The sequence below is a fragment of the Aotus nancymaae genome, unplaced genomic scaffold, assembly GCF_030222135.1.
Source record: "Aotus nancymaae isolate 86718 unplaced genomic scaffold, 86718_ANA_hifiasm-v0.15.2.pri h1tg000006l, whole genome shotgun sequence".
NCBI classification, from domain to species: domain Eukaryota; kingdom Metazoa; phylum Chordata; class Mammalia; order Primates; family Aotidae; genus Aotus; species Aotus nancymaae.
In genome coordinates this window covers 9,447,989-9,518,242 of record NW_026988417.1, presented here as the reverse complement: position 1 = coordinate 9,518,242, position 70,254 = coordinate 9,447,989, and the positions used below count along the sequence as shown (strand labels likewise).

Below are 70,254 nucleotides of genomic sequence, written 5' to 3'. Positions count from 1 at the left end.
GCCTCCTTTTTCTGTGCAGCATCCACAGTGCAGGTTTGGGTTTTATTATGCAGTTGCCCTGATAAACTAGGTGTGATCAGATGTCATCCTAGATGACAGGACCCTACTTGGTGACCCATTATGTTGAGCTACAAGGTGTAGGATGTAACCCCACTGGCAAGATTCCCATAAAGGAGAAATTCAGATGGTTATCAGAAGCCCTAGAAGCTAAGAAAAAGTCAACCAAGGAGGTAGAGAGCCTGTTCTCTTGGAGAACTCCCTTGAACATCTGACTAATCCCTATGACCCCCCTAATTCTTACTTTTTGGAATCAATGAAGACTTTCATTCCATCATCCAGCCACCTGCCATTATCTGTCTTTTGGAAGAACTGCTGCAAGAAGCCTTCCACTATACCCAAGAACTAGCTCAGCCTTCCTGCACTGGGCCATTAGCTCCCCCTAAACTGCTAACTTGCTATCCAGTAAGAATCCAGGAGTGCTGCTGGAATCTTAGAAAGCAGGGCACAGCCCACACAAAGAAACAGGAAGCCAAAGAGGTCTGTAGCACTGAGATCGAGAAAAATCACAAGCGGTTTTAGGAAAGATCTGAACTTGCAGCACTGCAGTCTGTCCAACAGCACAGCTAAGACCTTTAGTATTTTGCAATATTCACGAATGAAAGAGGCACAGATGATCAAGCTCAACCTCAACTGTTAGAGCTTGTCTTCCACAGCAGAGGGCACTAAGACATCTTCCACCTGGCTCTTGTTTCCTTGAAGAGCCTACCACTGCGATGCATTGTTGCCTTCAAGGGTGTGTAGATATTGAAAATTGACTTTTCCCTTATTTCTCTGAGGACAGACACCACCACTTCACTTTTGAGAAACCTGACTCAAGGGCCAACTGGCCGTCCACTGGATGCCAATCCTGACAGTTGGGTGCAGGACTCAGATCTCAGGACCCCGAGCTCTATACCCCACCTAGGTGCTGTCTATGCTAAGCCCCGTCCACTCTGCATTCTTTAAGTTAGAAGCAGATCTGCACTGACAAACCCCTCTCCAAGGTGCTAATTCAAACTGAGCTTGAGTAGATCAGGGCACCCATGAAATTACTCATACCCTAGCCTCCCCTGTAATTGACAAGCTAATCCTTTTCTTTCATGCAGAGTAACTTTAGGAAAGCCCTACATCCTGACCTTCGTGGCAGGAGCCACCTGTGCTGCCTTCACATGGCTGATGTCCTGCAAGTTCTGTAGGCAGGCCACCTTCCACAACTGAGTGCCCTGAGTGGAACCTTCTTGGTCAATGTGGACCTGGACCAACATTGCAGAACTGTTGTTGGGGGTGCAAATGAACCATCTGCATGAACTCAAGGGTGAAAATATGCCCTCCGTGTCTGGTAAGGTTCAGAATATCGTATGCAGATGCCTCCAGCTGCTGTATCTTGTTTCCTTCCGGTGCCCCCAAGCCAAGTCACAACCCTGCTCTCCTAACCACTGCCAAAAGGTACCAGAGAGCTGTGTCAGCAGATACCAGAGACCCTGAGCACTCATCAGAAGACAGGTTGCTAATAAACTGAAAGCCGCTGAACTTCCTGGAGAACCTTGGGCCCCATGAGCCCCCAGAATTAGAGGAAAGCCTGCTCAAGGTTTCTCGGCTATCTGCTCCCCTCAGCCCTCACTTGCTGACCTTCATTTCCCCAGCCTTTTTACAGTCCCGTTTATCATCAGTTAAACTGCAGCTGCCCTCTGCAGTATTGAGAGCTGCTGGTATGAACCAGCCGCCCTACCAAGGGGAGCACATTGTGATCTTGAAGGAATAGCCACGTAAATCCACATCACTCTTGGCCTGGGAGGGGCAACAGGCAGCTTGACAATGCACATGGCAGTGGATATATTCCATGTCTCAGGTGAGACTCACCCACAGAGAGCTGGGCTAAGAATGGGGCCTGTCACTGGCCCTGTGTCTGCAAACAAGGCCACATTCAGTGAGAAAAAATGGTAACCGTCACTTCCTAGTCTGCTATCACCTAGCTCAGCAGATGGACCTGACAAATGGCTGATTTGAGTGGGCTCCTAAAAGCACTTGTTCTTAGTCCATTCCTAATTCAAGTCTGAGTGTTTGCTCTGTTTGAGGCCATTAAACCTCAGGAGGCATTCAGCAAACAGCATGACCCAAAGTGCAACAGTACTCATCCTGGCAAGGGGATCCCAGGAAGCACAAGGCCACCAGACTGGCAGGCCACAGATCCTGTGGTACGCCTTCCTGATACTCCATCCAGGAGGCAGAAGGAAACCTTTGTTCTGAATTTGAAAGAGCACCTATGGCTGAGCCCAGCATGTGGAGACCATTTATTGACTGGCAGATGAGGACATGGAAAAGCAGCGCCTCCTTTTGAGAAAGGCGCCCACCCTGGCCATGTTCTCCTGGAGCTTTACAGAAGGATGTACCTGATTAGTTGATTGTAGTATGTCTACTTCTCACAGCCACCACAGCAGCCTACTCCTGGCCACAGCCTGGAATAGAAATATTTATCCTGCAAGCAAACTCTAGGACAGCCTAGGACAGCAAATACAGAAAGCTCAGCTCCCAGGAGAGCACTGAGGACCAAGTCTGAAGCCTTCTGTCTACACACAAGGAGTGCTTGATTAGAGGCAGTCCCACCTGGATCATACACTGATATTCAACTAGAGGCCATGGAGCCTGCCATAGGGTAACCCCAGCCACAGACATCACCATCTTGAGGGCAGGAATCTCTACTCACCAGCTGCTCAAGTATTTCTAATCCATTCCCAGCACCAGTACTGCATAGCCAGGTATGAAGTAGGCAACCCTCGTAAGCATTCCCTGTAGGAGGAGGAACATTATGCAGCTCGTATTTCCCGATGGACTGTCCAACAGAGTTCCAGCTTGGCTGCCCAGGCCCTATCATGGAGGCAGCTCCTCATAGGTCTCCTGTCTCTGGTGAAAGGCCAAATCCTGCAGAAGTTATGCTACCTCCCCTAACAGTGGACAGAAGTCATCTTCAGCATTATTGGCTCAAGGAAGCCAGTTCAGGGCTAGCTCTGTCACCGACTCAGGTCACAGCAGTAACAGGGCACACTAGCATCTCACTTAGCATCTTCCCAAACTGGGTATGAACTAGAGTCCCGAAAAAAGACATGGAGGCACAGATCCATCCCTTGAGCCCTGGAGTCCACTCATGTGCAATGAGGACATGACCTTGAGCTTCAAGTTTCATGGAGACTTGGGAATCCTCACCATTGAAGAAGGCCAAAGAGCAGCAAGTCACAGGTCCTAGGACCTGGAGTGAGGAACATTTCCAAGAAGCAAGCTTCTATGGAGTGGCTTTCCAAGATCTTCCACTCTCCCAGCCTAAGATGCGTAAAATACTGGCATCCAACACTCCACCCAAGAAAGTCCCATCGCAGAACTGCCCCAAGGCACCCTTCAAGGTGTTGAGAGCCACTGAGCCAAGTTTCTCGCCTAGAGGAGACAGTGCTGCACCATGGCACTACAGCAGTGTCTGGAGACATTTATCCTGAATGGGAAATGCTGCTAACATCTAGGAAGATTAGCCCACAGGCGCTAACAAACATCTTTACACAGGACAGCTCCCTCACCCCGAATGATCAGCCTTTGGAAGCTACATAGGAGAGGCAATGCCTTTCAGTGTTACGTTATTCATTGTATGGATGATATTCTTTGTGCTGCCCCCACTCAGGAAGTATTACTCCAATGTTATTGATCACTTGCAAAATTTAATTTCTCCCGCTGGTTTAATTATAGCTCCTGACAAAATTCAGACTATCCCCTTACGCCTACTTGGGGACCTTAGTAAATGACACTACCATTGTGTCACAAAAAGTAACCATATGTAGGGATCAATTAAAACATTAGATGACTTTCAAAAATTACTAGGGGACATTAATTGGTTACAGCCTGCCCTAGGCATTCCTACCTATGCCATGAGTTATCTCTTTTCTATCCTTTTCCTTAGAGGAGATTGTAGTCTCTAGTCCTTGGCAATGAACCAAGGAGGCTGAGGCAGAGTTACAGCTGATTGAGAAGCAAGTGCGTAAGGCTCAAATAAAATAGATCCAGAAAAAACTCGACTTCATTTTTGACTCAGCATTCACCTACTGGTGTTGTACAAGAGGCAAGGCTTGGTGGAATGGCTTTTTCTTCCTCAAATTCATGGACTCCTTATTTGGATCAAATTGCTACTCTGATAGGAAACGGGAGAACTTGAATTATTAAATTGCATGGATGTGACCCTGTAAAATTTTTCCCTTACAAAGGCACAAATACAACAGGATATATAGTCTTACTTGGCAAACCCATTTAGCTGACTTCGTGGGTGTTCTTGATAATCACTTTCTGAAAATAAAATTTCAATTTTTGAAATTGGATTCTCCCTAGAATAACAAATCCAAACAAATTGAAAATGCTGAAAATCTTCAGACCAATCTAGCCATGGCAAAGCTTATTCTGGGTCAAAAAGGTTTTTCAGACACCGTATATTTCAGGCCAAAAAGCAGAGCTTGTAGCTGTAATTTGAAGACTTCGCTGCTTTTGAGATGCCCGTTAATGTGATTTTTCATATGTGGTTCATTCCACAGTTTCAAGTGCTCAGCTTCAATTCAATACGGATGAACTGATGACTATTTACCTGGTTACAAACCACAGGTATAGAATGCACCCTTTTTACATCACTCATTAGGGCTCATATACCTCTTCCAGGACTGAACTGCAGGTAATCACATGGCTGATCACTTGGTTGCTACAGCATTGTTAAATGCTAAACACTTTCACACTTTGACTCATGTAAATCTTTGGGGTCTTGAAGATATGGCTTGGAAAGAGGCTAAAGCCATTATTTAACAATGCCAAACTCAAATGCTTTTTTCTCCATCCTTTACCAGGGGTGTTAACCCCCATCCCCCAGGATTGGAACCAAACTGTCTTTGGCAAATGGATGTTACCCATGTTCTTTGAATTAGCTTATGTACACGTATGTGTAAGTATATTTTCTCATTTTGGGGCCACATGCTAAACTGGAGAATCTTCCACCTATATTAAACAGCATCTGTTGCAGCACTTTGCAGTCTAGGGCACTCCAGTTTCAGTCAAAACAGACAATGCCCCAGGGTATACTAGTCAAGCTTTAGCTACATTTCTCTTAGTGGAATATTAAGCATATCACTGGCACCCCATACAATTCACAAGGACAAGCTATTGCAGAACGGATGAATCTCTCCCTCAAATGGCAATTGCAAAAACAGAAGCAAGTAGACAGTGACTACAGGACTCCACACGTGCAATTGAATCTAGTATAATTGACTAAGTTTGAGCCTGCCTTAAGACCAAATACTATCAGCAGCTTAACAGTATCTACAGAAACCAGCCACAAAGACAGAACTGGTTTGGTGGAGAGATTCGGTAACAGAAGGTTGTAAAACAGGTAAAATAAGGAGGTAGAGGCTATGCTTTTCTCTAGGGCAAAACCAGCAGCTGATCTGGGTGTAACGTCGGTCGCCTAGCCGGGAGCTTGGACTTGCCCACTCCCCCACTACCCCCTTCCGCGCCTAGAAACGTCACCACTCCACGCCCGGCACCAAGCTCCACACTCAGCACCTAGCTTGCCGTTAAAGAACCCCGCCAAAATTTAAAAGAAGCCCCACCTGGACCTGCCCAATAGCATTTTGTCCCGTCCAGGCCCTACTCCTTCTGGGCAGCCCGCTCACCAGAAATCCCGCCTACCTGCCAATGGCAGCTGGCCCCGTCCATGTCTGGTTTCCCCGCAGCCAATCGGAACACCTCCACTCCCTATAAAACCCCACATCTGAGAGGAGTCCGCGCGACTTCTCCGGCCCCTCCTGTCAGACTGCAGAACCTCACCCAGGAGCCGATTAAGTTTCTTCATTCCAATAACTGGCCTCCGTTGCCTCTCATTTAAACCTTACACTGGGTACCATCAAGACACCCGAAATCTTATGAGCCAGATGCCGAGGTCGAGGTTTTGGGAGGAACCTGAGGACCCACGGCTGCAGCTATAGCAAAACTGATGCTGAGGAAGACCCCAGGACAGACGAGCAACACTCATCAGATGCAGCTACCTACCTGAAGCCAAGATCAAGTTGTCAAAGACGGCTGGAGACAATCTCAGAAGGGTTGGACAGCCAGTTACAAAGAGTAATTTAATGGTTGCTATGATTGTGGCTATGTTCACCATTGCCTCTGCAGATGCAGAATCGCAGATCCCAAATCCTGCAAGAAATAGCCCACCATGACAAAGCTTCCTTTGCCTTTGTCACTTTGCAAAAAAAGGGGGGACACGCTGGGAACAGGCCCTAAGCCTATCATAAACAGGCCTTAAAGAAACTGGCCATAAAGGTATCTATAGCACTGTGACATACTTGTGATGGCAGTGACACACCTTGCTGGAGGTTGGTTTACTGGAGCGAGGGCAAGGAATACCTGGCCTGCCCAAGGCGGAAGACGCTCAAGCTGCTCCTGAACTGCAAATAGCATGAGCAATCCATGCCTTGATGACATGTTCCAGCTGCAGTAAATGCACCAGAGCCTGTTTCCTGCCACTAGTAAAGAATGCTTTGTTCCCTGTGAAGAATGCTTTTCATCTATAAACTGCAGAAATGATTACCACTCTCTTGCTGTCAATAAATATGTGGGTCAAACTCTGTTCATCACCTGGGAATGCCGTCGGCCCACTGATCACACTCTGCACTGTCAATTCCTTCAGCACCACCTGGGTTGAGGTCTCCACCACCTAGCTGGTCTCAGCAAGCATGCAGCTACAGACCTGGAGAACATTCTTTCAATGCTCGAGTAAGGCCAGTATCCATAGTCTTGTTCTCAGCTTAAACTAACCCCCCAATCTCTGCCCCATACTATCCACAGGAATCTGGATTGGCATTCCACAGGAGATCTTGTAAGGGCTACTATTGTTGGCACAAGTCACACTTGGCGATTAGGAATTAGAAGTGCTTACCCAGAGCACTTGCTATGCAAGAAAGGCTGTAGAGACCCCGGGGCCTACCATGTTAGTGATACTTTCAGGCATCCGATTGCCACACCACCTTCTCTTGTACCTACACCCCTTTTCAGCTCATAGCTATGACCTCCTTGGGAGCTCTGAAGTTAGCAAGAAAGGAAAAATTGGAGTCAGGGTTTATAGATGGATTTGGTTCATTTTGAGAGCTAATACGGACCACTCCAACACTATGTAGAGGGTACCATAAGGAACTGACCAAGTCAACCCAAAGTCTTCAAGCCTGGAGTTACTGCTTTGTTCATGAGGTCTGAGCACCCTGCAACAGTCCAGATCTTAAGTCTTCCTTGCAGATTCATCAGAACGATCATCCAGGCCACACCCAGACTCCTGGAGCTGGCAGGGCAGAGCCTGCTGAGACCAGGCCTTGGCCATCTCTGCCATGGAGGAGCTGCCCAAGGAGCTATTCCCCACTCCTCATGGAGGCATGGTCAGCAGGAGACACTTCGAGTGACCTCCCTCTGGGATGGCTGATGAAGAGGCTTCATCTGGAGACCTTAAAAGCACTGGAAGGGCTTCATATGTTGCTTACACAGAAGGTTCGCCCCAAGAGGTGGAAACTTCAAGTGCTGGATTTATGAGATTTTAAGAATTTCTGGACCATATAATCTGGATCCAGGGTCCTGTCCTGCTCCCCAGAGGCCATGTGAGGATGTGCCGTCATGTTCCTGTGGTCTGGACTCTTTACTGAGACTCATCTGTGTGAAACATGAGTTGGTGAGGAAGATCAACTTATCAGTACAATTTTTACAACATCCTGAGGTTATTGGGCCTATTCTTCCCAAGCAGTTCAGTCACAAACCACCTGGAGTGGAACCACCAACTCAAAGTCAGGATCCTGCACCTGCTCAGGAGAGAAAGGATGAGGGAGCATCTGCAACTCAATGGCCTGAGCTAAAAGCTCAGCCAGAAACTGGTTTAGCCAAAGACTAGGTATAAGTGTGGAGATGGTCCTGATGTGAAGGGGATATGCCTGCCAAATCCCAAGCAAAAAAAGCTTCCAGAGGAGCTGCTCTGCAGAATTTGTTAATGGGTGGGATAATTTTTGGTATATGTATTGTCACTTTGCTACAATATTAACCATTAATACCAAGTGTCAACTTGAAGGATGGAAACTTGTTCCTGGGTGTGTGGGGGTGTTGGCAAAGACAATTAACATTTGAGTCAGTGGGCTGTGAAAGGCAGATCCAACCCTTAATCTCTTGGGCACAATCTAATCAGCTGCCAGCAAATAAAGCAGGCAGAAAAATGAGAAGGCGCGACTGGCCCAGCCTCCCCAGCCTACATCTTTCTTCCGTGCTGGATTGCTTCCTGCCCTCAAACATCAGACTCAAGTTCTTCAGTTTTGAGACTCAGACTTCTCTCCTTGCTTAAGCTTGCAGACAGCCTATTGTGGGACCTTGTGATTGTGTAATACTAAATTCCCCCTTTATATACATGTGTGTCCATCCTATTAGTTCTGTCCCTCTAGGGAACCCTAATACAGCCACGATCATGCAAGCGGTCACCAACACACCTTGGATTTTCACTTAAAGCAACAGGGGAGAAAGCTAGTATGTTTAGATAGAATGGCAAGAGGCCAGGGGTATTCCGAAACATTGGGTAGAGACTATCTGGACCATGTTTCCCTTGACTTGGTCAACTGCTCACTTGCCCTCACCTCTGAGGATGTGTTTATGGTGCCCGCAAATGGTCACAGTGAGACATCAGCCTACAGCTGTTTGCCAAGTTCCTGGGAAGGATTCCCAACTCCTTGCCCCTCAGGCTTCTAAAGAGATCTCAGGCTTCTAAAGAGATCTCACGCATGGAATCTTGGATTTCCAAGGCCACCCTCCCATGTTTGGATCTAATGTCAACAGATCATCTTCCAAGCAAGACCAGCCTGGCGAGATGGACTCCAGTCTTCAGAGATTTAGACCAACAGTAGGGGAAACTCTGAATAGCAAAACTTCCAGATCCTCACAAGAGCCTGGGAAGTGACGCCTTGGTGTGGGCCACTGGGCATGCTTTGTTTTATATTTGAGGTGTCAGTGAACTTGCTTCAGATCACTACTGGAAGCCAGTGGTGTGGACATAGTCTTGGAGTCAGGATTTTGTGATCTAGTCCTATAGACACGAAAAGATTCAGAACCAAATAGTGTGGCAACTGCCTTATGGACCACCACACTTAGACTCGAATATAACCAACTTTTAGTCATCCCTTTACTGCGTGTTTACTTCTGCCTTTGCCAATGAGATTTTACTATTGTGGATATGTTTCTGAATTAACATGTTGAATGAAATTTAAAAGAAACACTTGTGCCAAAGGTCACTTGAATTGACATTGAGATGTGCACTCAAGACAAAGGAAAAGCATTTTTCTACTCAAAACACAGCCCGTGACCCGGGAGGCAGAGACATGGAGTGTGGAGCTCTGGCTCACATCAGCTGATGCTAGACTGTCCTGCTCAGTGATGTCACTCCCAGGTGGGAGGGCACTGCCTGCGTCTCAGGATACAGACCCCTCTAAAGGACAGTGAGATGCGATAGACTCCCCAGTGCCATCCTCAATCCATCCTTCAAGTCCCTAGAGAGCCAGTGGGCTCCCTTTCCATCCTGGACCCTGAGGCTAAGGAGTGCTTTGGCGCCACCTGGTGGCCATGAGGCAGCACAAAGATAATCTGTTTGGGAACTGGACAGTCTGACAACCCCTCCATAGGAAGGTCCTGTGTCCCCATGACAAACATGAGCATCTTTACAAGTCGACCCTTCTCCTGAGAAAGGGGGAACAGACATTAACCTGTTAGAAGAAAGTGAGCAAAGCTTGAATTTAGAGTCAGGGATAGCAGGGCCACACAATCAGTATAGGCAGCAGACTGGCTCAGAAGGAGCACAGTGACAGCCCCAGGCCACTGAGGGCAGAGTGCCTCCAGGACAGATCGCCAGGGACTCAGCCTGGGGAGAGTCTCCCTTTACCGTCAAGAGATCAGGAGGGGTGTATGGCCTCCCTGGGTGTCTAGGTTTACTATGCACCGAATTGGCTGTTTTCTGATGTAATGCTTCATTAAATGGTGATTTAAGGAACAAGAGTTACATATGGTTATACTGGTGTGGCAAGAAATAGCACAAAGATTAGTGAAGGACAGGCATTGAATGACATACACTGAAAAGCCCTACCAGAGACACTTCCTAGGACAGCTCCCCTGTCCCCAGTACAGCATTCCCATCATATCCCTTTATCCGGTATCCCAGAACCCATCTCCAGGCAACCCAGGACTTCTCTCCACATTTTCTGGAAAGCTGGTGGCTCATTTGCCTGCAAGTGCAATCAGACTCCTGAGCCATTTCAAGAGCAGTGCAAATGCTAACTGCCAGCAACTGGACACTGAGTTTAACCCATTCTTCCATCTTTCAGAGTTTGTTTCTCCTGGTCTCCCCCATTGATATTCATCCAGCACACCTGCTGGGTCAGTCTTCCTGGAGCCTCAAGCTAAAACAATTTCCAAAGTTGGCAATGTGATATGTAGACCAAAGACTTACTTTTAAGAAGCTCACTGCCTATGTGTAAGTCTAAGTGTTTCCAAGAGAACCTTTCGAACTCACCTTGTCATGAAGCAGAAGAGTGGTTTCCATAACTCCTCTTGAGATTACAAATTAATGTAGATATGTGGAGGCACAGAAGTATTCCGTTCTTTTCCCTCTAAGGTGTGTTAGCAAGTAGAGATGGACCAGTTTGAAAGCCTATACCACTTTCAGAATTATGACAGCTCAGTAGCCAAGAATGGCTTCACCTTTACAGCACTAAGATACAGGAACAGATAAACAGAATAAGAGTTCAGAGGACAGTTGTCCAAGCCACTGCTGCTGGAGGCTTAGATGAGAAATTTCAGAGTCTGATAAAATAAAGCCATGCTTAATTGGAAGAATTCATGCTTCAGAGTTCTCTTCAGTCACAGTTCACACTACTGGAAGTTCAGAAAAGCAGGCCTGATTTATCAGATGATCCTGATGAAGAAAACCCTGGTTTGCTTGCAAGTTGCTTTCACAGCCCTGCACAGTCAACCATCCCTACAAGCAGAACCAGGGCCCAGCCCCCAGCACATCTGGCCCTTGACTGCACAATTTTGGCAATCAGGCTGGAGATGAGCAGGGGTACTGGAGGCAATTTACCATTTGTGGGCCCCCAACTGCCCCCTCTCCCTCTGTGAGGCCAACAGGCTGAATCCTCTTCACCCTCCCTGCCAACAGTCTATCTTCCTGGGGCATCACAGCACAAGGACTGGCAACCCCTTCCCTGCAATCCAAGACAGTCTTATGAGAGTTCTATAGGAGCAGACTCCCATTCAGAAGCTATGTGCAAGTCTTCAGCATCCCAGGAAGATCACTAGAGGTGAACTCTTTGGAGATGCTCTGGTCTACAGAAGAATATGCCCAGGAGTGATAAGGGTACCCCATGGTCAGTCCTAGGGTGGAAGGGTTAAGTCAAACCAAAGGAGCCTTCCCTCGTTTCACATGGCCAACCCTTGTGGGCCCACTGTGCGCCTTTGGATGAGCATACGAAGCTTCTTACCCAGGGTGGCCCCTGGAGAAGGGAGCCCGTTTTTGGAGACTCCCGTGTTTAGGGCATTCTGCCTCTAGTAGCAACCACCCGAGATGACTGCATCAAGTTATCTTGGTCAAACACCTCAGTGGCTTTCACAGCCCTTGCTGGGTCCTCTTATCAGGAAAGACAGAGTGATCAGGCTGAAAGTGACCACTCAGGATGCTCCTGGGACCCCCAGACTATCAGTCTAGGGAAGTTAGGGTGTCAAGAAAGGCCTCCATCCACAGGGATTTTAGAAACATGCCCCTTCCACATAAGCCTGTAACCACTGATCACTAATAACATCTAAGAGCACTCAGAGCCTTCTGAGGAGTGGGATAACAGACCTCCCCCCCACACAGCCAGGATCAAAGACAAAGCTGAGAAAGATCCAAGAATCACAAGGGCACACATCAGAGAACCACTCCAGGCTTAGGAGCAGCTGTCTACAGAAACTGCACATTGCCCAGAAACTCCAAGTCTAGAGAAGCTGGGCACCACCTGTTCAGTGCAAAATGGAAGAGGGTCATAAGTAATGAGACGCTGAGACTCAGCCTGTTTTGTTTGCCAGAGATTATTCTCTTCAAAATCTGAAGTCACCAAGTAGTAAGGCACATCTTTGAGAATTTGTATCCAAGTTGGGAAGTGATTCCCATGTTTGATCCCCGAGGCATCAGACCTGAGTACCGATAGATCCTTTAAAGGTATTCTTTGTTACCAATGATCGAGTTTTCCCCAGAGGTCAGAACAGATCTGAACAATGTTGAGTGGAGGCTTTATGATCTAGATGCTTGTGAAGCAGATGCCACCTTCCCTTTAATTTCAACATGGAACCGCCACGTGGAGTGTAGATACAATGGGTTGTTAGTCATCAAAAAGTTATTATGCAGCAACGTGGATGGAAATTGTCGTGAAATAAGGCAGACAATTATCTACTTACGAAATATTCATGATAGGCAGGTTTAGAGAGCAAGTAGATTGGAAGTGACGGGATGAAGGGAGGAGGAAAATGTTACTGTTTAATGGTTGCAGCTTCTTAGGGTGAAGAACTACTTGTAAGTCAGTGACAGGTGCACAACATTATGTGATTAATGTCACCAATTGTTAAAGATGGTTGAAATAGAAGTGTTCAGGTTCATTTGAGCGTTTTGGAAAAAGCAGCTCACCTACTTGGTGATGAGGCAGCTGAAGAGGAAACCCACCCAGATGTGAATGGCAGGAGATTTTCCAGACAGGGTTTACTGTCTGATGTTTAAAGAGCTTAGAATTCATACCTCTTGACAAAAAAGAGGAACCAACCCAGAAGTAAACAATCCTCAGAGCCAAAGATGGAGGAACAGGGCAAGCCACTGCCCAGCAAGTACGGGGCCAAACAAGAGGACCCAGCCACAGCCAGCAGGGAGAAGTACCTGCAGGAGCAGTTTCTACTGTCTGGTAAGTGAATGTAGGCTCAATATAGTCTAGGTGAGTTCAGACTCCAGGTAGACTCATCTCCAGGAACCCTAGTGATGCGAGCTATTTCCAGGAGCCCCACCTAGTCTAAGGATGGAAGAATCTCATTGCCTCTGGCAGGGGAAACTTGAAATACACCCAGGCCTCTCCCCAACAAGAAGCCTCCACAACAAAGATTGTGGGCTACTTTACTCAGGTGCAACCAACCTGGGGATGGGAACACAAGCTCCTGCTCTTGATCCTTCCTGCCTCACCCGAGAAGTATTTGAGGTAATGTTAACCAGGAGTCTTCCAAGATTAGTGACAGATGCCAAACTACATCCAGGAAGCTCAGATCCAAGTAGCATGAACAAGACATCTACACCTGAACATAACTGCAAAACCTGATATGGCAGGACCTAGCCTAGGGGCAGAGGAGCTATGGAACCTACATTCCGTAGGACCCAGCAGGGACTCCCCACATGCTGTGCACTTCAAGGCCACAACCATGGACTAGAGCCCAGACATCCAGCAGGCTCCTTCTGGAGACAGGTTGGCATAATTCCAAGAGCCACCTCCCCACACCTCAGGCCTCCACACTTAACACATCCTGTTCTTCTCAGGCATCATCCTACCTCCAAAGGCAATGGCAACAGCAATCGCAAGAGCATCCCAACATCTGAAAGCTTAGGGAGGAGCCGCCTCAAGATCTTGGCACACAGCCCCTGAAGCACATGCCCCTCATGCTCAAGGCAAGGTGAGATATGGTCTGTTGTAAATTCGTCTGGCAGAACTCGAGTGCGGTACACAGAAAGCCTAACTGCTCTGAGGGTAAGGGCACTCCTGAGACAGGAAGCAGGCATATCAGGCACATAGGGTGGCGAGACAGCCCTGGCTGGGTCCACCAGGCTAGGGACTGACAGCGAGACAAGCATCCTCTCCAACTACCTAGAAGGGCTGCACAGGGACTCTTGCCCAGGATCTACCTCAGGTCAGGCTCCAGAGATTGGCAAGGAAAGAAAATGCCAAGGAAAGAAAAGGCTGAAGAAAACCTCACTTCCGAGAGAGATCCAAGATGGCTGATCACTAGCAGCTCAGGCTCGTAGCTCCCAGTGAAAGTGTAGAGAACGAGAGGATGCCACACTTTCAGACGAATATTTGTTGCTCACGGACCAAGAGATTCCCAGCGGAGGAGCCCCACGGGTCACCAGGGCGACTCTTGTGGCCGGCGCGGCGGTTTTGCTGGCGCCTTAGAGCAGCAGTTCTTGGTGCAGAGTCTGGAGATTCTCGGGCAGAAAAGCACCATCAATCTTAACACTGCTGTTTTGGCCAGCGCAGTGGATTGCTCAGATTTCGGCGCTGGGAATCAAAAAGTTGGACGTCCACTCAGAGACCTAGTTAGAAAGTCGGTAATTACAAAGACGACGGAGGGATAAATATATAATGAAGGGAAGAAAGCAGCCTAAAAAGGCAGAGAATACTCAAAATCAAAGTGCCTCTCCCTCTACAGGGGATCGCAATTCCTCATCAGTAACGGAACAAGGCTTAATGGAGAACGAGTGTGTTCCAATAACAGAAGCAGGTTTCAAAATGTGGGTAAGAAACTTCCATGAAAAGAACTTGCTCTAACCCAATGCAAAGAAACTAAGAACCTTGAAAAAAGGTTTGACGAAATGCTAACAAGAATGGACAATTTAGAGAGGAATATAAGTGAATTGATGGAGCTGAAAACCTCACTTCCTTTCAGTCATTGCTGTCCTCACTTGAGAGCCCACTGCAAACAAGGCTAAGGTTAATCCTATCGGATGACAGATCCTGTTGAACTTAGACTATAGTAACTCCATCTGTGCAAAGATACTCTGACAGGTGTGCCTTCTATTCTCCTTGGCAATATCCTGGAACAACCCTCGGTAAAGGAGCTCCATCTAGTAGCTCAGAGACATCTGTGGACAGCTTCAGGCCTCCAGTAGCCCTATGGTCTAGCATGTGAGGAAAGCCCATGAACAATAACCACTCACCCTCACCCATATGATTGTTGCCAGTAGAGAATTAGGTATCTCGAACATGGCTTGAACACCAGTCTGAGGTAAGCATAGGTCAGGTTAAAGATACGGAATTAGAGCCAAGCCTAGTAAAGACTAATGGTTCGAGCTGGCATGAACAAAGTGTGTTCAGAAATCTACATGGGATTTTAAAGTCAATGAAAAGCCACTGTGATAAAACCATTTTTGAGTGGTATAGATCCCCTATGGAAGAGATGGAAGTCCCCATCCTAAATAAGATGTCATCAGTTCAGCCAGAGGGCAGAGACAGTTGATGCGTTTATAACCACCTCAGGATCAAGGTAATTAGAAGTCTAGAGCTTGGGTATCAGAAGTTGTGAGCCATTTACCCCCTTTTGAGGGCCAAATCTGACTCATCCCCCTTCCTCACTTCCATCTCATTTCCCCTGGTGTGTTGAGATGGAGCACACGCCAAGAAAAGGAGCAGCAGGGATTTGAATCCAGAGACATTCCACAGGCAGGTGGTCACCCAGGAGCTAAAACAGCCTTGTCCCACTCAAGGTAGATGCACCTTAGCTCTTGAAGGGCCTTTCCCATTGAGCACTCTGTTCACCATGAAAGATAAGAACATGGTTCCTCCCATATGTCCCTGGTCATTTAAATCGCCATCCTGGTATACTTTGAATCCTGGGATCTAGTAGTACTTAAGAGACTGAACTCTAACCCTCAACATCTCCCAGAAGTAGTTGCGGGATGTTTTTAGATTCTAACCACCAAGACAAAAACAAGTCTGCCTTCATCAGCAATACACCCTCCCTGCTCTGAGCTCCCAGTCAGGGCAGCAACTACATTTAAACAAAATACAACTTTGACATTCACCAGGTGAAAAAACCAGAAAGCTGGGAACAAGGTCACTCACGTGGCATTCCCACACAATAGGGGATGGGGGTGAAGTTCCAGGAAAGATCTGCTCGACAGGATTCCTGCTGCATCCTGTGTTGTGAGCCCCTCTCCCCTCAACACCCCAGGACCACCTTGAGAATGCTTCCTAGTCTACAGTCTGGAAATGTGGCTAGAAATAAAGGCAACTCTTCCAGAAGCCTGAAATTTTGATGTAAGTTAAGGACAACAGACGAGGAAGCAGCACTGGAAGTGACTAATGTAATGTAGCAGACTTCAAGGTTGCTGGGGGTTGGAAACTCAACAGGTACCCAGGTCTCCTCAATTCTCGTTATGCTCAGGGCACAATGGAGATTGTTATGGTTCCCGTGGTGACAGGCCTGGGCTCCTACCAGGTTCCTCTCCCGAGCTAGGCAGGTGGCCTCCTGGTGTTTCTACCTAGCCTGTCTGCTTTAGGAAGAGTCTCACCTAAATCTGCCTGGAAGGTGGTCTTCCCAGCATGAGCTGACCATATCCTTCATGGGAAGGGGCCAATGCAGCCCTGGACCACAAACTGTCAAGTCTTGGGGATCCAGGCATCTGCATGCCCAGGACAAGACTTCTGGATTAGGACATCCTCTGGTTCAGCAGACACCCAAGTTGTGCTGCAGCTGCCCCACACCTACCTCAGGCTCCAGGGCATTTCATTTTAAAGGCAGGCAGGCACAAGTGGGAAAAATTCCACATCAATGGGAATGCTACCCCCAAGAACTGCCATGATGCCCCCGACTCCCCACCCCAAACGACTGGCCAACACTACCCATAGAGAATGTGAGGATTCTTAGCCCATCTAAGGGGTCATAAAGGATGAAGATCGCCTTCCTGTGGGGCATAGCTGTCAGGGACAATCAAGATCTAATGGGATCCTCATTGCTATCTTGCAAGAACTAAATACAATCCAAATTACAGCAAACGAGGTGAACATGTTAAACTCCAGCAGGATCTACTATCTTTCAGTTTAGACTGAGAGGTCATCCCATGTGGCTTGCTTTCCATGTTGCCCTCCAATGAGGGTTCTGGTGAGAGCTCACTCATGTTTACCATGTGTTGCATGGGGAGGGGTTTTTCAGTGGGAGCTCATGTTTCCCCTCAGAACAGCAAAGGGCTTTTCCATAAGGATATTCTTCACACTGGATAACTACATCTCTGAAGGGATGTGACCATTCCAGGTGGTCCTGCAATCCTAGGCTTCAGAGTTTTTCCCCCGTGGGAGACCCATCCTACATTCCCCCATGTTGAGTCTGAAAAGTATAAGTTATGACTACTGTTCTCTGGAGAAGTCCCTGGATCTGCTGACTTAAGCTTAGTAGTCACCATGACAGACCAGAACCATCCCTTTTGGACTCAAGGCTGACTAGAGTTTTCCCGCAGACGCAATTCACTAGCAATCCCCACCCCCACCTCTGCTCCTCTATCTGCATAGCCCACAAAGCACAGCTGCCAGCTGCCAGCTGGTTGTCCTAGACAATGAGCATTCCCCCAAGTTCTCTGCCAGTCTCTGTAGGACTGGATGACAGATACAAACCAGACCTTTAAGCAATGGTCTCTGGTGAGCTTTTTCCCTGCCAAGGTCTCAAAAGGCTTCCCAAGGACACTGTCAGGAAGAGCTGCAATGGCTTGCCTGGTCTTGAAGGCCCCACTTGCACACCCCATCACCACCCTATGGGGTATGCTTTGACAACTAGCCATCTCTAGTAAGTCCTGACAGTCCCTGGCACTCAGTGACTCACTGGGTGTGATGGTACTGAGTGTCAACTTGATTGGACTGAAGGATACAAAGTATTGATCCTGGGTGTGTCTGAGGGTGCTGCCAAGAGATTAACATTTGGGTCAATAGGCTGGGGAAGGCAAATCCACCCTTAATCTAGTGGGCACACTCATCACCTGCCAGCAAATATAAAAGCAGGCAGAAAAATGTAACAACAGACTGACCTAGCCTCCCAGACATCTTTGTCCCATGCTGGATGCTTCCTGTCCTCGAACATTGGGACTCCAAGTTCCATTTTCTCCAAGGCTTCAAGAGCCAATAGATTAGCTTCTCCTTGCTCCTCAGCTTGCCAACAGCCTATCGTGGGACCTTGTGATCAAGTTAATACTTTCAACTCATGTTGTGTATATTTTGTCCCTCTAGAGAACCCTAATACACTGGGCTTGAACACACCTCGTACCTGCAGAGTAGTGGTCTGTTCCACCTGTGGCCCGCACACTTCCCCTACTGGGGAAAGGTTTTTGCATCCCTTCCTTCACTGCAAGATGGAGCTCCAAAATGCCACTTTCATTAAGTCCTTCCAGATCATAAGGGGGTAGGGAGGAGCCCTCTTGCATCTGAGCTTACCCACACTAATTGGTTCAAGATTACAACCTTTTCTTCTCCCCAAAAGTAGTGCCTTATTTATGATATGGAAGTTAAAATCTCTTTCACTAGGCCCTATGATTCTCTACAGAGAACAGAAGAGTTGTGAGCATGGACTCAGTCACCTGGTATTCCTGGGTCCTAGTCCACCTTGGCCTTTCACCTGAGCCATCTTGGGTACTCTAATACCTGGAAGATAGTAAGCACTTAATAGACAATGGTGATTTGTCCTACACCTGGGGAACATTCCATTTGAAAACACTGATCTATCTCCAAGTCTCAAAAGCCAGCCCTGACAATTGTTTTTGTAAGAGGCAGACTTAGGTGCAGGGCACAGCTAGAGCTGTAGATGCCTGTCTTGTTAGACTGACTGGATAAGTCTTGGACCTCATTTATACCCAGTGTGCATCTGGATAAAGAGCTTCCCATCTGCAAGACTAGAAGCTTGTTCCAGATCAACTCAAGAGGACAGAATGAAAAGGTCAAGTGTAAATTACAAAGTCTGCACACACAAGTGACTTCAAGCAGCAGCTGATTATCAAGAATCGCCAAGTGTTTTACTTGGTATTCTGTCAAACCAGTATTGGTCATGTTAGCAACTGTTAGAATGGAAATATTTGCATCATGGCCACGATATCCGCTTAAAGCCTAGATCTAGTTTACCAACACTAAAGTTTCTTATGTACTATCCTAATCCTATTAGAGTTCAGCCAATTCCCTTTACACAAAGCATAATTTAGCTCATCCGTAAGCCCGAGGGAATCTGCTACCTAGATACAGCACTATAGGAACTCTAGGACTAATGCCTCAACTTTAATGAGGTCCTCATTAAAGTGGAGTTAAAGATGACTAGAAGTCGTGTATCCTAAATCCAGATGTTTGTGCCAAGTAGGGACAAAGCAGAAGGGATGCAGGACATGGTTCCAAGGAGACACATCAGGGCCCACCTTGTGACACCTCAGGTTGGATTGGCCTAGCTGCTGAGACTCATTAGGATGACAGATCCCAGAGTAGTATACCCGATCGTGTCATCACCTCAGTATCTGCAGCTAATGGCATGACGACCATGAACCCGCACATCCACAGTACTTGCGACACTGCACAGGAACTTGAAACGCAATGGATCTGTTTAAGAAAACCTCGACTGCACTTTCTCTATACTCAAATCGGTTCAACTTGTGCATGAGAGCATCATTGTTTAACAGGCACGAGAATGGAGAGGCAGGGTGTCCAGCTGGTCAGTGTCCCTCACCACTAATGTCAGTCCTGTGTTTTGCAAAGGAGCTGAGCCTTTGTCCCCAGGTTGAGGGAAGCAGACTAGGAAACGCAGCTAAGAGCAGAAAAGTGTTTGGAAAACAGCCAGAGGCCACGGCCAAGGGACCAGGGGCAGCACTGGGAGGTGCTGGCAGGAGCTGGGATGGATGTGTGGCTATGTCTATGCTCAAAGATCCTCAGCACTCCCTGGGAAGGGGGCTGGGATCTAGTTCTGCAGAACAGGCTTGAACAGAACACACGGTGTGGAGGGGTCTAGAGTTTCTACGCCCATGGAGGCAAGGAAACACCCAAGGGCTTAGACCAATGGGCAAGGAGGCCAGGGGGGTCTGCACAAGGAGACTCGCTCCAGAAACCAGAGCCCCATGACGGGAAGCTCCACATCAACAGGCACTGGCACAACCCTGGGACCAGACCCCTAGGGCACCGCAGGATGCCCAGTGACCATGTAGCCAAGCCTCTGCACCATGGACAGAAGAGGCCAGACACCAGTGCTCACAGACGAGCACATTAGCTCTGACCAATTGGAGGCCAGTGAAGACCCAGTCACTCTGGCCTGAATCAAAAGGAAAAGGCAGAAACACTAGGAGTCGTTGCAAGAGAAAGCTTTCAATTGGAGGATGACACTATTGTTTAACTTGAGAGAGTGCCACTGGATTCTACACTTTCACTGAATAAAGTTGGTTATATAGGAGCAATTAAAACTTGCATGTCTGATCTACCCGTTTCAGCCCTTTTGGATGTGAGGAACAGCTCAGGCTCTGAAGAGGGAAGACCCAAAGTTTAACTCCTGGTTGCACAACTTGCTTTTCAACTCTGAAGTTACAACCCAAGTTCCCTTCCCTAATGTAAGATGAAGGCCAAGGGCCCACAAACCCAGCGTCTAGCTCACAGGGAGCGCTCCCAAGTATGACGGTAAAAAAACATCCAAGAAGGGTTCTGGGAGAATACGGCCACAGAAGGGGCTGGGGCTCCCATCACCAGGCCTCACAGCACCACATGGAGTCTCAGGCAGTTGGGAGACAGCAGTGACTGTTTCATCACTCATGGGAGGTTCAGGAGGAAAGAAAGGGACAAGGGGATTTCATAACTGGCCCAGAGTCCCTTGCAGATACAGGAGAGCTCCGAAGCAGTGCAGGACACAGCCTTAAGTCCTCTAGTCTCTCAAACAATCCTGAACTCCAGCTAGTTACCGCTCCACTTGTATCTTGAAAGGATCAGAGGTTTCATTGCCTGAAGCTATGGTTAAGATGAGGGTAGGTAACCCAACTACGATATGTTCCCTGTACTAGGCTACAGAAGTTACACCATCGATTATGTGTTTAGAAGTACATCTTCAACAACCTCAAACAGAAGACATGCCCAAGCTTCCACAACTTGCAGGGATTTGAAAGCTGCTGTAGCATAAAGGTGTTCGATATTCGCGTATCTGCAAAACCCACTTTCCAATGGACTGCTCAACTGGAAACAAAGGTATTTTATACAGATGGGCCCCAAGAAGGGATCCAGTAACAAGTTCACACTCAGGGTTGGAAGAATTCATCTCTTGCCTTGGCAGAATTAACAGGTTAACACTTTTGTATAGGTTTATGCTGGCAGGTTAAGGGCTTTGTCAGCCCTGACAAAGGCATCCAGGCACTTCTAGCAAGATAGCCCGGTTTCTTGTTCACGCTAGAGGGACAGCCCAGGCCCCACCCCGGGTTTCCAGGTCAAAGGTGGGTACCGGAAGCTACTTTCACCCTGCATGATTTCACCACCCTTCCTAGTCACAGCGAGTAAGACTATGGACTCTTGATCCAACCAGGGACAGATTTGAGAATTAAACGTCTGAAAGCCCGAGTCTATAGCCAAAGGTGTAAGTTACACATTAACTCAGGCAGTGGGCCACTTGCCACCTTGGGTCAAAACCCTCGAGACCTCACTGGCAACCACTCCACTCCTGGTACAGATAGGTGGAGGTGGTGAGACTGGCTTAAGGCGCTAGAGAAAGGTGATTTACTCCAGAGATGAAGTTTTGAGTGTGTGTGGGGAGCACTCCGCCAGCGTAGAGACCCCTCTGTCTCCCCGCCATTACGGAGTTAGAGCCCAGACATTCTCCCCCCACTGAGGGCAGTCGAGCTGAGGAAAAAGGAAGTTGATAGAGGCCTGAGTTTGCAGAAGCCTATTCTTGATCCACTGAGCTAATGGCATGTCTGGGTGAGGCCTGCGTGACCATTTACGAGACTACTGTCTCCCTTGGAGTTCCCATTCTGGGCTGGTTTTGTGACTGTTTACCTGCATTCACTAAATCCTGTGATCGCTCACATGTTACTAGAAAAATGCTACCCCTCAAATTATCGCTTGCCTTGATGTTACTTACTGTAACTGTAGTTATAAGAGGATAAGAATCTTTATAAGAATCTGTTTTGTGTTCAGTGACATTTAGATAAACCTGTATGCTACCCTCTCCCCTGCTTACTTCGTAATTTTGTTCCCTCCTGATACTTTTGCAATGGGACCTACGTCACTGTATGAAAAAACGTATATGAACTCTTGTGCACGAGAATAAACTGCTGTCTTGGGCATGGCCTGACTCAGCCCTCCAGACCTCATTCTTTTCTTCCGTGCACTCTCTCTTCCAGGTATTGGGACCCTCTAGCTGGTCAAGAGACCCCTGGCAGACGTGCCAATCACATGGACCACAAGTATGACTTACCAAAGCTTATTTACAGAAAAGAGGGAGACTTGGGAAAGGGACTAAAATTCCTAGAGCGGGCAGGGCTGCAAGGAAAGCTCAATGACAGGCTCCCCCCCACTGTACCTAATGGTCCTTTGCAGGGTGGGGTTCAGTCCACAGGGTGAGCTAGAGGGAGCAGCAGCACCTTGCGTAGGGCCCTTCCTAGGGAGTTGATATAGTCCAACGGACAGGAAAGAGGAAGTCCCTTTCCTCTGAGCCTGGACATAACACAAGGGTTTTAAGTGAGGAAGTAGCTTGACAGGCTTTGGAGGAAGTCGAGAGCCATCCTGTGGCTTTTTTCCTCCCCAAAGCTTCCAACAGTATAGGCCTCACGCATCTCTGGCGTATTTGTAGTTTATGGAACTAGAAGCCACGACTCCGGCAGAGCATGCTCAGAGGACAAGGCGCATTCCATGAAGCCACACACACCCCCGGCCCCAGTGCTTTCGTTACACGGTAAAGCATTCAGAACTAACTTGGAACTTGCTTTCCCTCTTGAGGGGAAGCTGTCAAACAGCTCCTTATCACCTGAGGCCAATTAGTGGTTTGCCCAAGTTACCCAATTCACGTGGAGCTAGTTTACCCACAGCTAGTCAAGTTCTCAAGTATTTTACTGCCTGGAGCAGCAGCTACGTTTCAGTAACATCATTGCTACTTTGGAATTGAGAACAAGTTCAGGTGATGCTCATGTTGCTTGCCTACGAAAGAACTGCTACTGTCTACAAAGCATGCAGTTCATACATCAGGCACATCTGCATTCTCAGTTTCAAATTAGATGGGCCCCTGCATTAAGTGCTTGAGAAACAGACGGGGTCCCTTGCTCTTATTTGGCAGGAGTGGGGAGAGTGGAGCACCGATGAACCCAGTAGTCAGAGTCACCAGTATGTAACTGAGCGTAGCTTGAGGGTGAACTAGCTTTAAACTGAGGTATTGAGGAAGACCCAGAGACAGGTGCCGGGCAGAGCAGAAGGACCCAGGGAACTTGCTCCTTGAGCCAGGCAGGGTGTCTTGGCACGCCAGAGCCTCAGAGGTCAAGGGAGGAAGGTCAGTATCTTGAGAGCTAGGCCAAGGGAAGAGCAGGCTTTTAAGGTTATTCTGGGCTGCCGCAAAGAGCTTCAAGGAGATGCAGATAAGTTGAGCAGGTAGTGGTTAGGGTAACCCAGGGGAAGGAAAGCTCTGAGCAGGGCTGTGCTAAGATTCGAGAGATGCAGAGGTTCCAAGTGGCTATATTTAGGGAAGATTTTAACGTAAGGGGGTTGACATTTCTCGTCGGTGCAGCTGGAGATGCAAGGATGCTGTCACTGTTGAAAGGGGCACCCCAAAAGTCAGCAGGGGAGGGGAAGGCAAAGTATTTGGTCTTATTCTGGCTGTGGTTTGGGCACAACCAGGTACCTTTCAGATATTCCTATGGAGATGCCAGGGAGAGTGTTCCAGAAGGGGGCAGAAAAGCAGCTGGGCTCCCAGAGATGTGCATGCAGACTTCTCAGGGTTCCCATATTAGGGGGTTAGGTCAGACATCTGATAGCAACTAAGCATACCTTGGTAATGACTCATTGCTAGACACCTGATAGCAGCTTAGCCACACCTTGGAAATGCAGGTGCACCTGATCTGTATCAACTGCATGCTTTTTGAAGAGCAGTTCTTTTGTCCAGCGGGCTATACTGGACCACCCTGCACACAAGTCCCCTCCATAAATCCTACATGTTTGTTGGCTCTGGGTCTCTTTGGTCTCAAACACGGTGCTATCCCTGCTGAGTTCAGTGGGGGTCCAGCACAAGAAGGTACAAAGGCATGAGTGGGGACTAAGAGTGCCTGGTAAGCCTGGACCCAGAGGAAACACGGTTCAGGTGTCAGAGCTCCTACAGCTGAACACCATACTGAGCTCGCCCCACGAGGAAGTCTGGAACACACCCTGGTGTCCCACTTCCTTTCAAACGCTTCAAAATTTCCTGCCACGTTCACGTTATCTTTAGACACGAGTGACTTATACGGTTCCCCCACCCCCACTCTAAAACCGCTGCTGCTCCAACATGTACCTTCCTTTCAAGCTAAAAATAAGCTGTAGAGTCCAGGAGCTGGGGAGTTGGCAATGTTTTATCCAAGTGCAAGTCTCATTTTGTGTCAACTCCAACAAGGCTTTGTGCACAGGTGTAAAGGTCACCAGCTTGCAAGAGCTTGAAATTGGTCCTTAGTTTTCCTAACAGTCTTATTACACTAATGCACTAGTGGTAAATGCAATTCTATCACTTGCTCTAAGGGTTTCACTAACGTGGTTGGTTAAGGTCTAGCTTATCAGAGCAGATACACAGTCTCGGCTTGTAGGCCTGAGTCTGCTTCGGAAATCCATTTTATGCAAAGACTTAACATTCTCCACTGCCCCTCAGTAAAGCCACCTTCACATCTTATTTCCCGATTAATGATTGTGGGTGGGGAGGGGAGTCATCCCTGGGAGCAACTTCCAGGTGTCAGGGATATTCTTGAGACAAGTCATAGGGAAAGGGGGAGGGAGAAGCATTGTTTCCAGAGGGTTGAAGTTGCAACTTAGAATAAGGCAGCCGAGACAGGTGACGCTCGAGTGACATTTGAGCAACGAAATACTTTCGAAGGACACATAGCAGTCAGCCAGATAGATCTCCGGGAAGACAGATGCAGAAAAACAGCCTCCGAGGCCAGTACCCAAGGAAAACTCAGATGAGAAGAGAGGACAGTAGGGACTCCTAAGTGTCCAACAGACCATCACCTAAGGGCCTAGAAGGCCGTTTTCAAGACTTTAGTTTCTATTTCATAAAACTTGGAGCCCCTAGAGACATAAGCTGAAGTGGTTAGATTTCCCGCTTCGAAAAGATCACTCTGCTACCTGGAGAACCCACAAGGTGGAGGAAGACAGGAGATAAGAAACATGGGCACCAGCAAAGATGAGTTATAAGAGGGGGTTATTCTGGAGTAGGCAGTGAGAGATTAACACGGATACCGGATACGTTCCTAAGCAGAACAGACCTTCCAGATTAAAGAAAACAGGAATCATCAGAGCCCGGGTTTCACGTTTAGCTACCCCCAGGTGCTTTGCTTCCTTTCACTTTTACAATCCTCCTAGCCCCCTACAGCACCGAGAAAAAGCTTGCACCCACCCTACTGAAAGCTGAGACTGAAAAGTTTAAGACACTTCACAGCTCCTGCTCTCCCCGACAACGGAGGCACCACCCCAGTTTTAGGAGTGGAGTTTCTGCTTTGTTTTCTTAGAAAATAAATCCTAGCTTCCTTAAAAGCTACAGGCGCCCCTTTTGACTTCCAAGAAGTTGAGAAAGAAACAGCACGAACTCGGGCCCAGCAAAGAGCAACCCCTAAATTCCTGGTACTAGCAACTACTTCAAGAAAGAGCATTTAACTGTGCTTTAAAAAAACAAAACAAAAAGCTTCCCTCTGTTTACAAAACCCAACTAGCAGGAAGGCTGTAGGCTCTTGCAGGCCCGGAGCCAGTCCTTAAGCAAAGGCGGGGGAAGGCCCGCCACACAGTCACAGGTACAGAAAGGGCTTTCTAGGACCCCACCGAAGCCAGCCCGCGCTTTCAGCGCCTCTAAGCCCCATAATCAGAAGTTCCTAGCAGCCTAGCCTCTAATAAAAGCCAAGAGGAATTTAACGTTCACTTTCTACTTCCCCAGCCGGTTCTGACGCCGCCAACCGCTTGCGCCGCCTTTTCAAGGGCCCGCGGGGCGTGGAAACGTCACTTCCGGGGCGGGCCCGGAGGGCGGGGCGAGGCAGGCAGGGGAGGGGCGCTCCAGGTCCGCGCAGGCCCGCCAGGGCCTCAGCCACCGAATCGAGTGCTTGACTATATATGGTCAAAGCTGGGGGCGAGCCGCGCGCGGGGCCGCGCTTCCGGGTTCGGGGCGTCCGCAGCGGCAGCGCGCAGGGCAGGCGCGAGCTGGCCTCGGAGACCCGGTCTCGGACCGCCCCCTCCACGCCCGGCACGCCCGGCGCCTCCTTCCGGCCCCAGTCCTCCGGCTCTGCCTCGGTGAGGTGTGATTCCCAGTGCGGGCCGGCCCGGGAGGCTCTCGGCGAGCGCGACGCGGTAACAAGTGGGCGAGGATGCCGTACGAGATCAGTAAGTGCCGCGGCTCGGGGCTCCCAAGCGGCCGCCGCGATGCCCTGGCCGGGTCCCCCGGCCGTCCGCGCGGTACCGGGGGTCCCCGGAGTGGGGGAGGGGTGCGGGCGCGGGCCGGAGGCGTGCCGGGATCGCCCTCGGGGGTGCGAGACGGGACCCCCCGCCGAGGGGCGCCCCCAGTTTAGCGCCGCGGGTCACGCCGGAGGAGCCCCGATGCCCCCGAAGGGCCTGGCCCGGGGCGCGGACCAGGAAGTCGCGCGGTCCCCGGCGCTGGTGGAAAGTGGAGGCTGCCCTCCAGGCGCAGGCAACAGGTGATCGGCTGAGACCGGTCCGAGGCCCCTTCTCCTCCCTCCAGTCCCCGTCGTTCCCGCTCGCCCAGGGCTGCCCTGACGTGCCCGGGTTTGTGTCTCTGCAGAGAAGGTGTTCGCCAGCCTCCCCCAGGTGGAGAGGGGCGTCTCCAAAATCATCGGCGGCGACCCTAAGGGCAACAATTTTCTGTACACCAATGGAAAATGCGTCATCCTAAGGAACATCGACGTGAGTACCTCCTCCCCTGGGCGCGGTTCCGCTCCAGAGCCACCTTAGGATGGGGGAATTCTCCTTCCCCTCCACCCCCACCTCCTGTGCAGTAGCCCGAGGAGGGTGAGGGCGCCACGCCCCCTCTACCGGGAGCCACACCTCGTAGTCCCGGAAGCCGGCTTCAGATTCACCCAGGCCCCTTTCTGCCCCTTCTTGAGGAAACTGAGGCTTAGTTCGCTTCTGTCTGTGGCCATAGCACCCTGACTGCGCCGGATCGTCTCTGATTTCGGGAGCTAAGCAGGGTCAGGCCTGGTTAGTACGTGTATGGGAGATCAGATTAATTCGTTCCTTAAAAGCAAGGGCTCCGGATTTGAGGGATCAATCAGACTGACCCATTCGGCCGCTGCATGACCTTGAGAAGATTGGCGAGTTGGGCCTCTCCGAGTAGTTTCCTCGTCCGTAAAACAGATGATGAGATGATGACCACCCCCACTTCCCCTGCTGCCTGGGCGGTTGGAATGAGCTGCTGGCGTCGCTCAAGTCCAGCGGTGCCTCGTGCACGTTGAGCAGTAACTGAATGGCACTCAGCTAACTCACTGTTAATACCCCGGTCTTCCAGTGTGGCAGAGCCCGGACAAACAGCCAGGCCTCTGAGCCAGCCTGATCTGCCACCATAGATCTGAGCCCCAAAGCAAAAACAGGAAGCAGTGTGTTCCCATGAATCATTCTCTGCAGGCCGCCGGTACCCAGGCTGAAAAGGCTTCTAGAGCCAGCTCCTTGGGAAATCCTTGCAAGTTCATGTTATTCCCCTGTAATTGTTGGGATGACCCAGTCTGCCTGTCAGCCTCCCTTCCTTCCTGGGTTACACACTTAGATGTTGCTTCTCCCTTCCTCAGCCTGAGTGATGGAATTGGGGGATGGGAGTTAGAGGTACCAGCACGGCCATTGAGGGATTTCTCCTATGCTGTGCTTAGTGGGGGCGGCTGGTGAAAAGGTGTATGATTTGATTGATTCCATAGGCATACAGGGTTGTTAAGTTAAAGTCAGCCTGATTTCCCTTGTTAATCAGACACACTTGACCTCCAGGAGGCCCGCAGCTGGCTGAGGGAATGAGAGAATGAAGGGTGTCTGGTCCTCAGTTTCCTTCTCTGTGAAAGGAGAAGCCTCTTGGTCTGAAGAGCTGTAGGCTCTGCCCCCATCTGTCCAGTTAAGCCAGCCAGTTACTGCTGTTCTCTGCTGGAAGACAGAGCTCTACCTGCCTAGAATTGCTGGGCACCTCAAATGAGGGGGTGGGTGGGTGTGAATGTGCTTTAAAGGTGCTAACAACTTGCTAGTCACACAGATTCCTAGAAAGCCAAACTTCCTTGCTTAGAACTGGAGAAACATCACCAGGATCTAATGGTAATGACTTGGAAGTCTCCAGAGGAAGGTCCTGAGATTTTTGAGAAAATAAAAATTGAGACAGCCCTAAAGGGATATGTGGTAGTTTGGCAAATAAAATGCACTAAAGCATCCTCGGGGATACAGAGCAGTAGGATATTTGGTTTTGCCCCTAGCAAGGCCTTCCCTGTCATTGCAGTCCACATTAATTTCCAGGTACGGGGCCTCACATAAAGTATCTGCTGTGCATCTGGCCCTGTGCTAGCTTCTTAAACTGCAGCATCTCTTTGCACCTCACATGGGCCCATTACTCTAAAGAGGAGTCGGAGTTAGCAAGATGAGGTAGGCCAGTAACTGGAACTGCTTCCAATGGAGAGGCCATTCAGGGACAGGCACCCCTTTGCAGGGTGCATTTTCTGGCTTGTGAAACCCATCCTGCCTGTTTCTGAGATCTGTATTCTTATTCCTTCCCGATGGTTTGCCATTTTCTCCTGAGGCGGGTACCCTCTTTCCCTTCTCATCTATTAAGTTTCCGCAATGCCAGGCCAGCACGAGATGCTACTAATATAGCCCTCCCTGGGCTGGATGTAAATCAGACACTGAGGCTCTTGTTAGTTAGATGGGTGGACTGGGTACTCAAGTAAAAGTGGGTAAGTTTTTTTTTTAGGGCAAAGTACTTTTGGGGGAAAAAAAGCGACATGAGTTGGCATGACCATTCAGGGTATAGGAAGGAAGATGGTCTGGTCGGAATGCAGGCTCGGAGAGGAAAGAGGGAAGAAAAGGAGATTAGGACCAGATCATGGAAGATCTAACAGGTGTGATTGACATCTCAGACTGAACATACATACCCCAAGCCAAACTGGAGTTTCCCATGTGCTCTTCCCCAAAAGGGAACTCTATTCCTCCAGCTGTTCAGGCCCAAAACCCTGGACTACTGTTTCACTCCGCACTTCGCTTCTGTGCCACATTTAATTTTAGCAAATCCTTCTGACTCCACATTCAGCGTATCTTCAGAATCTAACAGATTTCCCGTGCTTCCTCTGCCCCCACCCCAACTAAGCTATCTTCCCGCACCAGAATTATTGCCCTCCAAACCCCCCAAAACCAAACAGGTCTCTCCGCTTTCACCCTTGCTGCCCTGGGGTCTGTTTGCAACACTGCAGCTGGAGTGGTTGAAACACAAGACAGGCCTTGAGTGGCTTCCCACCTCGGCAAAAGCCAGCGTCCTTAATGCGGCCTCGCCTCACAGCTCCTCTTCTCTCTCGGCTCCGGCACACTTGCCTCCTTGCTGCTTCTGGAACGTGCCACACATCTGTCTTGAGACCTGCTGGTTATTGCCTTTGCCTGGACTTTCTTTGCTCAGATAGCTGCACGGCTTGTTCCCTGTCTTCCGTTTGGTTTCTTTTTATTTTTTAATTTGAGGCAGAGTCTCACTGTCGCCCAAGCTGGAGTGGAATGGCATGATCTGGGGTCACTGCAACTTCTACCTCCCAGATTCAAGCAATTCTCCTACCTCAGCCTCCCAAGTAGCTGGGACTACAGGCACACACCGCCACGCCTGGCTAATTTTTTTGTATTTTAGTAGAGACGGGGTTTCATCACATTGCCCAGGCTGGTCTCGAACTCCCAACCTCAAGTGATCCACTTGCCTTGGCCTCCCAAAGTACTGGGATACAGGCATGAGCCACCACCCTGGGCCTTTCCCTTTGGTGTCTACTTAGATGTCGTTACCTTAGTAGAGGGGCTTCCCCTGAATAGAATTTTTCATCTCCAGCCTTTTCTCTCAGTGCTGACAATAAGTAGAAAGCAAGCCAACAAACAGGCCAGTGCTACCTACAAGCATATGTAAGTATCTGCCTGTCCGCCTAACTGACATCAGCTCCAGGCAAGCAGGGCTTTCCCCTCTCTGTTTCAGTCACTGCCGTGTCTTCACCTAGAAGAGTGTCTGACACACAGTAGGTGCTTAGTGAGTTACTCGTTGATTAAGAAGTCTGGAAGACCAGGCTGTGTCATGAAAATAATAGGCAGCCACTGAGGGCTTACTGCAGGAGAATAGGGAAAGCTCAGCTCTGTGGATTGCTGGACCTAAGTTCTGTGGAATCCACCTTTCAAACCTAACAGGCGAGCACCCTTGCCAGCTTTCCTCTTGGAGCTCCCTCTGTCATTTATTTTCTTGACTTAAAAGCTGTTTTATAAACCCAGCATAATGGTACTTAAGTTTGTAGAAAAAGGGTATTTCTTATCTATTTCTTTGAACACATCCCGTTGCCTCACCTGGAGACACCACTCTCCTCTGCAGAGTGAAAGACTATGATGGTGACCATCTAGAAACTAATATTCCAGAAGGAGAGAGCTCCCAAGAATAGGATTCCAGTGAACCACGTGCACACTGTTGAGACGTTACTTCCCCACGGTGAAGGGATGGGTGGTCTATGCTCCAGGGTCTAAGGAAGGCTTCCTGCAGGTGCTGGTACCTGAGTCTGGGGTGGTTCCTTCCAGATTACCTTACCCTGCCTGTATTTGCTCTGCCTCTTAGGACCTCTGTGCAAAGACTGGGAAGGGTCACCCCCAGTGGCTGTGAAGGAACCTGCTTGTGATTCTAAACAAGGCACAGGGCCATCCTACAATAATAATTATCCAGCTTGTAGTGCCAGTAGACCCTGCTTAGGAAAAAAAAACAGCTTTTGCCTTACAACAGAGGCCCTCTTGTGTGCTGCCAGGCAGCCAGCATATTTGCTATGCAGGCAGGTTTGGGGCCTGCTTTTTAAAGTATCCAGTTCCTAGATTCCAGAACTAAAATACACATTTGGAAAAGTGACGTCTGTAAAGTTGAGTTTCTGGGAGTGCAGGGTTTCTAGCAATTTGACGCTGCTGTGAGCCCAGGCGCAGTGTCAGTGCACTTTTCTCCTTGAACAGGGTGCAGACCAAGTTGGGGGATATTGGGCTTTCTCTTATTTCCCTTGGTGCCATCTGCCACCATTCACATGCAGAGGACTCCGCTGTGTTGCCTGCGGGCTGGGAGTAATGGTAGTGGGACCGAGGGCTTGCGGACTGACCTGGCTTCTTCTCTGCAATTGCATGCCTGCCGAGTCCCTGCAGTGTGTCCAGATGGCCAATTAGCTTGTGGGGGTGCAGGATGGAGGCCCTGCCCACATGGAGCTCACTGTCCTGGGTGGGAGTGAAATGAACTCTAGGTAGCAGAAGGAAGTGGTGCGTTGGATTATCACCTGGGCAGAAACGAGCGGACAGCAGCACCTGCCACGTGCAGAGCCAGGAACCTCTAGGCCTTCAGTCTGACTACCCGATGGCAGGGAAAGCAGAGGGCGCTGGGCGGCCTTCATCTCAGAAGAATCTGAGTGGCTGCGGGTGCCCATCAGCAGGATGTGGGGCTCCTTCCTGCAGAGGAGACCACATCTGTAAGGCCAGAAGGGCCAGGTGCTTAGGGACTGTGACTGTGGCACTGAGTGTGAGGGAAGTGGACAGGACCCAGGCTGGGGAGGTCCTGGTGTGCAGTGGTGGCAGGCAGCTCACACAGCCTTACCATAGCCCAGCCCTGCTCGGAAGGCCACTGGAACCATTAAAAAGTCTTGCAGACAAGTAATCAGATCGAGTCTACAGTAGGGAGAAGTTCTGTAAGATCTGAGGCAGGAAGGCCAATTAGGAAGCTGCTCAAACATGAAGAAGGCGTCGCTTGCAGGTCCTCTTTGGGTGGTGCAGCCATCTCTGGCTCTCACGTTTCCAGCACAGGTTCACTAAGCCCCTGTCTTGCCAAGCCATACTGAAGCTACAGAGCACCAGGATTAAAATCAGTGATTCTCAGGGAGGGGTGGTTTTCCCCACCTCATTTCCCTGAGAGACATCTGGCAGTGTTTGCAGGCATCTTTGTTCCCTGGTATCTGAAGTCAGGGACGTTGCCAAACATCCTACAAGGTACATGGCTGTCCTTCCACAAAGAGCTATCCGGCCCCAAATGCCAGGGGTGCCAACGTTGAAAACTGGTAAAGAACTTTCAAAGGCACCAGTTTAAGTGCTTCAAAAGAACAATGCCCTGGGTGCTCTGGGAATGTGAGGGAGGAGCCAGCTGTGCCACAGAGTAGTGGGGACAGCTGCTGGAGAAGCAGCACATTTGAGTTGGGTCTAGAAAGATGAGTAAGAGTTCTCCAGGAGGAACGTGGAGACACAGCAGAGGTGGGGGGACCCGGCAGGAAGCAGCATGTGGACCTTGGTCCTCTCAGCTCCACTGTGGCCTCCTGTGGGTTGCTTTTGGTACATTTCTTGCCCTATTGGAGGTAAGGGGAGAGGTACTGCAGCCATCTTTGAGGTCAGAGAAAAGGTTTAGCCTCATGCTTGGGACTAGTGGAGAGATGGCCCTGCGCAAGAGTGATTGGAGATGCTTCTTTGGAGGGTGACCTCCACCTTCTGCAAGGCCCTTATTAGAGACAGTTGTGGACACAGGAAAGGTCCCCTCTATACCTCTTCACCATCACAGTGGCGGGCAGACACTCCCTGCCCTGGCGATGTTCTGTTCCTTAGACCTGCAGGTCCTCAGCTTTGGTCACTTGCTTGTCACTTCTACACATGGGTCCTGCCTGCTCTCCAGGGTCTCACCCAGAGAAAGGCCAGCATCCCACCCCTACCCTCACCCCACTGTCCAGTCCAGCGCATACCCCTGACACCTTGCTGGTCTTTGCTGAGTACATTTTGTGCTGGTCTGTGGCTGACACTTGGTGTGTATGCCACTTCTGTTTCCATGCCTGTGAGAGGGAGGAATGAATGTTATGTGGTCCATGTACGATTTAACCAGGCTAATTGGCAAAGCGTCTTCAGAAGGTTGCCTGGGCCCTGACAGGTACCTCTGCATTTGTCTTCCTGACTGCACTGTTGGGTGGATGCCCTCCTCTCTCTTGAGAGGTGAGGATGCTGAAGCTCTGGAAGGTGTTGGGATTTGAACTTCGGCGGCCACCCCCAGGTCTACTTTTGTAACTCATCGGTGAGGCCCTGGTGGGCCCTGGGTGGGGTGTAGAAAAGGGAAGATTTAAAAGGGAGGTGGCAGTGTCCTGCCCACACGTAGTCCAGTGAGGGGTACTGCTGTGTGGGGCCTCATGGTGAGTCCCCCCAGGCCTGTTTCAAGACAGCTGAGGCCGAGCTGGGAGGCAGGAAGGGAAAGTCGTTTAGGGTGTGGCAGCCTGTGGGTGAGCACCCCTGCCCTCCGCCAGCCCAAGGAGCTGCCTGCACACAGTCCAGAAGCACGCAGTTGGTTGGCCAGTGCAGACTTTACTCTGTGTTAAAGAATCTAACATTGGGACCAACCTTAAGGAACAGAACAAAACCACAGGGAGGAGTAAAGGCCGCCACAGATGGTCCCTGATTTTCAGTGGCTTGACCTAGGATGGCATGAAGGTAGTGAGCATTCAGTACATCCCTTGACTCACCGTGGTGTTAGTTACCTGCTCATAACCCATGGTGAGTCGGGAGCAGCTGGCCCTGAGTTCAGGTCCTGGCCCTGCAGCTTACCAGCTGGGTGGCCTGGGGCACATCGCCCAGTGTCTGCTTTGGTTTCTTTGTCAGGTGGGATTATGCGGTTACCTTCCTTACAGCGAGTGTTGTGAGGTTTCCAAGAGAATCCACTGACGGGTCCACCCAGGGCCTGGCTGGGAGTGAATAGTGGCCAGTGGGGATTTGTTTCTTCATAAACAGCTACCAGGCTCCTGCCAAGTTCTGGTCTTTGGGGGTATTTGGCAGTTGCAGTGGTGAATCAAGTGTGAGCCCTGCCCACCGTGGGGTCCACGTATTGCAGAAGGCAGGTGGGGCAAAAATGATGTGTAGTCCAAGGGGCAAAGTAGTGAGGGCAGTGGGGTGGGAGTCAGGGAAGGTAGGGGTTCAGGGTGGGAGAGACCATTTCTAGCTTGGAGCATCAGGGAAGGCCTCTTGGACGAGAGGGCCTTTGCCTGGGTCTTAGAAGCTAATTAGGAGAAGGAGTTGTGTTGCAGAGGTTTACTTTACATTCCTGCTTTGGAGCTTTTGTCTTGTTATTCAGCCTCACCAGTGGACAGAAGGACCCTGCCAGTTGTGTTTATGCAGGTCAGCTACAGCAGTAACGGCTTTCAGCCTCTGTTGCTTGCAGGAGCTTGGAGTATTTAGAAAGCCAGTGTCCTCCCTGGAAGCTCGTGGTCACTTGGCCTGGGTGGACCATGGAGGACACCTGAGGCTTTCTCTGGGGTTCCCGGGGACAGTCGGCAGCTTAAAGGAGAGCACAAGGAGGCCTCTTCGGCAGCGTTGTGTCATCAACTGCTGAAATGTTTTTTGCTTGAGCAGGTATCTCCAACCTTCTAGTATGTTCCATCAGGTTCACTGTGGACCAGGAGCTGAGATACCAGTGCCAAGCCTTGAGACCCAAGCCCCAGGACCCAGGTTCATCACAGCCTACCTGTAAATTGGAGTAGTGATCTCTGATCCCTCCATTACCACCTGAGACTGGGAGGGCATAGGAATGTCAGAGAGCTTTGGGAGGCTCAGGGCTTGGTAATTGTAATCGATGCTGCCTGGGGCATAGCACAGTTAAATAACTGTCCCTTCTGTGCACTTGTTTGCATGGCCTGTGTATTATAGTGAGTCTCAGGCAGGACAGAAATTGTACAGGTGCTGGGGGAAGTTTGTTTAGGTTTTCCATTCAACAGGATTCTCAGAAATAGACTGGCTATTCCTGGGCAGGATGCCTCAGAGCACAGGTGGGAGGTGGGGCTGGTGGGACCTGAGGAGGGTGTGACAGAGCAGAATGACTTCCCAGGGTCAAGTCCAAAGCTTCTGCTTCAAATGGGCACCGCTGGGCCTTGAACCAGCCCTGTGGTGGCACGGCTGGGTGCCCCCACGTACTGTCACTTGCCAGCGTCCGTGGGTCCTGGGTCTGCATTGCGTGTGTGACTCCTTGATTGCTGGCTGGTGTCCATCATGTCCTTGGAGGCCTCCTGGCCTCCTCCAGGGGTGGTGGCAGAATTTTGAGGCTTGTCCCGAGGTCTCATCCCAGCCCAAGCTCATCACAGACCCTGGCCCACAGGTGGAGAGGCCACCAGGGAAGGGGTCTGGGGCAGCAAGGTAGAGGGGCTGCACTTGTTCTATCCTCGAGGGTGCAGCTGTGGGTGAGGGCCATGGGTTGGGGTAGTTGGCCCGAGGAGTGGCTTGCAACATCAGGGAGGCAGCAGGGCAGTGGTGAGTGGGCTGAAGCCTGGGGGCAACTGAGGGGAGCTCAGGAAGGATGGGTTTCAAGCTGGGCCATGAGGTAGTCAGGGTTGGATTTGAAGGCCCTTGGTGGAGGGCGGAGATGAATTCCAAAGCCATTATCGCTGTCCCCAGAAGGAACAGGAAGACTGCATTGAAAATGGCGGAGGTGTAGAGAAGGTGGGTTAGGAGTTGGCAAGGAAAACCGGGCAGGCCTGGGGTAAGGACAGAACGACAGCCTCCCACTGCCGGAGCTAGCCCCGCCTGCAACAGCACAAGAAGAAAGCCTGGGAGGAGGGGTGTCCCTGGGTGGCAACTCCAAGACTGATCACAGCGGTCCCCCCCAGGCCTCCAGGGGGTTGGCGAGATGGAACTTCTGCCCACAGCAACACTGCAGCTCTTGGAATTGGCTTCCTGCCTTCCCTGTCTCGTATTCCCCATTCCAGAGTTTTTCCCCACATAAACTTGTCAACTCCCAATCTCATTCTTTCCCAAGATGGCAGGAGAGGGAGGAGGCTGGGGAGAGAGGGGCACACGGAGGGTGTCAGGGTGCCATCTCGACCCAGCTGATCGGGCGGGAGCCTCACAGGCTGAGTGACACGTGGGGGTGGGAGGTGTCTTTCTGGCTGTAGTAAGCAGCCTCCCTCTGCGAGCTGAGGAGCTGGGGAGGAGGCTGCTCTGACTCAGACTTAAGTCATTATCTGCAGTTTGGAGTATCTCAGCCCCCACCGCTGACCCAGTTGTATTTAGAATACAAACGAGAGTGAGTGATTCATCAGCTGGCAGGATTCTGGTGCCCTTTGGGGTTTTTACACATAGCCCTGACCATTTAGGGGAAGGAATTTTTAGGAGCAGAACTTCCTCTCATGCCCCTTCCTAGTCATCTTCCATCTCTGGATACCCTCCCCAACCAAGGGCCCGTGGGAACCCCGCCTTTTCTAAGGCAGCACGGTCTGAGGAGGAGGTCACCCAGACTGGGAGAGCCCATGAGGTGTCGGCTTTGACATCTGTCGGGTGGGATGGGTGGCGTGCCCCTGTATGTGAGCGTGAGACCCCCTGCCCCAGTCAGCTGTGAGTAGACACCAAACAGTGTCTTGGAGGGGCTGCCTGTTAGCTGGATGGTTTTTTGCCAGGTGCTTTGGGTTGGGATTTGTCAATGTCAGAATATAAAGGACTAATTGAAGTGGGAGAGGGTTGGACTGGGCAGACATTGGATAGATAGCAGGCATCTTAGTTTCATTGAGGTATAATTTAGATACAGTTGAATTTGTCAGTATTCAGCGTATGGCTTGGATACAGACCCGTAACCACCACCCCAGTCATGACAACATTCCCGCCACTCCAGAAGGTGCCCTCCCGACCCCTTCCACCCTCACCCCCAGCAGCTGCTTATCTGCTTTCTGTCATGGGGCTGCCTTTTCTAAGATCATCTTCCATGTGAGGGGAGAGGCAGTGTGTAGTCTTCTGTCTGGCTTTTTCACTTTGCATAATGTGTTGGAGATGGATAGCTGCTTTGAGTGCTTTTGCGCTTTGCTCCTCTATCACTAAGCAGTGTGGTGTGGAGTACGTGTAAGTTGCATGTTTCTCTGTTCACCTGTTGATGGATATTTGGGTGTTTCCAGTTTTCAGCCACTGCAAAGAAAGCTTCTGTGAACTTCGCTCCTGTGTCTTTTGGTGGACACGTGCTTGCATTTCTCCAGAGTAGACACCTAAGAGTGGGATTGCTAGTGTTTTGTGTGAGTAGTGTATGTTTAGGTTTGTAAATAACCTGCCCAACTCTTTTCCAGCTGTACCATTTTGCATTTCCACCAACAGTGTGTGAACATTCCAGTGTCCCCACCCCTCCATCCTTGCCAGTACTTGGTGAGGTCAATCTTATTATTGATTCTAATGAGTATGGAGTGGTATTCCATTCTAGTTTTGAGTTGCATTTCCCAAGACTAATGACCCTGAGCACTTGGTTTCATGTGCTTACTTGTTATTCATAATATCTTTGAATAGACACCTTGATAACATTCTAATTTCACTGGCAAATGATTATCCCAAAATGGATTAATTTATCACAGGTGTCTATTGTATCACTTAATGCTGTATTTAGTCTTAGGGATGAAAGAGAAGGTCTGTGTAAATTTCTTTTTTTCTCCCCAAAACCACTTATTGAGATGGCTAGTGACATAAACATCATGTTAAGCAGGTCACAGCACAGTTGGAGGAGATGGACAGGAATGCTAGGGACTACGATGTGTGTTGTCCCATCCCTGGGGACCTGTTAAATGATCTGGAAGCACAGAAGAGTGATACGGATAGCTTGGGCTGTACTCGGAGGCTTCATGGAGGAGGGGACGCTCCTGTTAGGCCTGATGGGTGCGTAGGTGTCCACAGGCAGGGAGAGATGCTGGGCAAGGGCACAGCCTGCACAGAGACGTGGAGCTTAAACAGGATGGCTGAAGGTGGGCTGGAACTGGGGTGTGTGCTTCTCTGGTCTCAGTCTCGTGAGACAGGGGCAGTGTGGGGTTCTTATGACCTGGAGGCCCCTCCGGTCTTGTGGAGGGGTCTAAGGGAGATGAGGGGTGGGGTGGCGGCAGGTGGGGGCATGCTAGGCGTACCTAGGCAGCCTCACTGGAATCTGATGTGTCCTACACTTTCAAAGAGCACTCGGTTTGTAGAAAGCTGACAGCAGGTATCAGAGATTAGATGGCCATGTCTTTATTCCCTCCTGAAAGAAAGCTTCACCGTGGAGACAAATTGAGAGCAGCCCAGTGTATGTCTGTTTCTATTTCACTGAGGCCTCCTGTGTGCGTGCGCGTGCACGTATGTGTGTGTGCGCGCGTGTGTGTGTGCGTGCGTGTGGGGAGGGAGGTGCAGGGATCTACTTTTAGCACATGTTAAAACCTCATTGCTGAAGATGCTTCTAGTCTCAAATGTTAGCCCTGTTTTTGCCACAAAGTCCACCCAGCCTTCGATCTGAGCTGTGAAAGGGAGGGGGGTATCGACTTTTCTTTCTAAACCCAGGGTTTTGACAGAGAGGGCTCCCACAGCTTGTCCCGCTCTGCTCCTGCCCAGCACAGCCAGGCGCCGTGTTCGGCGTCGGACATTAATTGGCAGCCAGGCGAGCTGGTCCTGAACAGCAGGGCAGGCTTAGCTTGGAAAGAGAACAGAGCACTGGAATGAATGCAGCTTCCCGCAGATGGGAGGAATTAGAACCATGGCTTCTTTCTCTGATGACACTTTTGTGTATGTGTTTAACAGATATATTTGTTCTGTATTATGAAAAGTACAGAAAAGCAGATAGGGAAAAACTCACCTTGTTCTACAATCATCAACTAAAGAAACTGAATTAAAGTAACGTAAATTTCTCTCACCCAGAGATAGGTAGGCAGGCAGTAGGTGTGTAGGCAAGTAGATATGCTTCTGCGATTTTCTTCATGAAGGTTTTAGCTTCAGTGTTTCTTGGTACACCCTTTCACCCCAAATCTGTTGATGTGGAGAGCTGGAAGCGTGTCTGCTTCTCCATTCCTTCTGTTCATTCCGGGTCTCCTCCTGCAGAACCCAGCCCTTGCCGACATCTACACGGAGCACGCCCATCAGGTGGTGGTGGCCAAGTATTCGCCCAGCGGATTCTACGTCGCCTCCGGAGGTACCGTATGGGGGCAAGGCTCGTGGACACCTGTGGGGGCCTGGGTAGAGCTCAGGGCCCAGGGCGAAGCTGGGTTTCTGGCCTTGGGAGAGTGGGAGGAGGGAGGTGGGGGTGGAGGAGCAGGGTGGGGGTGGCGGGTTAGTTGAGGGAGCAAATGTAGTTTCAGCTGAGGCTCACAAGGAACATATAAGGCATGCTTGTCCAGCCGGTGGCCACAGGCTGCATGTGGCCCAGGATGGCTTTGAATGCAGCCCAACACAAATGCGCCAACTTTTTAAAACCTGAGGGTTTTTTTGCATTTTTTTAAAACTCATCAGCTATCATTAGTATTAGTGTATTTTATCTGTGGCCCAGGGAAGCCAAAAGATTAGACACCCCATGTATAAGCTACCAAAATGCCCCTTTTCAAAACTGGCCTTAGTTCTAGAATAGAAAGTACACTTTCTAGTTTGTAGTGTTTCCGTTAGTTCCAGCTTGCAGGTCAGCAGAAATGCCACCGGGAGGTTGGCTAGGGACCTTTCATGGGAAGCCATGGCATGATGCGCTGGAGCCTGTGTCGTGTGTGTGTGTGTGTTGGGGTTGGGGGAGAGAATTGATGTTTTGTTACCCACTGCTCATTTTCCAGTACCTAGCACAGTGCTGGCCTTCAGGCCAGTGCTCATGTTTTATTTGCGGACTGGGCCTTTGCTCTCTACAGCCTGGGCTTTTGTGTGGCTCGGTGGGAGGCTAGGCAAAGGCGAGGGTGGAGAGATCTTTCCTCTTGAAGGATGTTGTTTATTCACTTAGTTCTTTGAGATAGAGCTTTTCCTATTTACAGATAGGAACAAGAGGCACAGGAGTGAGAGTGGTACTCCATCTAGAGTGGTGGCCCATTCATTCATTCACTCACTCATTCATTCATAAGGTCAACAGATATTTACCTCCCACCTTCCCTAGCCATCTGCAGCCCAGGGAGGCCAAGTGAGGAAGCTGATGTGGGCCTCGTCAGCTTATTTGGAGAGTGACAGCTGTAACCGCATTGCTGAGAGAGCGAAGCAGCAGTAGGAGAGGGTGGGATTCACGCATGTCATGGAGGGCAGGATTCACGCTTGCCATGGCCCTCCGCCTGTACCGCCCTGCGTGTGCACAGCAGCCTATCCTGAAGGGTTTGTGGGAGATGGTGGGCCTTGGAGTTGGGGAAGACCTGGGTTTGGCTCTGTCTTAGTTTGTATTGTGCTGTTATAACAGAATGCCACAGACTGGGTAATTTACAGCTAACGGAAATGTATTGGCTCATGGTTCTTGGGGCTGGGCAGTTGGACGTCAAGGGCTGGGCGTCTGTCAAGGGCCTTTTGCTGTGTCATTCTGTGGCGGAAGAGCAGAGAGAAGGTGAGAGAAGAGGAGCAAGGCTTGTCCTTTTATCAGGAACCAACTCCTGCCATAATATCCATTCCCAAAGGCAGAGCTCTCATGGCCTCATCACCTCTCCTTAGGCCCATCTCCAAACGCTGCTGCATTGGGGATGAAGTTTCCAGCACATGCTTTTGGGGGTCATAATTCAGACCATGGCAGCCTCTTACTAATGGTGTAAGCTTAGTTGAGTAACTCACCTTCCTGGGCCTGAATTTTCTCCTGCAAACTGGGGTTGCTGGTGTCTGCCTTGTAGGGTGTGATGAAGCAGCCAGTAAGGCATGAAAATGCCCAGCATGGCTTTTGCACTAATGGGTACTTACCCCCTGGGTGACCCATTACCTGTCACAAAACTGGGGCTCTGTTCTGATGAAGCCAGGCCACCGGCTGAGCTGGCTGGCTGCTGCTGGCGGTCGGCCACGGTCACGGTGAAGGGTTGGGCCCAGAGTCTGGCTCATAGTAGGCATGTAATGGTTTTTGTGTTTAGATCTTCTCCAACTCCATCTGTAAAACATGCTCTCATTTACGTCCCATGATTCATTTAGCTCTGTGATTTATTTTTTCCCCAAGCCCTGCTTGCCAGAAAAAGCCTCTTCATTTAAAGCCCCAAGATTTGGCCCGAATGTCTTTTACATGTTTAACATAGAGTCGAGTGCTTTGAGAAGTTTCTTCTCAGGAGAGGAATGCAGTTGGCGAGGCCTCCGCCCCTGCCTGGCACAGTGTCCCTGCCCTGTCAGCTGCAAGCTGAGAGCCTGCAGGCCCAGGCCTGCCCTCTCCCTGGTCCCCAGAAGGGTGTCCAATGAGACAAATCAATGGAAGGCTGTTGCGGAGACTGTTGCAAAGGACAAACCACGTCAATAAGTGGCCATGGTGGGACGCTGTCCTCCCTGAAAAGTGCCCTGATTTTGTGGAGGAGCCAGGGGAGTTTGGGGCCATCCCCAGATCCAGGTGTTCTTGGAGGAAATCACATTTTATGTTTCTAATACATTTCTTTGAATAGAGCGAAGCAATTGTTAAAGCTTACACTGGGACGTTTGCTACAGAGATGAAGTTGGGCTAAAAATAGTGTGATGTGGGGAGTGGTTCGGAGGGAGGGGGCTGAGAAAGAGCTGTGCTGGCCCACTAAGTGGGTTACCCGGCAGCTAGCTCCAGCCCTTTGTGGGATCTTTTAGACCCTGTCAGTCTAACTGGTTCATGGCTGCTGGGTTGGACCCTGGAAAGGGCCCCGCACCTGGAAGCCTCCAGCACTGAATGCAGTGGCAGGTCTGCCCTCTGGGAGCCCACATTCCCAGGGGGCGGTCCTCAGAGTACAGGGGTCATTTCTGGGGCAGACCCAGGTCTCCTTTTTCCTGAGGTTATTTCCATGCTTGTGGTCTGCCTTGCTCCATCCCCTTGGTGCTGGGGCCATCGTTCCAGGCTGGCCTTGGGAGTCCGCAAGGGCCATGTGACAGGCGTATGGTTTGGTCATAGGCCCAGGGCAGGCTTCCTGGAGGAAGGGGCCATTAGAAGTAGCTCACCAGAGATGGCTTGGCTCTGGGGTACGGGGATGATGCAGATGCCCTGAGCACAGGGCCCGAGCACAGTGGCTCTTCTTGGTGCAACCCCCTGTCTCGGTGAGTTTATGGAGAGCGGGAGCCCTTTCCGTCCTCACTCTGTCCCCTGCACTGCTGGTGATTAACGAATAACTGAAGGTGTGCGTTTACTGTCTCCCTCCCCTCTGGACTCTTAGCAGGGCAGGCGCTTAGCCTGTTGGGTTCACTGCTCTGCCTCCAGCACGGGATTTGACACCCAGCAGGCCCTCGGTCAGCGTTCGGCAACTTCATCAGGGTTGTCGTCATTAGACTGGGGTCTGAGTGCCTGCTCCCTAGGTCCCACTGTCTTTCCTACCCCAGCTGCTTCAAAGAATAATTACATAAATAAGCAGGGTCCAGCAGGAGGGGGCCGATGGTCTGGTAGGGGAGGCAGTAGAAAAACAACTGGGAAGCAGACCTGGAATGGAGCCTGAGCTGATGGGCGGAACAGGCATCGGCTTGCTGAGCCCAAGGAGGTGGGACGGCTGGGCTGGCCTGTGAGAGAGGGTGGGACGCCCTCTGCCTTGTTCTGGAGAGCATTGTCTTCTCCATGGGGCAGCACGGGCCCAGGGTAGTCCTGAGCACAGCAGACCATGTGGTCACATGTACATGTGTGAATGTGTGTCTGCATGTGTGTGCACGTGTGGCCATATGTACATGTGTGGTTATGTATGCTTCTGAGTATAGGTGCATGTCTTTCCTGCACACGCTGCTCCCCTCCAATGCTGCAGCCTCCAGTGACATCTTTTCCTGACCTCTTCCCCTCTGCCTGGCCTGTTTTATCAGTGAAAGGACTTAACTAAGCAGATCTGCAGGTCACCTTTGGAACTCACCTCGGGCAGCACAGTGGGTGGTCTTCCTGGACCTGGCCCAGAGGCCTGGGCCCTTCTGGAACTCCCCTTAGTTAGTGCTGTTCGCTGGATTTGGCATCTCCTCTTGCCTGTCCCCGCAGCTGGCCTGAGAGCAGGACAGTCCTTGTGTGCATCTCCCGAATCTCAGGGCCTGGCTCAGTCTGGGCCTGGGCTGTGTGTCTTCCCAGAAGAGAGGCATCTTCAGTGGCCTGTGCAGAGCCTCAGTTAATTCGTGGACTAGTCTCACCTGACTCATAACGAGCTCTTGCTGTGCACTGAGGACTAGTTGGAGACTTAGCACATGTTAACTCGTGGAACCCTATAACTGCCCCATGAGATACCTCTGTTATTTCCCCACTCTGGATAAGGACACGGGCCACATTGCTTGCTGAGCCCCACAAAACCTCTATGTGACAGAGGCTGGATTTGAACCCAGGGCACCTGTTCTCAAGGCCTGGCTCTTAGCTGCTGCCCTCCCTTGAGCTGCTCAACCCGACCAAGAAAACAAAAGCTCTTTTCACTGGAAGCAGCTATAGAGTTGTGTCGGGTGTTAACGTGGCCTGAGGATCCTGTGGAAAGGCAGGCGCCCTTACCTGCTTAGAGGATGGAGCTGAAGTTTTAAGCTGTGAAGCCTTGAGAGTTAGTCTAGAATGTTCCCATTTCTTCACGCCAACACAGTGCTCATTTGGAGAGGGTGTGTCAGGATTGGGACTTGGTACTTGGTGACAGGATCATGGTGGGGGCTTGCGGGTACGTGGCCCCCAGTGTTGATTCTGTTACAATTGGCTGCCCACGCTCTAGTGAGAAGAGAATCAGCCTCAAGTTCTGCGTACAGTTCTCCTTCCCCCACAACACCCACCTCCTACTCTCACAAAAGAATCTTACGCTTGGATTCCTGTGAGTCTCGGAGCCACTCGGTGTGTGAGTGAGGCTGCTGATTTGCCAGGCAGTGGCACGCTGTCAGGGAGCTGCACAGGGAGCCAGGTCTGCAGGCCCAGGTGGAGGCCACCAGGCCACGCTCAGGCATCGCACTGGGCAGCCCCCTGCACCCTCACAGCCGTGCACCTCATTTCCAGAAGTCACTGCAGCAACTGCGCAGGAGAGGCAGGTGTAGCCAGTGTTGTCTCATTGCACAAAGGTGGCCTGAGGCCCACATGTCATTCTGATGCCCTTACAAGAAAAGAAATGCAGTAAGGAAACTAAACTTCTTTCTGACATATTGGAGTTTTGCCACCATGTGTCCCTGGGCTGCTTTCGATGCCTAAGCAGGATTTGTTATCCAGATGATTCCTGGCAAAATGCAGAGGCCCCAAATGGCAGGCCTCTGGAGTCACGGGCTCTGCCTTAAGAGTGGCTGAATATAGTGTTTCCCTAAGACACGTTCTCTTCACTAGGCCTTTCCCTCCAGAGAGCCTAAGCAACCAGATGCGGTGTTGAGTGGGCCTGTGGCCATCGCCCTGGCCCAGCAGTGACATGTGGCTCTCCCCCCGCTGTGTCCCACAGATGTGTCTGGGAAGCTGAGGATCTGGGATACCACGCAGAAGGAGCACCTGTTGAAGTACGAGTACCAGCCTTTCGCTGGGAAGATCAAAGACATTGCCTGGACTGAAGATAGTAAGAGGATCGCCGTGGTCGGGGAAGGAAGGGAGAAGTGAGTCACTCTTCTCAGCCCCTCCTTGCCTTGTTCCCGTGGCTCACATCCATGTGCCATGACCCTGGTGGGACGGGGACGCAGTGGTGTCTGTACTAACTTGAATTCGTGAGGGTTGAGCTCCCAGTAGGCGCCAGCCCCTGCTAGGGCTGGCTCTAGCCACACATACGGCAGAACGCCACATCACAGTGGGTTTGTCACCAGGGCCCAGCACTCCTCTCTCCTCTGACGTCCTGAGTCCCTTGCCTCCTAGAACTCCAGCTCTCATGCCCACCTGCAGGCAGCAGGAAGGGGACAGTGAAAGAGCGACACTGCTTCCATTGGGGTCCTCACAGCAGCTGCCCCACAAAGCCGCCAGGGAGGGTGAAACTTTCTTCCAGTGGGGCACCTCCCCTAAGGGTCCCTGATGGAGGAGTGAGGGCAGTGATGCTTGCTGGGTAGCACTCGGTGGCTCCAGCCCTCAGGGTTCTAGTGACTGGTGAGTGAGGTCAGTGCTGGAATCCAGGTTTTTTAAATTGAACAGTCAGGGTTCCCTCTACAGCACTGTGGCTGGCCATAAGCATTTGAACTTGAGCGTGGCATGTCCGTGTCCCTTACTGAAAGGCACTGTTTCATACATGTACCAGTAGGTATTTTTCCATGGTTTTTCAAGTCATTCCTATTGGCCTTCATTCCTTCTTTATTCAGTAGTGAATTGTAACTAAAACAATGCTTTTGTTGAATGTCAGCCAAGAGCAAGGCATCTCCATTCCTGTAGGAGATGGTAACTGTTCCCTCCCGACAGAACGGTAAGGAGAGTGGTGAAGCCATAAAGTAGCCCCAGGTCCTGTGGCATGGGGCCCCACAGACACACACGTGCAGTCCCTTCCCACAGGCCCTGCCCCATCTGGTTCTTGGGTCCTGTGGACAAATGCCTCATAGAGCCAGAATCCTAGTGCTTCCCTCGCTTGTCCCTGTGGCGTCCTGAGCTGCCTGCTGACAGTCAGTCCATCCTCTCTGCGCTGGCAGCTCAGCTATTAGATTGCTCTCCGACCTTCTGGGATTGATTTTTTTTTTTTTGTCTTCCACCCTTTTCGTTGTGTCAAGGTTCGGAGCAGTCTTCCTGTGGGATAGTGGCTCTTCTGTGGGTGAGATCACGGGCCACAACAAAGTCATCAACAGTGTGGACATCAAGCAAAGCCGGCCCTACCGGTTGGCCACAGGCAGCGACGATAACTGCGCTGCATTCTTTGAGGGACCGCCATTCAAGTTCAAGTTCACAATTGGTGTAAGTGAACTGTCTTTGGGTGAAATTTGTGGTTTATATATGAGGCTAGCAGAGGCTGAGCCTGTTTAGATGCTGATGGCAGAGAGATCACGGCTCATACCACATATGCCGTGATACACAGACAGAAGTGGGCTCACAGGGGTATGCAGAGAGAGGGAGGTCTCCCCACCCAGCCCTTGTCCTCCCCAGGCCCTCTGCTGGGCATGAGGGGTTGTCACAAGGAAGGGCCTTGTCCTAGCACGATGTGCACATGTCGGGGGTTGGGGCAGGGACTTCCCTGAGGCTGTGTAACTAGGCGAACATCTGGGACTGGAGGGGAGCCTGCAGAGCTTGCTATTAGCTGAGCCACCAGAGTGGCAGAGGAAATGAGCTTTCGGGATGTCCAAATTGGTCTCTCAGGCCTCCCCTAGAGACAGGGCAGAGACGTGACAGACAGCTAGAATGAAAGATACTTTGTCCGTGGAAGAAATGTACCACAAATGCGGCAGTGAAGTGCTGCGGGATTTGGGTGTAGATGGCAGCATCTCAGAGACCCATGGCACACATGCGCCCTGTCTTAGACAAGTACCCAGGCCTCATCTAGCCTCCTCACTTCTCCCATCTGCAGGATGGGGGTGTGCAGGGGCCAGCAGCATCTGAGGGTGTTGACTATAAATTTGAAGTAGGAGCAGCCACCTGGCAGGTCTGGAGCATCTGTGTTGTCCAGCTCCCTGCCCTGGCAATGCAGGAGTCTGGGCGAGCCCAGCAGCCTATCTCAGCACGGCCCTGCGCTCTGCCCTAGCTTTCCCAGTCCTGCTTGTGCTTGCACCGAGGGTGGATGAGAACAACGCACCCAGAAACGCACATTTTAGGGACTAATGATGTCCCTGGAGGAGGTTGTTTTTGCAGATTGGACCAAGGTCTCGGGGCTTCTCTCTCAGGGCTGTCAGTGGTTTTACTGTCTGCCTCATGGAGGATTTATGAGATCGTGTCCTTAAAGTGGCTCACTGAGGAGCACTGTCCATTTTAGTGACGTCATGCCATGAATCATAAATACCCGCACAGTGCTGCTGGAAAGGGCGAGGATGGGACCCACAAAGTGGACAGAACTTCCAGAGACCGTTCTTGGCTTAGGGTACAGGAGGGCTTTCCAAGGATGCCCATTTGTGGTGAAACAGGCTTCATTTTGTTGTGAAGCCGCAGGCTGAGCTGAGCCTGGCCAGGCAGGTGAAAGCATAGGGAAGCCCCTGTGTGCAGCTGAACACGAGGTAGTTCTCAGACCCTGCTCCTGTGGCCGCCACTTGATGGGTAGGTAGTGGAGACCTAGCTATTTTGGGAGCTGTATTGAAGGCTGTGTTTCTTTGGTGGGGTAGAGGGACATTGGAGTAGACTGAGTAATGCTGAGTCAGCTGCATACCCCTTCTCAGCCCAGAGCAGGAGGAGGTAGCTCAGAGGCTTCTATGGTAGCCTGTAGCCAGAAGCCGCCTCTGAGTGGGGCCTCCTTTGCCTGCCTTGGGAGGAGTCATTTCCACTCTGCAGATGTGCGTTAAACCCAGCACAGGCTGCTCAGAGGGCCAAGGGGAGCCAGGGTTTGTGCCAGGGGTAGGTTGGAGCCTGCGTTCTTCACCAGGCTGCTGTGCCCCTGTGTGCTCACTTGGGGACTTGGCCAGAACGTTCTTTCTCTTTCGTTGTCCTTTCTAACTTCAGAAAGGACTTCACCCACAGCCCGGCCCAGGAGTGTTGGGTAGAAATGTCTGCCCAGCTATCCCAGCTCCATAGTGGACACCACCATGTGTCTAGAAGTCTCTATGGAACCTACAACCATGGGTCCTGCCTGGGAGAGATGAAAAGGGTTGTGGCCTGGCACAAAGCTAGCTGGCTCTGCCACCCTTGGGTGAGTCGTGCCTCCAGGCCCTCCCAGAAACAGGTGACAGTGACCATCCCATGCTGCACCCACAGCTGCAGGGAGGGTGTGAGAGACAGCAGTGGCCATCCCACATGCTCAGGGAACATGTGCAGCCTCAACTACCCATGCATAGGGAGGACAGGAAGGGTGCTCAGGGACCCCACACCTGCCCAAAAATGCCTTCTGAGGTGCTGATGCACTTCGGTGTGTGTCTGCACTTAACCCCTCCAAACCCCAGAGGAAAGCTGTGGCCATGCACCCCAGGACCAACCCCGCAACTACGGGGAGCGTGTGCAGGCTGCGGAAACTGAGAGGAGGCGTGAGTGCTCACTTGAGGCCCACCCACAGCCGGCGTTGAGGACGCGGTGGGCTGAGTATGGCTGGGCTTCCTCCCATATGTGGGCTCTTCTGATGCAGTCAGAAAGCCTGGGATGTGGAAGTTCTTGGGAATTAGTTGAGCCTTTTATAGTAAAAGATTTTTTAAATTAAAGTATATGTGGGAATTTTGTATTTTAGAGGGAATGAAATTCCACTTACTGTGAAATCCACACAGCAGTGGTCTTTTTTCCCCACATCTGTCCTTCCACAGCCCACAACTGCTGGGTCGGGGCTGCCTTCGCTTCCACCCCAACGCTCAGGCTGCGGTGGCCTTAGCTGGCCAGGCCCCCCGCTCCAGAGGATGAGTGGCTATGGCGGAAGCTCAGGCCTGTCCTCATCTGGCCTTCCCCACCCACTCCCTGCAGAGGCCCCATGTGGCCGGGACCAGGAGACTGCCTGGAGCTTGGCATGCAGAGGTGGGGTGGCAGGTGCTTCCCTAGTCACCTGAGTGGCAGAGGGACTGGCAGGTGACTGGGGAGGGACCAGCTGGGTAGAGTTGGAGCTGCTGCCTTAAAAAGGAACATGGCATGTTCTGAAGGCGTCAGTACAAGCTGAAGCAGAACTCCCATGATGCTGTGCCTGAACCGAAATGCAATCTGCATTTCAGAGGAAAACAGGAGGGGCCCTGCCTGTGGAGTCTGGTGGGCCACCTTCCATCTCACTGGCCCATGTTTAGGGGTCACATGGCTTTCCCTTTTTTGTTGAACAGCCCATTGTGCGTAGAGCGAGTGTGGACTCCCGGCTCAGTATGAGCCAGGTTCCCCTGTGTGCCCCTTAGCCTGAGGGATCATGGCCCAGCTTTGGTCTTCATTTGCCGGAACCTGAATGGGGCTCCAGGAAGATGGGGGTGGAGGAAGATTTGGCCAGGAATAAGCCTGAGTGCTGGCTCATCCCTCCCCAGTGACACTGAAGACGTGGTGGGTGAGCTGTAGCGGGAACTCCTAGGATTGCAGGAGAACGGTTCTGAAAGGAGACCCTAAGCACATTGGTCTTGGTCTCCAGCTCTGGCCTTCTGCGAACCCAGGGTTAGGTTCCCCTTGGAGGGTCCGACTATGGCCTGAAAAAGGGAGGGTGGCAAGCCCATCTCCCTGCCTCCCCCCATCTCACCCATGGGAATTTCTTCACGCCAGGCAGGCCCCTGGGATAGGTACTCTCAGATGGGTTTAAAGGCCCCACTGAGTTTCTCTCCATTGTCTGCCTTCACCATGCACATTATTTGCGCCAGGTTCTTTGCCTCTGGCCATCCGCTTCCTCCGGTCGGGTGAGGAGTTGGTGGTCTAGGATGACCACATGCCCCCTCTGGAGTGTGGTTCAGAACTGTGTGCACGTTCCAGGTCCTAGGAGTTGCACCAGATAGTTTGTGTTTAATGGTTACTTAGAGCAGCATGTCTTCCTGGAGACCCAGCCTTATGACGCGGAACTGGGGACTCACTGCCAAATCTAACCAGCTGAGATTCTAGGTAGAAAAACGTTCAGCATGGGGGACTCCTGGGTTCCCTCGGTGGGGTGGCACTGCTACCTCTGCCCCGTTGCCTCTACCCCGTGGGGACCTCACACCTCACATAGGCTCTCCCGCTTGAGGCTGGAGCCAAGCATGGCTGGAAACCTCCGCCGTGGCTGCTGCCGGCAGTGCTGCCTTCCGAGTAGGTAGCTCTAAACAGGCAAGGTTTCTGGTGGTTTTTCTTTTTCATATTTCCTTACTCAAGACAGGGCAGAGAACAGATTTTCAGCCCTTTCAGCCTGTATGGTGGCTGCCAGGCCACGCCCCTGCAATGGGCATAGGACCACTCCCTGGTCCTCGGTACACGCCACCCCTCCTGTCAGCTGGCCTTGCTCTTCACTGGGCTGATGGCTGACTCCTGAGGACCAGGGGCTGACAGCAGGGAGGGTGACGTGGCCCAAGGACGGTTAGTTAGGATGAGCCTGTTGTTCCTTTATGTGGTCCTTGTTCTCCAGGGAACACGGTGACTGAGCTGACCCTTCCCAGGTAATGGGAGAGGCAGGCAGGTGGGGAGCTCCTTGGTGCCCCTCAGCCGAGCTAAGTGGGTCAGGGCCGCAGGGCTGCCTCAGGGCACTTTGCAGGGAAGTCTGCTGGCAGGTGAGGGAGGGGTGGGTGGGCTGAAGGATGGGGGGCCAGAACCAGCCTCTCAGGTGACAGGATAAAGGTGTTTTGGGAACACCTACTGACCAAGGGCCCAGGAGGCCCTGTGCTGGGCTTGTGTAGGGTGGGACTGGGCGCAGGGGACTGAGAGCCTGTCCCCTTCCACCAGCTCATAGGCGTGTGGACAGCAGGCTGGACACAGGTTATCTCTATGGTAAAGGAGGGCTTGTGGTCCTCGTGTATACAGGGTCAGCTGAGGCTGGTGGGAATCGGGGTGGGCTCCCAGAGGGTTCCTGAACTGACCAGGTAGGTAGTGAGCATGTGCGTGCTGGGGTTAGGCCAGCTGGGGCCTGCAGCGCTCTGCCTGTCTGTGATGTGGACATGGATGCTGTACTTAATGATTACCTAAGTGCTTCAAGCCTCGGTTTCCTCGGTGGTGAGGAGCATGTTGGCAGGAGGGAGTGAGGACTGTGGGGAGGAGGCCTCAATAATACAGGTCAGCCTTGGCTGACAAGGGAGGACAGGCAGGAGTGTGGACCGGACCCTGGGCCATCCACACCAGGGATGATTGTACTGCAGCCCCGCTGGTTGGCAGGGGCCCAGGAGGGCAGCCCCAGGAAGCTGCTGCGCCTGAACTCCCCGGGAGGTTCCGCCAGGCCCTCTCCCTCTTTGTCTGCTGGCCTGGCCTCCCTGTGGAAAGGGCTATTTTTAGCTCTCGCTTTTTTTGGTTAATGGACTTTTCGCGGCTTCTCCCTTTGAAGGGGCTATTTTGGGAGCAGACATCAGTCTCTGCATTTGGACTCCTTGGCTTGAGGTGCAGGAAAAGGTGACGGGGATGAGCTGCTCGAGGGGCATTCGTGTCCCTGGCCTGTGCCGGGCCCCTCCCTTGCCCCTGCTGGGTTCTGGGGCTGGGGAGGGACACATGGCATCGCCCTGCCAGGGCCTGCAGGAGGCGCCAGATTTGGGATCCTGGGGTTTTGGGTGAGCAGGAGTGTCCTCACTTCCGGGACCTGGAACTGGAGGAGGAATGTCCGTGTTTTGACCTCGGGGGAGCCACTGAAATTGGCACTTGTTATGAGTTGGAATTGAACAATGGCTGAATGTTTTTCTCCAGTTTGTAGCAAGAACAATCAGCGTCCACTGTCCCACCCACTCAATCTGCACTGGGTGATTTGGGCATTTGGAGTGAGCTCTTTTCTCAGTTGTTAACTTGTTCAATCAGAAGGACCCAGGGGTCAGCCAGGCCCGACTAACTCCCTGGCCCACTGCACCTCGAGGGAAGCTCAGGCTGGGGTGGAGGGCCAGTGGGAAGTCAGCGTGAGGACAGGGCCATGCTGGCCAGAAAGTGGAGTTGGACAGAGACAGAACTTGGTGTGCTGGTCAGAGGTCTAGGATTCGAGCTGTGGTTATATCATGGTTATGCCCGGTTGTTTGACCTCATCTGGAAGGAGTGGTGGTGCACACACCCCTGTCTCCTCCACCCAGGGGGTCTGGAAAGGCTTTGCCTCTCAGGCCCTTGCAACATTGCCTGCACCCCAGCCGGCTCATACCTGCAGCCCTCTTGGGAACCACCCTGTGAGGCCCTTTGACACAGGGATTGTGGACCCTATGGGCTAACATGGACAGGGGACCATGGGCCGTGTTGACACAGGCGGGAGGTGGGCTCCATCGGCTACCCCGACGGGAACGGTCCCTCTGTGTGTGATGGCCCCCTGACGACAGGTAACAGCAGAAGAGGTGCAAATATGCCTACAGCATTAGGGATCTGACCTCTGGGATGGCTCTGACCGGAGCATCCCCAGGCTTGCCGAGCACCTGCCCAAGGCCTAGGAGCCAGCACAGCTGAGATGAGTGCTCTGGACAGGAAACTGGAGACCAGATTCAAGCGGGTGAAGCGGCTGGAGTTAGCTGCCGCTCTGGGCCTGGTGTTCTCTCCTGTGAAGAATTTGCCCACGGGCCTTCACGGCCCCTCTAGGGAAAAGCATATCTGGAGGTCCCCAAAGCCCTATCCGGAAAGTTGGTTTTCACTCTCAGCAGCTGAGTGGAGCAGGCCTCCAGGCCTTCTGGTGAAACTGCTCTCCCCAAATTCACGTACCTAGAAATGCTAGAAAGCATTCAACACAGACCGTTAAAGACTGTTAAACCCCGTTCCACTTCCTGGGTTTACCCTGGGCCCGCCTGAGCACTGCACGCCTTATAGCTCGCCACTGCCTTGCCTGGCCAAGCCTTGCAGCACCCAGGTGCTGGGGGCAGGCAAAGGGCTCGCCAGCCCCATTGTTCGTGAGCTGATCACAAACCCAAGCCCAAGTTCAGACTCAGCCAGCCTGGTGCTTGCATCCCTGTTCCTTGTGGGCAGTGACCACAACCTGCATAGAACGAGCTCTTCAGTCATAGAGCGGATTGCAAGTCCCGCAACAGCACTCCCTGAAATGAGGCCGGGAGGGCAGTCTGCTTGAGGGAATGTGTTCTCTTTCCGGGTCCACGAGGGGGTGTAGTTTTAAGGGCAAAAATTTCCCAGTGCCATGCCCCCCTCCCATCTCTCTCCATCCGGAAGATTTAACAGTTTATGTTTAAATTTCTCAGGCAAGGGAAAAAACTAAGAGTCAGTCACCCCAGCAGAAGTTTAAAGAAACTCCTTTCATTGGCCAGAGGAACTTGGGAAGGTGGGAATTTCTCCCAGAATAAATTCCCCTGCTCCTTCACACACACTGGATTTCTAGCTCTCTGAAATCCCTTCCCACATAGTGGAAGCTCTCTTTCCCCTCCTGGATTTCCCCTGTGGAGTCCCCTTCCACACTCTTCATGGAAATTTCTCTCTCTTTCCTCCTTTTTTTTCCTCTCTTCTCTACCTAAATAAAATCGCCTTTCTGCAACACTTCTTGGGTTCGGTGTTTACTTTACAAGCTTACTGCACACCTGCTGTGGTCCCCTCTCTCATTCCTAAGAGGGCGAAAACCAAAAACCTACGACATTCTCCCAGGGGAATTGTGCCTCACCAGCACCCCAAAAACCTGGTTACATGTTCATCCACTGGGGTGGAAACAGGACTGCCATCCCCCCTCAGTAACTCCTGGGGAGTTAATTACTGGGACTCCCTTTGTCAAAATGTGTGATTTCTCAGGCTTTCATCTTAATTGAGGTGGGAGGTCCCGGTTCAGTTGCAGGACCAGGGCCTGCCGTGCCCGTGTCCAGCCTGACCCCAGCCGTGAGCAGTTCTTGGTAGCACTGAGGAGGGTCACCAGAGGGAAGCAAGTTTGGGTTGTTGGCTGGAGGAAATGCTTTAATCTTCAAGTGCAGGAAGCCCAGTTTGCTCTCTGGGGCTGGGAGTGGGCCTCCCAGAGCCAAGAACTAAATAGTGTGGTTCCGTGCACCACGAGCATCCTGCTGTGGGGACATTGCCAGATTCAGCCGCATGTGTATCCTCTGCTGACTCTGACGGACTTTGTGGGGATGTCAGTTTCCTTGGGTGTGGCCCTGGTGATCCCCAGGCACCTGATTCCTCTTTCTGGGCTTAAGTTTCTTCGTCGGTGAAGTGGACACAGAGGCAGCATTGGTTACATGTGTTAGTCTGCTGCAGCTGCCATAACAGTTCATTAAGCCACAGTTTGGGTACCTTAAGTAATGGAAATTTATTCTCTGGAAATCAGAAGTCTGTAGTAATGGTGTGGGCAGGGACATAACTTCCTCCGAGTCCTTCCTTGTCCTTCTCAGATAATTGACAGCCCTAGGGGTTACTTTTGTGAGCATAACTCCCATCTCTGCCTTCATCTTCACTCCAACTCTGTATCTGTGTCCAGATTTCCCTCTTACAAGGACAACAAGTCTTGTTGGACTTACAGCCCATCCTAAAGACCTCATCTTGACTGCATCTGCAAAGACCCTATTTCTGAATAAGGTCTCACGGGGTCCCAGGGTTGGGACTTCAGCATGTCTTTTGGAGGGGCACAGTTCAACTCAAAACATTGCATGATCAAACACATGCAGTTACCCCACACAAGTAGCGCCTGCTTTAAAATTAAGTCTGTGATTTACCTGGGGGCGGGGGGTGCAGGTGATCCTCCTTGGGTTGAATTGCTTTTCCTGAAGTTTGGTATGTGTACCCACTGAGCGCTGAGCCCTTCCTGTGCCGAGAGAGTTGGTAGCACTGGATGTACGCTTGCTGGGTTAGCACCACCTGCAGATGGGCAGCGAGAAGGCGGGGCAGGTGTTGGCAGCTTTGCCACTGCTTAGAGACTCATTCTCTGATACAGACACTTGTTGGCTGAGAAAGGAATGCATTTATTTCCTTATTCTGGTAACAGAGTCCCTCCTGGAAGTCATGTCATTTCCCCTTGTTTGCTCAGACTCTTGTTCTCCATGAAAGTAATCATTGTTTACCTTTGTTTTGAATAATTGAAAAAGTCAATTATTCTACCAAGCACTTGGGCTGGGCTGAAGCCTCCAGGAAGAGGCCTCTGGTATCAGCCATCATGAAGCTTAAGGATCAGGGCTCCAGCTCTTTGCAGAGGGTGGCTCCGGGGGGTACCTCATTGGGGGGTACATAGCTGGAGGCGGCCTGCCTTGGGATCAGCCTTCCCAGGAGGTAGAGCAGTCAGCATGGCAGGGAGGCTGGAGCAGACCCCTGCCCCTCCACTGAGGGACTGCCTGGGAACTTTTTTAAGCTCTGAAATTTTCTTTTCCTGTGGACAGGCAGTTCACACACTGAAGCTGCAAGCAGACTGTATTTCATAGAGCGCATTCTTGAACCTAGAGTCAGGCCCGCGGCCCCTCACCAAGCGGGTCATTGTCTTCCTGCAGGACCACAGCCGCTTTGTCAACTGCGTGCGATTCTCTCCTGACGGGAACAGATTTGCCACAGCCAGTGCTGACGGCCAGGTGAGAGCTGCGATGGGTTTGGAGGGGTGGGGAATGGCTTGTCTGCCTGCTCCCATGACTGCTCAGAGCCACAGGCTGCTGAAAGCCATCTCTGCGGATGTGTAGTCAGAGCCCAGTAAACGCATTTCTGCTTTTAAACCACACCGGGAGCTCTGTGTGTTAGCCCTGGTTTTCTAGAGCCACAGTCCATGGAGAAACTGCTTACTCCAGAGGGTGTTCACACACACATGACCCTCATATGTTTTTGTTTCTTGGAAGATATACATCTATGACGGGAAGACTGGGGAGAAGGTGTGCGCGCTGGGCGGAAGCAAGGCCCACGACGGCGGGATTTACGCCGTGAGTATGAGCACGTTTCCTGGTCCAGTGGTGGGAATTTGGCTGAGTCCATGTGTAAGTTCATTCACACTACTCTGGAGTTAGACAAAAACTTGAAATGAGGGGCTACAAGTTGGGGCGGTGTTGTGCCTCTGCCCAGAAAAGCTTTAAGGTCGCAGCGAGGTGATGGGAGAAGCTAGTGGCTGGAACAGGAGACCTGGAGGCAGGTTTCGTCCTTGGCCCACTCACGTCCCACCCCCTCTCTGGGCTCCTTCTGTCCTACTCAGAAACAGGGGCAGTGGACAAGTTGCCCTGTGGGTTCTCTTTCCAGTCTGAAGTTCTCTGGCACGTGACACACTGCTTTTGTTTGAGTAGATTAGTTGGAGTCCTGACAGCACCAATTTGCTTTCTGCATCTGGGGACAAAACTTCCAAGATCTGGGATGTTAACGTCAACTCCGTGGTCAGTGTGTTTCCCATGGGCTCCACGGTTCTGGACCAGCAGCTGGGCTGCCTGTGGCAGAAGGACCACCTGCTCAGTGTCTCCCTGTCCGGGTACATCAACTATCTGGACAGAAACAACCCCAGCAAGCCCCTGCGTGTCATCAAGGTAAGGCCTGTCCTGGGGAAGCCGCTGACCCCAGGGTGGGCAGGGGAGAAGACACTGTGGCCAGTAAGGAAGGAGAACTGAGGAGAGGCCAGGTAGAAGCTAGAGAGGTGTCCTCAGGCCTCCTTGGCCCTTGGGGTTTTGGTGGAAGGGAGGGATGCTGATTGGCATTTTGGGACATGAGTTTAGCCACAGTAGGAGGCCAGATGCCAAGTTCCCCTTGAGCTACTGTGAGAGTCGGAGAGTCGGGGGCAGTGGCCATCACCCCAGCTGTTGAGAGCTGTTACTTCCTGCAGGGCTCAGCCTCCCTGAATTGGGAGTGCACAGCCTGTGTCCCACCTGACTGCAGGCAAGAGCAGGAGCTCGCTGAGCACCAGGGCAGGTAAGGGGGCATCGCCGAGGTTCAGAGGCTGTCATGTGCAGGGACACCAGTAGAGAGCCTCGAGGAGGAGGAGGAAGAGGAAGAGCAGGTAGCCTTGGGCCTGAGCCTGGGCCTGGGCGCTGGCTGGGGTTTGACTGGGCAGGGCTGTGAGGGAGATACTGTGGAGGTTCATGAGGGAGCGATGGGATCAGGAGGAAACAGAGTTAGAATCGTCCATGGGCCCAGGTGTGAAGGCCCTGAATGGCAGCCTGGGGAGGAGCACGGCGCCTGCTTCCAAACCCTTCCCCAGTGGGTCCTGCCTTCTGCTATCCACACCAGCTCAGTTGACACTGCAGTTTCAGGGGAGGTAGACAACGCACTTCATCCCCACAGCCAAGCCTTCTTGGGCTCCTTCTTTAAGCCACTCGGGGAGACAAACACCAGCACTTCCCTGACCCCCTGCAGCTTGCTGCTGTGGAGCTCTGGGGACCAGCCTCCCAGAGGCTCTGAACCCCGCAGGGCTAGTGTAGGCCAGCCTGGGGCAGCCCCCGGGCTCATGCACCTGGCAGTGTGCTGTGCAGTCGGTGGCTCCTTCACACCATGGCTTCTAGGAGAGGCTGCTAGAATCACCGTCCCCTTTTACGGGGGCGTTTGCCCATGAGGAAGGTACCTCCTCCTTAACCTTGTGTGTGACTTCTAAGGAACAGGTCACCTTGGCGCTCATTATGCAGACTCGGTTCCTTTGTGCCGGGGCAGCGGGGGCAGTGGGGGCAGCAGCGTTGCTGAGCAGGGAAAGGCTGAACTGTAAATGCTTCCTTGATGAGGGCCTGAGAACAGAGGGGAATCGGGAGCGCCTCCTCGCTGGGCTCACAGCCCAGGATGATGAGTATAAAGGGAAGGTGTGCCAGCATGGGGCCGCGGAGATGGCTGCCTGGGGAAGCTGAGGTCTCTTGTCAAGACCGTGTTCCAGTAAGCCTCCAAATGGGCTAGTGAGAAATGGTACACGGGTGAGTCGGGCTTCGCTACCAGCCAACTTCCCCTGCCCAGAAAAGCAGTTTCCTATGGGCCATCCCCAACACTGGGCTCCAGGTGTCAGCCGCCAGGTGTGCTGGCGGGGCTGCCTCAAGGGCACTCTTGCTCATACCACTACTGCCAGCTGTCTGTGGCTGGTGCCACAGGGAATCTTGTGAGCTTTTACAGTTGTCAAAATCCCCACATCCCCACTCTCACGCCACACCTGTGTGAGTCACACTGGTGCTGCCGGTGTTCGTGGTGCGGATCTGGACTACAGTGGGGTTGAGGAGCAGGTCAGCCCAGGCTGCGTGTTGCACTCACCCAGGAACTAAAAAGCGCTAGTGGCTGGCGGCCCCAGAGGCACTCAGAGTCTCCAGGGAGGTCTCAGGGTAGCAGGAGCTTGCAGGCCTCCAGAAGGAACACCTGTGGGCATCTGGGCGGGGCTGGGAGTGTTTCTGGTGAGTTCCGGGCAGTGAGTGTGCACACAAGTCTCCTGGCTTCTTGTAGAGCACAGGATCTGATTCAGCAGGAAGGTGGGCCTGAGCCCCACTGGTGAGGGCAGTGTTGGTCTGAGGTCCTTGCTGTAAGGAGCAGGACTGATGGGATGCCATGTTAGAAGGTGGCAGCCTAGCTCAGCACCCCTTAATGGAGCATGTGATAATTTTTTCCTGTTTCTATGGAAAAGATGGAAGTAGCTGCATCCGTTGCCCATTCTTCAGTCGCACTGGTAACTGTGTACCTGTCTCCAAAGATTCATGCCATATTGTGGCAACATGTGGCATACCACAGAGTTAAAGAATTCCTGCAGAAAAGCCCTTAACTCAGGGCAGAGGAGAGGGGCCCACCGGGAGCCGGCATCCCTCTGCAGGGGAGAGGTGTGAGGAGATTCTAACAGCCCCAGCCATTATTTCCGTCCCAGGATCAGATACGGAGGGGGCTAAACGCCTCCCTCTGGAAGCAGCTGTCTGGTTGTAGACCAGCCTTGTGAGCCCTCCACTGCAGCAGTCGGGAGGTTAGGGTGGGGGCGGCAGTGCTCGCAGACAGCCTTGGGCTTTTACAGTGGTCGGAGAGAACCCTGCCCTCAGCAGGGCCAGCGTTCCTGGGGAGGGAGAGAGAAGCAGCCTCAGAAGCCAGGGCCTGAAGCCAAGGCCTCCTGGATTGATGCCCTTATGGCCTCCACCCTTATAGGTGCTGGTCAGCTGGGTGCAGGCCACATGTCTGCCATGTGAGATGCTCAGGTGCTGGGCTTTGGTCAGACCACGTCCAGGCCCAGGTCTGGGATCGTTAACTTGGAGGGAGGGGAATGAAGGGCAGGGTCTGTAGGTGACTGGGTAACTCCGGAAAGGTTACTTAGGGCTCGTGGGCCATGCATTCAGACAGCTGGGGCTCTGGGGCCTCGGCACACCTGCACTGCCATGGGTGGAGGTGCGTCCACCCCCTCTGTTATACCCAGAGGCTTAGTTGGTGGAAAGTGGGTGGCGGAGGGCAGGTCGGCATGTCCTCAGCTTACCTGACCGGCGCGTCTCCTCCACAGGGTCACAGTAAATCGATCCAGTGTCTGACGGTGCATAAAAACGGCGGCAAGTCCTACATCTACTCCGGGAGCCACGATGGACACATTAATATCCTTTGACTCACAGAGCTGGCTCTGGAGCCACTGGCTGTGGAGGGGAATTTCCTGTTCCCAAGGTGCCAGAGGCCAGGCCAGCCAGGTGGCTCCAGCTGCAGCCACAGCCACACGCTCTTCTGACCAGTGTGGCCCCTAGGGGTGGCATGTCTGCACATGGGGACCTGGCAGCTCCAGGGCTCACGCTGAGGAAAGCCACGGGCAGCTCTGACCTGGTCAGTCCCTTCTTGCTGTGCAGCCTTGAGTGTGTGGCTTGACGTCTCTGAACTTGGCTGCTACTCTCCTTGTAGATGCCAGCTGGCGCCAGCCTTGTCCCTACTCCACACGGTGGGATTCTTGATTATTAGAATTCACAAGTACCTGGACACCCTTAAGTTGGGTCCCCTTTTTTAAAAAATGAGAAAACTGGAGCTCAGTGAGCTGAAGTGCCCTCCCCAGAGTCACGCCGCCTGTGGTCTGCAGAGCCGGTGCCAGTGCTCCTGTGAGATGCTTTGTGGCCCTTCGGTCATGTTCCCTGGAGGTGTTTGTTCCCCCTTAAAAGTCCTTATCTAGGTTTCTGTAAATGAGTCCTGGTTTCTCCCTGGTGATGGGGGCTTCTGTTGAACTTTTCCTGCATGGCCTGGAGCTGGTGACACGCTGCTCTTGGGGCTGTCTTGAACCCTGGAGCCGCCATCTGCAGAGTGCCTGGGCAGGGGCACCCACACGTTGCTGGTGAAGGCATGCGCTGTGCGTTGTTCTGCTGCCCTCCCTGACCACCATGCTGCGTTGGAAACTGCCTTTTGTGTGAACAGCTCTGGTCTGCATGTGCCGTACCTCCCAGAGGGACTGTCCAGGACCCAGGGAGTTCCCCACAGTGCTGGGAGAGGAGGGCAGACATGCCACCCTCCACCCCCCAAATGTAAAGAAATGTAGGGGTAGAGGGGTACGCCTGCCCAAGGCCCCGTCACAGCTAGTGGCAGAGGAGGCCCTGGAGCGTCCCCAGCTTGCTGGTTCCCCGCGGGCCTACAGCACGGCTCCTTTTCTGCTTCATCCAGTCTCTGGGTGGTGCACCCATACCTCAGATACCGCTTCAGGGAACTGGTCAGCTGTGGACACTGCCAGCTTCCCAGGGGAAATGGTTTTCTCCATTTACGATAGATTCTCATTTGTTGATGTAAATGTAGAATCTTATTACTGAAGCCACACCTAAGAACACCCAACAGTCCTGGAAGCCGGGCTTTTCCTTAACCCCCACTGTACATTACTGGGATTCAGAGACAGGGGAGAATGACTCCTTCGCTGGGAAAGGCCACACGAACCAGGTGTCCAGGATGACCGTGGACGAGTCGGGGCAGCTCATCAGCTGCAGCATGGACGACACCGTGCGGTACACCAACCTCGCGCTGCGGGACTACAGGTGAGAGCGCTCAGCTCTGCGGGGCTCCCGGATGACCCTCAGCTCCCACGGAGGGCTTTCGCCACCAGCAGTTCCTGTTCTTGAGGGCGCCTCACCTGCTCCTGTCATCTCTCCCACCCTGTCCCAGCATTGTTCTCCGGTTGTTGAGTCCTGAGCCCAGCACTCTTATAGACCCAGGTGGTCTGGGTAATGTTCTTGCCCACGGATGATGACTAGGTGTGGACCCTGCCCTGGAAGCAGGGGCAGCAGGTCACAGCCCCGTTCTTCAGGAACCTGCTGCGGTCTCTTTCTGTTTCCCTTCCCCATCAGTAAAGGCGAGTACAGTGGAGCCTGCCTCAGACCATTGTGGGTTAGGTGAGCCTGGCACAGGGCATGTGCTGAGTACAAGACAGCATCCCCCTTCTGCTCAAGGGTAAGACGGGCACACGGTGATCTGGTTAAAAGAACGTCTTATCTGTTTTTGTTCTTGTGCCTTTGATTGGCGGTCAGTAGAACTAGGAGAGTAGCTGTTTGTAAGTGATCTGAAGTCCTAAATGCAGTTGGAAAGGCTTGAAAGGGAAGTGTTTCAGGCCCTGACAAGGCCTCTGCATGTCCAGTGTCCCCATGCCCAGGACTGACCCCTCCTCTGCCCCTACACTTCTTGTGTAGACCCCGTTGTTACCTGGTAATCCTGCCTAGGTCGTGTTGCCTGAGAGGCAGGGACTCCTGGGTCCTGTTGATAGATGGCTGGCACCAGGTCCAGCACACGGCTCTGAGCAGGTGTGCCCTCCTTGACGCAGAGGCCCTGCCTGCCTGGGCATCTGTAGGTAAATTGGGCCTCCCGATAAGTGGCAGAAGCGGCCCTAGAGCCAGGCACCTGGGCCCTGGTCCTCTTTCTACTGCCCTGTGGTAACCTAAACGTCTTCCTGGGCCAGATAACCCAAGGCAAGGCCCTTACAGAGCCAGCCTTGGCCTGAGGACCTTGCTGCACAGCCTTTGGGGACGCCACACTTGGCCCAGTGATGCAGAAGTTTCCTTAATGATCTCAGTTTTCAAGAAATTTGTGCGTGTGAGTCTTTCCAGGACAAGTTTTGAAAGCAATTGGCCAAGGCTAAAGATAATGTGATTTTCACCCATTAAAGGTAATGGATTCTTAAAAGTTACCCTTCCATTTTGGGGCGCAAAACTCAATTCTGTCTGTGCCCAGTGAACTCCAGAGTCTTTAGTCGGCAGACATGGCGACAAAAGCCAAACTGGGCAGAGTGAGGGCTGACCACAGACAAACATGAGCATAAGTAATGGCCTGCGCTGGCATCTCCACTCCTTCCCCACTCCCAGGCCCCCATCATGATTTATCATCTCTTTGCACCAGAGTCATGGGTCTTTTTTTTGCCCCTATCCCATATTTTAGCAAGTCTTTCCTTCAATATAGATGGTAGTAGAATTGTCTTCTCCTAAGTAGCAGCATTGCTGTGGTTTAACGGTGAATGTATGTGAATACCTCCACTGAGCTGCTGCATCGTCGAAGTAACGTGCTTCCTTTCTCTCTAACAGTGGACAAGGAGTCGTGAAACTGGATGTTCAGCCAAAGTGCATTGCTGTGGGCCCCGGCGGATACGCCGTGGTCGTGTGCATCGGGCAGGTAGGAACCTGCCTCTGTTTGGGTCGGAGCTTGCGGCTGTGTGCTACCTGCTTGCTGAATTCTACTCAGGTCCCATTTGACAATTGCTCTAGCCAGTGTTTTTCTTGAGCGCTCATTTGCGCTGCAGTAAGGGAGCTCACATATTTAATCCTCACCACCATCCTGCCTCTTGTACAGATGAAGAAGTGGAGGCACAGAATGGGTAAGTTGGTTGCCCAAAGTCACAGCTCGTCAGCGGGCAGAGGTGGGGTTTGTCTGTAAGCCTCAGACCACGCTGCGTGCCCTTCGGCCTGTGAGGTCTATGAGAGGCTCCTTGGGGTGGGCCTGCCTTTGCTCCTGTTCAGATCCCAGCCCTGCTGCGTTCTGAGCTGTGTGACTTCATGCATTTACCTCACCCTCTCTGAACCTTAGTTTTCCATCCCCAGTACTCACAGATCCAGGTGATTAAGAGGAAGTACATATAAGCCTCCTCACACCATCTTGGTTCCTCTTACAGTTGAGGAGGATGAGGCCCAGAGCAGCCTGGGGCTTTCCGGCTTGCAGAAGGTGGCACCTGACTCCCCAGCCTGGCTTCTCACTCCAGGCAGCGGGGTCACCTGCACACCTTTGCCTTCGGAGTTTCTGGAGCAAAGCACCCTTTACTGAGATCCAGGCCTAACCCACTTTATACAGAATTCTGCTCTGCACAAGATACTATCTGTTGGCGGGCCTAGGCTTGCTGGCATGTAGACTGGGGAAGGCAAGGAGCAACCATTGGCACAAGTGGCAAGCCCTGCTAAAGAAAGCTGCATTCAGGACCCTCCGCCCCTCCTTCGCCCTGTGAACTTAATTGCTTTAGGGAGAATGGATTTCTCTGTGTCCTAGATAACACGAACTCCCTGCCAAGTAATTATTGCAGATGACCTGGACAGCCAGTGGGGGTGGGGGAGAATCCGCACACGGAGCACCTCAGGGCCTGGGGGAAATGCTACAAAGCAGCTTCTCTGTACAGCAGGGCTCTTGCCAGCCAAGGGATCTGCACACGGGGCTTTTGTGGGTGAACGGGTAAGGCCTAGGGCAGAGCGCCCTGTGTCTCCAGGCCCAGGTTTCCTCGTCTGTAAAGCTGTGGTCATGATAGGCCACCCCTTCCCTGAGGCTGAGAGTAAAGATCTCACGAGGACGTTCAGACAGGGGCCCAGCGGGCACCTGCCCTCCAGGGAGTTAGAAAGTACCCTGGTAGGGTTGTAGCATGCAGAGGGGACAGGCGGTTTTCTCTGTGATCTGCTGTTACTCATCTGTTGCTCCCAGGGCATCTAGAACCTCCACTCGGGGTCAGAATCTTCTGCAGTGCTCCCTGTCACCAGTCAAAGGGTCAGGAGGGTGCTGGGAGGGGCCTGGGGTTTTAGATCAGGAAACAACCAGGTTCAAGTCTCGTGTCAGACGAAGCTTCGGGCCAATGCTTAGGCCTTCATTCTTCACCTGTGGATAGGTAAGGCCACCCCAGAGCCAAGCAGATGACACAGGTGCACCTTCAATAGCAGTAGTAGGATGAATGGGCGCTGCTACCATTCATCCTCATACACCCCACAGTCCACGTGGAAGCAAGCCCACAGGGTAGGGGCGGGGGCTGCCTATCTTCATGACAGCTGATGGCTTGGGTAGGGGCTCATTGGGATAAAGGCGAAACTCACAGATGATGGCCACTCTGAGAACAGACAAGTAAGTTAGAATCAGAAGACTAGACCAGGAGGGGAGACAGAAAAAGGCGGGCCCTCGCTGCAGAGCCTCTGCTGCACATAACAGAGGCAAAGGTCCAGTGTGGGGGCCGAGGCTTGGAGTCTCGGCAAGTCCTGGCTCAGCCTGTGGGAGCTGGTGCCTCGAGTGCACAGCATAAGCATTGTGTGCCCCGTTTTCTCCTCCGTGAAATGGAGAACCTGATCCCTGCCCTCTGGGGCTGGAACACTCGCAGCAGAGTGCTGGCACGTGCCCAGGGGCTGTCGCTGCTGTTTTTGTTTTTGTCCTTACCCTGAACATTGACTCATCTTCACAATAGCTAGGCACCACTGGCTAATGAGGCCCAGGACGGTTCTGGACCGTCCCCTCATCCAGCAAGCAGCTGTGCTGGGGTCAAGCCTCGGTCTGTCCGTCTTCGGAGCACTGCCCGGTCAGCAGTGTGCCATGGGGGCGTCCACTCTGCAGCCGGACACCCAAGTACTTGGCACCCTGGCAGTTCTGAGGGCCAACCAGCGTGGCTCAGCCCATGCTGAGGACGGTCTCCTGCCCTCTCACCAAGCAGGTCAGGAGTAAACACAGTACGGGGCTGGTGTGGCGGCCACCACGAGGGGTGCACACTTCCCATTGGGCTTGGGGCATCAGGAGCAGCAACCCAGGCCCCAGGAAGTAGGCACCAGCCTCCCAGCCACTGTGCTGCCCTGCTATCCGTCCTCCCGGGAATCATGCTCCTGTGGGGAGCAGAGTGCCTCTGTGGACTTGAGTGTCCCAGCTCCACTTCCAGTCGCCGGAGTTAGGCGGATGCTCCACAGCCGGGTGCCACAGGGTTCTCCTACTGTTCCTAGGCTGTAGGAGGACCACTAGCTGTGGACCGCTGGCTCTTTCTTTTGTCTTGAGAAGCCAGAACCTAGAATCCCAAGTGCCATACTCTTTTGCACTGTTGCTTGGAGGCCTTATCGCGCCCCCTGCCCCACTGTGCTCCCATCCTCCTGACGCCTAGCAGTGCTGTTCAGCAGAGTGCATTTATTTCCCTCACTGACTGGAGGGACTAAAGTTCAGAGGCCAGGTGACTTTCCAGGAGCCGGTGCTGTGGTGACAGCCGTGGTAGTAATGTAGTGATGATGGCGATGGTCACAGTTCATTGTGTTTCCTGCCCCACTTGACTGAGGGTCACAAGGCTGGGACTGAGCCCAGGTGGTGTGGCTCAGAGCCCTGGATGGCCCTGCAAAGAGGTTGGGGACAGAGCCAAACCCAGCTCCACTGAGCCCCGACAGGGGCACACCCCTCCTCCTAGGCTTTGTCCCGAAGGGCTGGACCGCCCTGACCCGCTGCTCATGTGTGCCGCAGATCGTCCTGCTGAAGGATCAGAGGAAGTGCTTCAGTATCGACAGCCCCGGCTACGAGCCTGAAGTTGTGGCAGTGCACCCAGGCGGGGACACGGTGGCGGTTGGGGGTGCGGTAAGGCACTTTCCTCTCCCCTGTGCTCTCTGTCCTTGGTGTCTGGGTGATCTGGGGACAGCATGCACTGTGTGAGTACCAGAGCTGTCTCAGGGAAGGTGAGGGGTCAGGCAGGGGAAGGGTGGGGCCGGGGGTGAGGGACCTGCTCTGGGGCCCAGCCACCTCATGCCACCCAGAGCTGGAGCCTTCCCCTGCCCTCCTTAGCACTCCCCCCACTTCACTGCCCAGGTACCCACAAGACTGTGGACGGTGAGGTGGGGGGAGTTCTGAGGAGGGGACAGCTGGGCCTGAAAGCCAGCGCCGTGAGTGGCAGGGGGAGCAAGAGGGCAGCAGGTCAGGAAATGAAGGAACAGGAATGGTGTCCCCTGGGGCTGGGCTCGGCTCGTAGATTGAATGAAGACTGACAAGAATTTCCTGACATCTTCAGGGTGCAGTACTAACGAATTTTACAGTTTCCCATGAGTTCTGCTTCGGTGTAATTCTCATGCCCTTGAACTTGTGTTTGTGGCACGGTCACAGTCTGCCTGGCCAAGTCCTGAGTGCTTTAGAGAAGAGCTCGTTTCCCCTCCCCAGCCCAAGAGGGCAGCCCTTTGATCACCCAGACCTGCAGCAGGTGTGGCAGTGCCCTCCGTGCTAGGGGCCAGGCGGCTCTACGTGCTACTGGGTCCTTCAGGTCAGGTGCCGATGTGACCTGCGCATGGAGTAGCTTCCTCCACCAGCCAGCTTGAGGGCCTCAGGAGACCAGCGGTGCCCGTACCAACAGCCGTTTTCATAGAGCTGCGTAGGTTTCAGGCCTATCCACGGGAAGAGCCATGCCCAGCGCCTGACATGCACCCAGCAGAGTAACAGTCAGAGAGGCACATTTTCTTAAGCCCTCAACCCCTCCCTTCACAAAGGGTGGGTGTGGTGCATCTGTGTTTGGTGGTGGCTCACTTCCTCTCTGTCCCTGCCGTAGGATGGCAACGTCCGCCTGTACTCCATCCTGGGTACCACGCTGAAGGATGAGGACAAGCTCCTAGAGGCCAAGGGCCCTGTGACCGACGTGGCCTACTCCCACGACGGCGCCTTCCTTGCCGTGTGCGACGCCAGCAAAGTGGTCACAGTGTTCAGTGTCGCTGACGGCTACTCGGTGAGTGGGCAGCGGGCTCCTCTGTCCCCGTGCTGGTTGGTGCAGGTGGCAGTGGAAGGCGATCGTGACTTGGTGACCTTGAGCTGACCTTGTCTGAGCTGTAGCTTTCTCGCTTCCACAAGTAGCAGGTGCCTCGTGCCGTGCTTCTGGGGAGTTAGTGGGTTTGTAGGGGTCGCTAGCATAGAGTTAGTGCCTGAGAAACCTGGGTCCTCATTGTCGACATGAGGGGTAAGCGAGGTGATACGGGCAACCCTGGCCTGAACCTGACCTGCCACCTCTCTTGTTTTCAACCTGCAATTAGGAGAACAATGTTTTTTATGGACACCATGCAAAAATCGTCTGCCTGGCCTGGTCCCCAGACAATGAACACTTTGCCTCTGGAGGCATGGACATGATGGTGTACGTCTGGACCCTGAGTGACCCAGAAACCAGAGTCAAGATCCAAGGTGACTTCCTCCCCCAGGCCTTGGCAGTGACTGCCCATGGCCCGGGGCTCCGTTGGCCACTTCACAGGCTGTCTCCCTGGCTGCGTTCCCAAGGCTGAGGAGCCTCTGTGCTTCTAGGCAGGTGGCCCAGAAGAGGTGTGGGTCTCCTTCCCTCCAGCAAACACCAGCTGTGTTGCTGGCCGTACTGAGGGACCACAGGCTGCTTTGTGTTCCCAGTGGGAGCACGTGGGCCTCACGCACAGGACACGTACTCAGCTGAGTGAAGGCCTCACTCATGACATCTTCCCTTCCCCTTCCCACCCCTTAAATCCCACCTGGGACACCAGGGTCTCCCTGTCCCTAAGATAGCCACGTCCAGTGTCTACTGTGAGCCTCATGTGGACATTGAAATTTTCTGGTGGCCACATTTCAAAAGGAAACAGGTGAAATTATTTGTAACAGTAGATTTTTTTTAGCCCTGCATGTCATCATTTCTCCCTGTGGGGGTTGTGATGTCCTCAAGTGGCCGAGTGTGGGGAGGCAGCTCTGTGCTGTCCAAACCCTCCCCGCCCCAGTGCCTCCCTACTGTCCTCCTCCTGGTGCAGTCAGGTCCCCTCATCCATTTTCCTTGAAGACATCCTTTTGTGTTAAACATTAATGGGCTCTTTTCCTATTTAAAAATGTGTGAGTCCACCTGCAGAGCTCATTCCCCAGCTGCAGGCTGCAGGTGGGGGGCAGACAAAGGGGGAAGGCAGCCCAGTCCAGCGGAGACGCAAAGCAGATTTCACTGTCGTCCTGGTTTATAAGGCGATCGACATCAAACAAGTAGTGAGAATCAGACAAGTCATGAATGAAATGGATCCAGAAAAAATACATAGCAAGAGCTAGTCAGGTAGAGAGTAGGTCAGGGTCTGTGTCTTCACTATGTGGTCACAGGCCACCAAACATGAAGTGACCTCGGCGTCAGGCTCTCATGCACATAGTTGAGTTCTGCACCTGGAAAAGAGCCAGCCTGGTGATGCGAACAGAGTGCTAAAGCCTGGCTTCACTGTCAAGTCATGCTTGGTGGTTGCAGGAGCTCCCAGGCACCTGTGCCACCCGCCACCCTCAGGCTAAGGCTTCCTGCATCAGGGCACATGCCGTGCCAGGTGGGGTGTGCTGAATCTGATCCTGTCTAGGCGGGGCTGCACACCTAGAGCAGAGAGCTGGTGGGAACCCCCTTGCCTGCAGCTGGGACCCTCCCTGGGCTTTGTGGGCAAAGTCAACCACAGGAGCCCTGAGTGCATGGGCACCATCTCACTGTTGGCATCTCGGGTGGGAAGAGGCAAGATGATGGGGAATCAGGAATCTGGTCACCCATAGTGTGACTCACAGAGGGGAAAGTCAGTGGCCCCCAGTTCTATGTTTTCCACCCTTTTTTTGGTTGTCATGCCCCGCCCATTTTAATACCATACGGATACAGCCTAGTGCTTTGTGTGTTGTCTGCATGTCATCGCTTTTATACATAAGAAGAAATTGTTATTTCACTCTTTTGGAACTTGGTTCTCAAGACTTGGAGAGGCGTAGCCACTGGCGTCTGTAGGTGGAGCCAGGGATGCCGCTAATTACCCTGCAGCACAAAAAGAGGTGCCCGGCCCTGGGGATCAGCAGTGCCAGGTGGAGAATTCAGCCCCACTGCCACCCTGCCAGACTCCTGAGTTATAACGACTCGGAGCCATTTTCTTGGGGGCCCTGTGATGATTTAGGCACAGGTCATTCCATCTTCCTAGTCCAAGATGTACATAGATGTGGAGAAGTTTGGCTTTTTGTTAAATTGCACCCTTTCTTCTCAGATGCACACCGGCTGCACCATGTCAGCAGCCTGGCCTGGCTGGACGAGCACACGCTGGTCACCACCTCTCACGATGCCTCTGTCAAGGAGTGGACAATCACCTACTGAGGAGCCCCACCCCCGCCTCTGAACGGACCTAATCAGGGACTAGAGTTTATTAACTGCAGTGGAACATGTCATTTCTCTATTTCTGTGACGCGCCCCCTTGCCCCTGCCCCACCGCAAGAGGCAGTAGGGCCCCGTCATGACCCTCGTCTCCAGGGTGTCTGTACACGTTCTTCTGAAAGCTTTAGACAGGAACAGTTTGCACATGAAAAATAAAGCGAGCACTTAAACAATGTGTGGAGCGTAACTAAAACCCACGGCCCAACCAAACCTTGAGAATGCAGAACATTCCAGAAGCAGTAGCCTCCAAAGCACACAGAGCCTCCGGCCCCGCCGTGGCTCTCTCTCACTGTTGGTCAGGGGACGTTGTACAGGTGAATGAACTGGGGCTCTCACGTTCCTACCTGCAGAACATTTCTGTACTAGTGAGAAGAGGGAATATGCGTTGCAGTTCAGCAAAGCCGGAATTCTGTGTTGAGCAGATGTCTGTCTCTTCCTAGCGTGTGACTCACACCGTGTGGCTGCCTTCGGAGAGCCACCTCCAGATCAGATGGGGACACACAACCCCTGGATATGTTTCATTGTCAGATTTTGTGCTTGATTTTAAGAATGGAATTGTGGGTTTTTGTTTTTTTTTTTTTAATGTATTTTAACTGTTGCCTGTCAGTGTTTACAAACTAGTGCTTTGACGGCACCGTGTTCAGGTTTTTAGAACCCTCGTTAGCCAGACTGAAGTGTCCTGGTCACTGTTTCACCATCATGCTTTGATGTTCTCCTGTCTTTCTCCTTCTTCTGCTCCCAGGAGCAAAGGTTAATTTAAGGGCAAAGATGAAGTCACTGTAAACTAATCTGTCATCGTTTTTATCTTTTCTTTTTCAGTGCAGAAATTAAAAGTAAGTATAAAGCACCGTGATTGGGAGTGTTTTTGCGTGTGTCGGAATCACTGGTAAATATTGGCTGAGAACAATCCCTCCCTTGCACTTGTGAAAACACTGAGCGCTTTAAGAGATTAGCCTGAGAAATAATTAAATATCTTTTCTCTTCATTGTGGATCACTGACTTTGTGTGATGGGGGTACGTGGGGCAGCTGCGTGGGGAGGAACCTCTGTGGGATTCTTTTAGCTTTAGGGGTCTCACTAGCCCACAGACTCAGGCAGGAAATGTTTGGAATCCACGATTGTCAGACCCATTGTGTGGGGGGAAGGGAAGCCCCAGAGAAGGGGCTGGAACCCTTGGTTCCTATTCCCAGCCGAACCACTGGTCACCCTGTGACCTAGGTCACATCCCTTCTCTGGGTCTAAATTTCTTTGTCAACTGACAACACTGGACCAGATGATGTCTACATCCCATCTGCTTCCCAAATTCTTAGCAGCCTGTATAGCTTTCACATAAGGAATAGCATGCATTAGATGTTAAAAACTAAGTTCCCAAACATCCACATTAATTGCAAAGTGAAAGGCACTGTTCTTTGAAAGTGCCTTTTGTACTTTTGTAACAATTATGAAGTC

At 52.1% G+C, this 70,254-nt stretch overlaps 1 protein-coding gene across 2 annotated transcripts; it reads left to right on the top strand.

The window, feature by feature from the left end:
• Positions 1–26,320: 26,320 nt before the first annotated feature.
• Positions 26,321–69,791, top strand: WDR1 (WD repeat domain 1). 2 transcript variants are annotated; one of them, XM_064365684.1, is made up of 15 exons: positions 26,321–26,426; positions 26,842–26,963; positions 39,087–39,177; positions 44,492–44,639; positions 45,726–45,906; positions 55,068–55,145; positions 55,404–55,484; positions 55,839–56,072; positions 58,979–59,068; positions 60,313–60,467; positions 62,001–62,088; positions 65,146–65,256; positions 66,212–66,385; positions 66,687–66,831; positions 68,643–69,791. In XM_064365684.1, exons 1-15 carry the CDS (start codon positions 26,411–26,413, stop codon positions 68,747–68,749), a joined length of 1,821 nt encoding a protein of 606 aa, XP_064221754.1. In that variant the 5' UTR covers positions 26,321–26,410; the 3' UTR covers positions 68,750–69,791. The 2 variants fall into 2 exon arrangements, with proteins under 2 accessions (XP_064221754.1, XP_064221762.1); XM_064365692.1 differs by having other exon boundaries at positions 58,979–59,071; positions 60,316–60,467.
• Positions 69,792–70,254: the final 463 nt, after the last annotated feature.

What these genes read in the sequence shown, in the direction of transcription:
- WDR1 (XM_064365684.1), top strand. An exon ending in TCATCCTAAGGAACATCGAC is followed by an intron (nt 26,964 to 39,086) that starts GTGAGTACCTCC and finishes CTCCTCCTGCAG; the next exon opens with AACCCAGCCCTTGCCGACAT. An exon ending in ACGACGGCGGGATTTACGCC is followed by an intron (nt 55,485 to 55,838) that starts GTGAGTATGAGC and finishes TTGTTTGAGTAG; the next exon opens with ATTAGTTGGAGTCCTGACAG.